The sequence below is a fragment of the Pararge aegeria genome, chromosome 17 (genome assembly GCF_905163445.1).
Source record: "Pararge aegeria chromosome 17, ilParAegt1.1, whole genome shotgun sequence".
NCBI classification, from domain to species: domain Eukaryota; kingdom Metazoa; phylum Arthropoda; class Insecta; order Lepidoptera; family Nymphalidae; genus Pararge; species Pararge aegeria.
This window is the reverse complement of record NC_053196.1, coordinates 10,550,263-10,622,351: the sequence shown is the minus strand read 5'-3', so window position 1 is coordinate 10,622,351 and position 72,089 is coordinate 10,550,263. Positions and strand designations below refer to the sequence as shown.

The 72,089-nt window shown below is 35.0% G+C and overlaps 1 protein-coding gene across 2 annotated transcripts; it reads left to right on the top strand.

Moving 5' to 3' along the window:
• Positions 1 to 13,312: 13,312 nt before the first annotated feature.
• Positions 13,313 to 69,381, top strand: LOC120630951 (histone-lysine N-methyltransferase PRDM16-like). 2 transcript variants are annotated; one of them, XM_039900320.1, is made up of 8 exons: positions 13,313 to 13,394; positions 22,538 to 22,962; positions 41,132 to 41,260; positions 43,394 to 43,490; positions 56,858 to 56,975; positions 65,553 to 65,709; positions 66,636 to 66,779; positions 67,112 to 69,381. In XM_039900320.1, the coding sequence occupies exons 1-8, from the start codon at positions 13,382 to 13,384 to the stop codon at positions 68,843 to 68,845; spliced, it is 2,817 nt and encodes a 938-aa protein (XP_039756254.1). In that variant the 5' UTR covers positions 13,313 to 13,381; the 3' UTR covers positions 68,846 to 69,381. The 2 variants fall into 2 exon arrangements, with proteins under 2 accessions (XP_039756254.1, XP_039756253.1); XM_039900319.1 differs by having other exon boundaries at positions 66,609 to 66,779.
• The last annotated feature ends 2,708 nt before the right edge of the window (positions 69,382 to 72,089 follow it).

The following is a 72,089-nucleotide window of genomic DNA, read 5'->3' as shown; positions in this document are numbered from 1 at the left end:
TCCCACTTAAGGGTTCCGTTTTTGTTACCTTGTTTCCGTTCTATATTGAAATTGAATTGTTTAACTCAATTATTTTATTGGCTTTTCATTCCGGCCTTTATTTCATAATTTTATTGTTAGTTATAACTTTGTACCTTAATTGTTGCAACTGACTCGTTTGCCAAGCGGTGAGCATGTTCGAACTCGGATAACAAGGTAGCTAAGTCCTACAGCCTTCTCGTTCTGAGAGACCCGAGCACTGCATTGGTCCGGAAATGGATGATGATCAGTACCGGATTAACCACGTAGCAAGAGTAGCAATTGCTACGGGCCCCGCCCGAAAGGGGGCCTCGCATTTTTAATACCGATCATCTCTGCCTGGATTGACTGACTGACACGCATACGCACACGCAACGCACACGCACACGCACACCTACACGCACATGCACACGCAAACGCACTCGCAAACGCACACGCACACGCACACGCACTCGCACACGCACACGCACGTCGCCATAGCAGATCAAGGGCTCTTTTAAAGAATTTGCTACGGGCCCCGCGCTTGCTTAATCAGGCACTGATGACGATTATACTGTTCAAAGTGTATTATATTCATAAAGATATCATTCAGCTATCTTAGTACCCATAACACAAGCTATGCTTACTTTGGGGCTAGATGGCGATGCGTGTATTGTCGTAGTATATTTATTTATTTATTTATTTATTTAAAGATATAGATCAGCACTTGACTTCTATTATACCTACTGGTAGTTTTTATATTGATAATTGAAGGACCAAGCAGATGGTCCACCTTATTGTAACGGAATTCGCCTTTAAACAGAGCCAAATTTCGCAGGATATGCGTGGTCCATGTCCTGCATTGTGCCACCCTGTATCCATCAATCTGAGACGTAGGTGGCTTAACATCATGTACCTGTAATTACTCTATTAACATCGCCCTTAAGACTACAGCACAGCAAATCTTCTAAGCGGTAGAAATAACCATGGTAGTACTTCCCCTGACGAGCTCTGTCACAAAAAGCTTTAGAAATAATGATGATTGGTGATGAATCCTAAAGCATATTTAGTTCATTAATTAAGGTAATCCCTATTATAAGTAGGTAAGACGAAACCTAATCTAGGTATTTCGTATCTCGGAATCATGACGTAGGTAACTAGACAGTATACCACTACTAGACATATAACCATTTAATCAAAATGTTTAGAAATTGTTCTTGAATATCCATCCAGAGGTGTCTATAGCTGTTACTTTCTAATGCCATTTTATTGCCGCTATAAATTCGATGGATCGCCCCAGGAGGTTCCCAAGTGGCTGCGAGGCGATCGCGCCTTTCGATTTAGAATTCTGCCCAAAATTGAAATGGCCGCCCCTTTATCGGTACAATTTAAATTGGACATTTTAAACACTATTCTCTCGATGACGATAAGGGGTTGGGGAGAATGGCTGGTTTTATCTAAGTTCACATTTTGTTAAAATTATCAAAACCTACGTATAGGAACTAAGCATTCTTTTGCCTATGCGTGTATGTAAGTATGAGTATTTTCACTAATAGTCTAGTTTTGGTCTATAAAAGTTTTTTATAAAATGTGTGTATGTTGTTTCTTGGGACTAGTGACCGTAAAAGCATTAATTTGAAAGTTTGTCCCTTACCTAATTTAATTAATAGTTACTTGAAATTAAATAACTAAAAATATGATTATAAAATTGGACGGCCGATTTGCGCAGTGGGCAGCGACCCTGCTTTTTGGGTTCAATTCATGATGTGGATGTTTTTCTGTGTCTGGGTGTTTATGTATGTTGTATATTGTAAGTATTTATGTATATTATTCATAAAAATATTCATCAGGCATCTTAGTACTCATAACACAAGCTACGCTTACTTTGGGGCTATATATATTTATTATTGATTTAAAATACGATGCTACAAAATTAGTAAAGGGATAGGGTTAAAAGAGTTCAAATTCTATAAGAGCAGTGAAATAGATTATTTATATGACTTTGAAAGCCATAAAAGAGCGCTATCATCGTTTTACAGCTCTAACAACAGTTTGATAGCTAGCTGGTTTTGCTTTTGTAGTAGTACAGCTTTTTGTGACAGAGCTCGCCCTAGAAAGTCCTACCAGTACGTTTACTCCTGGCGCTAGGCAGCATTCCTATGTTCCGGTCTGAAGAGCATGGCGCATGCGGCGTAACACCTCAGGTTTACTGACATATATGGGACTTTGTAGAACTACTTAACAACACTGTGTATGTCCTGTTCTTCAGTTTAAAGGCAAGCGTTTTCTTCTTGCTATCTGCTGGGTCCGTCAATTGTTACTATTAAAAAACATGACATCAGGCCAATGAGTGACCACAGCCTAATTTTTTTATTGTAAGTTTTATTTCTGCCTAACTTATGCGAGGTTTACTAACTCTATGGAGTCACGTCGGCAGCTTCTTCGTACCTCAATGTCTATGGGCTGTCCGAGCTGAATACCAAAATGTGTTAAAGTGTTTGTACATAAAAACCATGTTGTTACTCCGTATCAAAGGGTAAAGGAAGAAACTCTTGGAGACCTTGATTCATTGAGAGATTTTATTGATGTAAACATAAAGATGAGAAGTCAGAATGCGGTTAATGCAAGTGTTATTAAGTATGAAATTAGGAAACCTGATAACTCCAACATAAAGCCAGCTCAAACACAAATAGTTTGCAACAACACGTCCCCAACATATTCTACACCTAAATAAATTCTCCATCGAAACAAACTTCAAGGTGGCGTAGCGGGACACCGTGCCGAATTCACAATGACCGCTACGGGAGAGTGAGTAGCATCACCAAGTCTCTCACACAGTTTTAAAAAAATCATGCAAACAGTAAAATATTCTTCATAAAATGTGAATATCTCTCGAGGATAGAGCGATTGCATCATATGTTTTACAATCTTGTTAGACAAATGAAATGGCTTATTTTATGCAATCGTTCAACAATCTACCATTCTAATATCTGATGCTGTTCACAAACTACTGAATTACTTTAGAAATAGAAATTGATAATATTTATTAGAAAAACTCAGTACTTATTGTACTGAGTTTTCTGAGAGATCTTTGGAATCCTGACCCCTAAACTAGGAAATCCCGTATCTTAGAGGCCAGGATTAACTTTGGAATAACTTTTTATAACTGTGGATTGGTTAAAAATCGGTTTAGTGTCTAGAATGCTATCTTAACGCAACTTTTTGTCAATACCAATTTCGTTACTAAGCCATAGAAAGGTTCAAAGTAAATTATTTTAAATGCCACGGGAAGAGTCCTCATTTCCTTTCCTTTCCATATCTAAGATGCAAACTATCTCTGTTTCCAAATTTCATGCCAGATTAATTTTGTGTATTGAGCCGGCATAGGTAACATATAAACAATTAATCATACTGTCACGTTTTCCCATTTAGAACATCAGTAAGGATGGCTATAGGCCACAGGGAAATACGGATAATTTAACTCTAGACAAAGCCCTACTGCGGGCTTAAATAAAAAAAAAGCTATATTATGTATAATTACAACAAAAAACTTAAGAAATCGTATAACCTCCAACACTAAATAGCTTACAGTTAAAAATAATAAATTATTTCGAAATCCGTTCTCTACCGAATTTTTTCGTATACATTGTTACCCTACGTAAGACGTAACTTCTGCGGCGACAATTTTATTTGCGGACTACCCCCCATTTGGCACCTCCCTTTGTTGGGAATTCGCGATAGTCTCCCTCTACGTAGGTGGAATGCTTGAGCAAAAAAGTTCCGCCAACTTGGCTCGGACGTGGCTATTTATGTTAGCTATTACAGTGTAATTCACGTTTTCACTTAGTACCTTGCATGCCAAGTAAATTGCTTCTTTTTCTTACTGCTGTTTACGAATAGATAACAGTGGTTGATTTTAGAACAAGAGTTTCTCGTTGGTGGATTTTATGCAAGCGACAAAATTCGGTTATTGGGTTTAGCAAAGTTCAAATGTTGTACAATAACTTAATAAGTGTTATGAGAGCGACGTTCCTAAACAATAGATACATTTCATTATGACGAGGTAGCTTGGAAGCAAACCACTCCGGTTTCACATCTTGCAAATGCTGATATTGGAAACGGCTGAATTTCTTTTCGTCTACTTCTAGAAGCTTCCAGAAAAGTTGAATCTGATTTCCAACCCGGTGGTAGAGTCACTACACACCGACTGAAACTGCTTATATAATTTTAAATTTGAATTTTGTACGATTTCTATTGAGATAATTTTGGTATATATACCTACTCGCATTGTATGGAATACTATTCTAAGTATAATAATAGTAGGTACATTACGACACTAGTATGCTACTATCGCATATACAGCAACAAGTTTCTTTTTGATAGTATTAATCAACTGTTATCACACCGTCAACCCCGCTCTTAAGACCAGAGCACAGCACTGCTGCTTAGCGGCAGAAACGAGCATGGGGGTTGTCCTCCCCCATTCAGCACCGTCACAAAAAGCTCTAAGATGGCTACAATAATATATCCCTACTAATATTATAAATGTCAATGTAAGTTTGTTTGTTACGCTTTCACGCAAACTCAGTCGATCGTCATGAAACTTTGTACACATATTCTTGGAAGTGTTTGAAGTAATATAGGATACTTTTTATCCCGACATTAAGCACGGTTCCTTTGGGAGAGCGGATGAGTGTTTGACGATTTTACACTATAACTCCGACCAATTATAACCGATTTAAATATTTATTTTTCTACTATAGCGGTTATATATGTGTTAAATTTTGCCCAAACTGTGGTTGGAGATAGAGGACAGCTCCACAGCGGACAGCAGCAAACCACTCATTTAAGGCTTAGCGATACTGAATACTTAATTTTTTGTTAGATCTACGACTAAATTTAATGCCACATCAAAATACAAAATCAATCGCAGACGAAGTTGCGGGCAACAGCTAGTAATCGATAAAAGCTTAGTAGGTGTAAAATGCGAAAAAAAATTGGCCCTAAAACCCTTTCAAATCATCACTTTCCTCTGAAAGTCGGTTAATAAACTTCCCACTGTCCATTACATCTGATAGGATTACTGATTTAAATTTCAAAACGTCCTGTCCTTATAGCCAACAGTTGAATCGAAATCGAAACTCTCATTCCAATTGAAAACAGATGTTATCGGCAGTCTTATATTCTGTTCAAAGAATACCCTTTTACGAAACGTCCATTCATAGACATATAAATGTAGACATATACATATCGATGTTTTTTCCCTGGCAAAGCAATGCATTTTCATTTTATTTCATGTCACGTGGTATTCGCAACTTCACCCCAGTAAAATGTCTGACGACCTTTCAAATCAATCTTTTTCGCCCTAACCATAAATTTACCATATGACTTTTATATCGATAGCCGTAGCTTAAGTTTCAGAATATAATGCTTCTTAACTACATTCGTCTAAAGGAAATTGCATACAATTCTAAATAAACTACCCATTGACATCTTGTCTTGAACATTATGGAGACATAATGTTCTCAAGGGTGTGTGGAGTCTACCAATCCGCACTGGGCCATCGTGATGGATGTCCTTAACCTCTTCTCATTGTGGGAGGAGAACCGTTCCTAGTAGTGGGCCGGTAACGGGTTGATAGGATGATGTAGAATTATTAAAAAAAAAAACTTTTTTTCGCCTGTGTTTGAATTATACACTAACAAACACACTTTAACATTTATATTTCTTGTAGTGAGAAGGATTCTTATAGGCACTTATAGTGCGATAAAGCTTCTGACCGCTACAGAAGTCTTTTGTCACCAAGATGGCCGGCTGCGGAGTAGTTACCCCCCGTTGGGTACATTCGCTTAATATTTTCTTTAGAGAGTGTATAGAAAACCAGACAATGCACAAACCTAGATCATAATCTAAGGGGTTCCAATAAAAGTAACAAATTCCATGTGTTTTTATTCAATAGATTTTGAGTTATTAACAGGGAAAAAGGTGATGGTTCTAAATGGTTCATGATACATGTTCATACACATGATAGTTGCGACGCCAGTTCCTTACTTTGGCTGGAACACTGGCTGGCACGCTCCCGGTATTTAGATACACATACACACCACACCTATAGATAACCTATATATGCTACAAATTTGTGAACCCATTTTATTACATAATCTCCTTAGTCTGTCCTCCATGACTGACGATCTTGATCAATAGATTTGGCGGTATATGATCGAACTACTCGTACATCAAGTCCAGTCCCTGGTCATTTGTGTTAAATTTTAGTTTATACGAGGATCGCAGGGTGAGAAGTGACGTTTAACAGCAAAGATTGAGAGATTTACTGCTGCCACTAGCCTATCGTGAGATACGTTATCCGTAATTCGTAATTAACGATTCAAACAGTTAATCTGACCACCTGGTTGAAGACTTGTACGATGGTCGATGACCCTTAAAATAAGTCCAGCCAATTTTAACGTTTCTTATTAGTAGGTATTTACCAACACTAAATGTTGTGTAAGTTTATATACAAAACTATTTACAATGAATATTACTTTAAAAATCTTTTATCTAAAATATTTACTCGCTGTTGCCACGGCTTCATTGCGGCGATAAGGTCGCCTTTACATGCAGCCTAAATTTTTTTTCTGTTATCTGTAATCATTTATCTAACGCATGCAATAAAGTGTTTCTTTTTCTTCTTATTTTATGAAAGTTCATTTTGAATTAATGAATCATGAGATGTTCGGTTACTTTAGATCACTGATTTCCTGGTCAGGCTAGATGTAAGGTATTGTGATTCTAGATCAGATAATTCTCTGCGTTCACCCCTATGTCTCGGAGAACATCAGGTATGCTCATAATATCTAGAAGGAGTCGCTGTGGTCGGATACGGCCAGGAGGAGGATAAGGTATTGTGATTCTAGATCAGATTATTCGCTGCGTTCACCCCTATGTCTCGGAGAACACTATAAGTCTTAGTTATTATCATACGTGGTAATAATCGTCGGAGTCCGCTAACCCGTATTGCAGCATCTCTGTGGTTCTTTACTCAAAATCTTCTTTCCTATGAAGGAGGAGGTTTTGGCCAGTAGTGGACCGTTGCAAAGCTTAAGTTGTAGATGATATCTTACTAATGGTACATAATATAATACGGATGGATGTAGCTATATCCTGCACTATGGCTACGTAACTTCATGGAAAAAAAGCAAGGTTGGCAAACATATTAAGAGCTAAAAGCGAAAAAAGCAAATGACCATCAATAAAATGTCTGGTGAGGGGCTTCCGCTGTGGCTAGTCTTTCCCTACCGACAAAGACGAGCCGCTAAGCGATTTTGCGCTACGGTACGATGTCGCGTATAAAATGATTGGGAGGAAGGGTTTAACAGTCTTCCAGCAAGTCCGTTACCATCTGCTTCATCTACCACCAGGTGAGATTGCAGTCAAGAGCTAACTTGTAAAGAAAATAAAATTTAGTTGCAAATGGTGGCCAATATTAGGTGCCCAATGTATAAATATCGCGGGTTTTGTGTCGTGTATATTACTTAAATTTTCATCTGTTCAGAGAAAATCTAACAGACTCAAAGCCAAACCTAATAAACGTACGGAGCACATTGCAAACGATAATGTATGAGGCCACCAAACAGCTATTTTAAATAATTTAGCTGCAGCGTGTCACAGCATAATAAATTTACAGCGATATTACATCATATAAATTCTCATATATCCAGAAATTTGTTACCTATTCGGCCTCTACGTATTCGTTTTAGAGAGGTACCTACCTAGAACTGCTTCTTTAGTGTGGTGGCTAGCACGGGTTCGAATTCCGGGTCGGATCAAAAACTTTATGGTTTGGTTGGTATGGTTTCACTGTTAGAAGCATTATAATTAGGATCTGTTTTTTTTTTAACTAAAACCTAGTTATTTATTATTATTGGAAATCGAGTTTTGTATGTATTTCTAAAACAACTACGACAAGGTATACGTAAAGATGTTGTCAAAAAAAGGCACGTTTACAATGGGTTTTCATAAACGTATTTTTTAGCAAGTCCGCTAGTTAACAATGGACCCTGAACTAAGGACAGTTGTAGGTATGATAACGGGGCACTGCCCACTAAACAAACACCTCTCCATTTTAGATATAACTGACAGTCCTCTGTGCAGAGCATGCATGAAGACGGATGAAACACCCAAACACGTAATGCTCCAATGCAATGGAGTGGTAGAGCAACGCGCAGCACACCTTGGCTCCTCGAGTCCTCAGCAACACTTCAAGAAGCAATTGGCGACCTGGGCGGCCTTCTAAGCTTCTGGAGTTAGCTCGGCCAGCTGGAGTCAGCCGCATCAACGGTCACACGTACAACGGACGGTTCAGGCCAATTAAGTACGGAGACAGGCAGTGACGTGCAAAGAGGGCATGCACAGGGTATGCAGATAAATAAATAAATATACTAGGACAATACACACATCGCCATCTAGCCCCAAAGTAAGCGTAGCTTATGTTATGGGTACTAAGAGAACTAATGAATATTTTTATGAATAACATACATAAATACTTAAAATATACATATAAACACCCAGACACTGAAAAATATTCAGACTCATCACACAGACATTTTCCAGTGGTGGGAATCGAACCCACGGCCTGGGGCTCAGAAAGCAGGATCGCTGCAAACTGCGCCAATCGGCCTTCAATGATATGATGATAATGATGATATAAAATTAAGAAAATTTTCACTATGAATTATAAAAAAATATTGATAGACATTGTAAGAGTTATAAAAAGCCTACCATTGAGTATTTATAACTCGTACGGGAGATTTTCTTTATTTTATATCATCTGAATACCCTGTGCATACCCTCTATGCACGTCACTAGAGAAAGGCCCAGGAAAAGAAGAAGAAGTAGTTAACAATGGAGCATATATGTGTGATAGTTATAAGGTAGTTTCTGCCTATTTTTGATGAAAGTATAAAAGTAATTTCTGGGCAGGTTTATAAGTTAATATTATGTGCCGTGCGGTGATGGCAGATCAGAATACAGTTGTCGCATCCTCTCCTCCCCTCTTTCCGTGGAGGTGAAGGGACGAAGGGAATATAACGACAGCGGAGACAGCTGCGTCCTCTGTTCTATTCCTACCATCTACTGCAATCGCCAAACCATCTTCCCAGCGTGGTGATTATTGGCAAACTTCGTCCAGCTGTGGACTGCGATAGGCTATTGTATATATTTAATGGCTGTAGATAATAATATTTTAGCTACGCGGATATACAGAATTTAGAAGGTTTGACAGTGACACTTCCAATTGTCAAAGTCTGCGGACTCATTCCGGTGATTTAATTGATTCAATTGTTCAAAAATCTCAAATTTTAATGTTGAGTGAAACTTGGTTGTCTGATAATTAGATAACTATGTATTCGTATGTAGTTATTAGAATGTAGATTTATAATAATTTAACACCACCTATTTGTTCTCGCTCTTGTTGTCTCCTAATTCTAAGGTTGCCTGGCAGAGATCGCTTTTAAGCGATAAGGCCGCCTTTTGTGTTCTACCCCAGTTTTTGTGTTTCTCTCTATTCGTCCTTCATTTTCCTAACTGTGTAGTGGTGTACAAATAAAGAGTTTAAATAAATAAATAACTAGATAATGCGTTATAACAAAACTTTCAATGTATTATTAATACCTTTTTTTTTATTGTTAGTGTAGTTTTTTCTACAAAGGCAAAGGCGAAGGCGTTTTAGAATAAGGTGAAAGATAAAATTTGTGAAACGCAAAAATCTGAAACTTCTGAAGCGTATGCGACGCGCATAAGTAGATAGGTACGGTACACACACGTTTTTTTCTTTAAGCGTTTGCCTGGAAGTTATCCCTATCAGTGACAAGGCCGTCTAACACCCTATGTTAGCTAACTGCTTTGTATTATTTGATGTGTAATATAAATTTTTTATCATCATTCTATTTTACGACTTACGTTTTCTTTTTCAATCACTTCGCACTTCGCTTATAACAACGTGACAATGTTTATTATGTGCACGTAAAATCGATTATCGCATCAGCTGGAATCGATTATATCAGACGTGTCTGTGAAAATTGATTCTGATTATCACCTTTTTGAATGACACTTTATTAACAAATACTTAAAAATTGGTCTCACGTTGACTTTAATATTCTGAATTAATTTTCGAATAGTTTATGGGAATATATTTCATTGACCTAGTAGGTAGTAAGCATGTTTAGTAGCAGATCCCGAGGCTGTTATTCGTGGCGAGAATTATAAGGCATTGGGGAAAATTATAAGGGCTGGTGGCAGTAGATTATAGTCAGTGGCGTGCACAGGGTTTTTGACCAGGTTATGCATAAAAATAGAAGATGGAAAATCAAAAATAAAATTGCTAAATCCTTCCCCTTTATGAGTTATACAAGAATTTTTGGGTTTATAGTGCTTTTGTGCATGTATGAAGTGCACGCCACTAATTGGAGTGGTAGCAGATGGACGCTGCTGCGCGTTCTCCTTTATAATTCCTTAGTCGCCTCGTACGACACCAGAGGGTTGGTAAAAATTATATTCTGATATGCTGTCATATCTAAACATTAGAATGATATTATAATGATTAAATAAATAAATAAAAAGTACGCGTAATTATATTCTATCCATAATTGAGTAGGATGAATAATTAATAGTCCATCTCTGTCATTAATTTAAATACTCTTCGAGGTACGAGAGAAAGATAAACAATAACTTTGAACTCCCAAAGTCGTACTATCTAGGAACTGAATTTAAAATCCTCAGATCAAATAGGTAGGTACTTACAACTCTACATACAGAAATTTTGTAAAAATAACCACCAAAAAGTTAACACAACATTTAAAATACTTTTTCAATTGTACCTACTTATAGAAATTTACTGTTGTAGAAAATTTTGGTTTTATTTATAAGTAAACGACGATAATGGTTGGTACCTGTCGATTACCTATTGAATTGATTAAAACCGATTATTATGTGACGTGTCTGTGCAAATCGATTCTGTTTGTCACCTTTACGAGTTATACTAATTGGATGACACGTTTTGTTAACCTGGCGTGCCCGTTGGATTACCTATTGCCTGAAATAAATAAAAAGAGCCGTTACCCCGGCTACCGGGTACATATTTAGTCCCAAATATATAGGAACGCAATTCATATTGAAACATGTGTAGCATATTTAAATATCAATTGCGTAAATTGAGACATGATTAACTGATTAGAGGTCATGCGCACTACTATCTCAGACTGAGTTATAAATTTCTCTCTGAATATGTAGTGGAATAAAAAACCAAATACGAATAGACTCTTTCTACTTACATCAGATTCGCCTTACTTTTTAGTGGGACCTAATAATTTTTTTTTGTTTTTTTTTTTTAATAAATTAATAAATATACTACGACAATACATACATCGCCAACTAGCCTAAAAATAAGCGTAGCTTGTGTTATGGGTACTAAGATACCTGATGAATATTTCATAAATAAATACTTATAATATACAAATAAACAACCAGACACTGGAAATCATTTATGTTCATCACACACGCATTTTCCACGGCCACGGCCTTAGACCCAGAAAGTAGGGTCGCCGCCCACTGCGCCAATCTGCCGTCATAAAAAACCACATTTAAATGAAAATATAGATTTACACCAGCTAAGATTTCACGGAGATATGGAGCAACATCGTAAAGTTGGGTGTGCGATAAATGAAATACCTACCTAAGCGAAATATAAAAACCATGATGATAGGTTTTTAGTTTTAGCACCGTTTTGTAATTTGCGGTCCTTGCGGTAGTCTACGATCAGCTAGATAATACTTACAAATCTTTTATCAAAACCGATCCCGACCTCTAACCATATATAGAATCTAAGTATGCCTTCAATACTATTAGAGACATATACCTACCTACATATCAATAACTGGGAAAAGTGGGAAAGTCAATCCGTTGTCTGATGCGAGGCACCTGTGCCCGCAGACTCCGCTGACAGACAAAGACGCAGATAATAAGGAACATCCCATTGGTGCATCCGTCGCCGGCCCCGCCCACTGCCGCCACCGACCAATCGCTAACCCGGGCGCTGATCTCAAACGTTATCTAGTTATCTGCCGTCTCACTTTCCACACTAGCTATTTTCAGAAGGTGTAATGCAATGCTGAAAACATCAAATTTCCACCGTCCACAAGTCTAGCCGACGCTACGATGTTCCAAATTCAAAATGATTCCAATTTAAATTTTAAAATGTCTTTAAGACTATGATTTTATTATTTCGTATTCAATTTACATTAGCGCAAATGATCTTTGAACCTTTTTGTAGTTAAATTTTAATGTCTCAATGAGGTAATCAATTCCGTTCATTGGTTGAGAAATTTATGTAAATAAGTAGCGATTGGTTTTCAATTCGTCGTACGTTACAAAAAATAGTGGTTTTTAAAAGGTAGGTATTTTTAATGAATAGATACGTTTTGTTACTTGTTTTAATACATTTCAAGTAGGGACGATCATAACTTACTTTTATCGCGTATGAATAAAGAAGGAAGCTCGTTTGAACTGAAACAAAAAGATCGAATGTCGTTACCTGGAATTCTTATAAGCGAAGCCGATAACTCTAGTGCCATTGTTTCAACGTTATCGATGTAAATCATAGTTATAGAAGTACGGCTGCGTCATCGATACGATACATAAGAAAAGCAAACATTTTGATATCGTAACCATTAGCAAAGCTCCTGTGTACAAAGGATCGAAAACAGCCCATTCAGTTTGTAGGAAAGAATGGATAAACACCTACAGTGTAATAAAGTGAGAGAAGAAATATTAGCGTGAAAAAAAATCGGAGTAAAATATTCACATCAATGTTTTCAGATAACCTTGTATAAGCGTCCCCGAAACTCGTATGAAAGAGAGGGGTGCGGTACAAAGACAAGGCGGGGTGTGAGGGGAAAGGGCGGCCCGGGCGAGGGTATGATTCGGGATTCTAGGGATGAGCTCTCGCCTCCTCTCGTTACTCTGGGAGCGTTCGTCGCGGCCGTCGCACATATCTTGCGATTACCGACGGCACTGCACTATCGACGTCGAATCGTTCAAATCGTGCGTACCAGACGTTACATGTGTACACATCACTAAAGACAATTCCTTATTCGAATCGTGAACTTATGAGTTTTTTTTTAATTTTAATTGTGTTCTGTGTGTTCTTAGGTGATTTTTGATTGAGTAACTATTAAATACTCATTTATTGCCGCTATAAAGAAAAATATGTTTTAATTATAAAATTAACAGTGACTTTAATTAATTCAAATAGTTTATGGAAACTATCCGTTGTGTTCATGGACCTATAGACAATCTAGAATGCTGTAAGAAAATTGCTTGATATTTGAAAATGAAGATGTCCGGTAAGCTTGGCAGAACTATTTGTTTATTTTTTATATCAGATTTTATTGTTAATGAGGAATCGTTAATCTAACTTCGGAGATAAGATATTTTATTTTATTATCTAATATTAATAAACAAATAATGTGTCCTCGTATGGTAAAAGGAAATATAATAATTAAATTATCTAGTTGAACAGATTTCTATTATGATAAAGCAATAATCTAATTAATAATCGAATTTAATTATAATCTAGGTAGATATTACTTAAAGGATATATTTTTTTAGTGAGTAGCATCATCATTATGAGGTTGTTTTTTTAATGTCACATCATACTAGAAAAGTATTTAAAGAGCTTAAACCCACCACCCTGTTTTAAAGTGGGTTGGAGATCAAATATTATTTTAGATAAATTATTTTTAGCTTCGCAAAGCGAAGTATTGCTAAGGATACCATTCAACATTATATTAATAGTAGAGTTTATATATTGCCATTATCCTTACTAAATATATTCGGTACCTAACTAAATAATTTTAATTATTTAAATTAATGTCTAAGGCCGTTTTTTTTGTAGGAACTTATCAAAACGTAAAGTTTTTGGTTAGCTATGAAAATTGCATTTGAAATACGAGGATATGGGGGGTTATTTACAAAAGTGTGAACAAAAGATGGCACCTCATTTAGAGTTCAGCTCCAAAAGATCTGAAAAAAATGCGTTTTTGCTCCGTTTATGAAAAATAAACCGTATTATTTTAAAATAAAAATTATACACATATTTTTTACCAATGTATACATTGGTAAAAAATATATATATACCGTGTGGCTACCTAGGTGACTTTGGCTTGTCTTTGACGTAGAGTCTGCACAGTGTAGTTAGTGAAAAACATACCTATCAAACTCGGTAATCTTACCACAGGAGATTTTATTTTGACTTTTATCTTACCTATTGGTCTAAGATAATAAAAATAATAATAATTGACTGTATTTATATATTTATTTTGTACTCGGGCGTGAGAGTAAATCTCGATATCTTATATCTTTAAACGAGAAATTCTTGTATACCTATATATAATTGGAATCTCGGAATCGGCTCCAACGATTTTCTTGAAATTTAGAATAGGTACAGGGGGTTTCAACAGGGGGCGATAAATCGATCTAGCTAGGAATTATTTATATTGGAATCTAAGAATCATTGATATTGGACATACGACTATATTTTTAAGTCGACTCATTCGCGGACGAAGTCGCGCGGGTCCGCTAGTATACCTAATAGTAATAATAATAATAATAAACTTTATTCAACTTCGACACTTAAGTAAACTAGCTAGGACATACTAGATAGCACATTAAGCCGTCGGCCCAACCATTATAAACAAACCCCAATAATAATTGTTTTTATTTTAAATTTCGTTACCTAACCCCGCCAACCCACATTAAAGTAGAATAGTGGATCTTAACTCTACACTCGCTATAAGATACAAGGCCCACAGAGTTGCGTATATAAAGCCTTTTTCACATTAATCTATACATTTGTAAATCATACTTAAGTTTTAAGTCTGAAAACGTAATGGTAAAAAACGTATTAATAAGATTATCTCTAGGTAGATATTACTTAAAGGAGATATTTTTTTAGTGACAAGCATCATCATTATGAAGTTGTTATATTAATGTCACATTGCGGGCCACAGCCCTTATCTCTAATAGGTGAAAGGTATTAAAAGAGTTCCTTAAATGAGGGGTTTGCTGCTGTCTGCTGAGGAGTTCTGTCCTCTATCTTCAACCACATTCATCTGATCTACACAAAATTTGGACAAAATTAAACTCATATTATAACCTATTTAGTACAAAAATAATTATTTAAATCGGTTATAATTTGTCGGAGTTATGGTGTAAAATCATCAAACACTTTCATCCCCTCTCCCAAAGGAACCGAGCTTAATATCGGAATAAAAAAGTATTCTATATTACTTCTAACACTTCCAAAAATATGTGTACAAAGTTTCATGAGGATTGGTTCAGTAGTTTTTGCGTGAAAGCGTAACAAAGAAACTTACATTGACATTTATCTTAATATATATAAATCTCCTGTCACGATGTTTGTCAGCGATGGACTCCTAAACTACTGAACCGATTTTAAATTAAATTGGCACACCGTAAGCAGTCTGGTCCAACTTAAGAGATAGGATAGCTTAGATCTTTAAGTAAAGTCACAATTTTATTTTATTGCAAATTATTTGTCTATAATTAATTGACAGTCACATGTTATATGTATATACTCATTTAAGGCTTAGCGATACTGAATACTTTAAAAACAAAATCAAACGCAGACGAAGTCGCGGGCAACAGCTAGTATATTATAAATGTATAGTAGGGATAGGGATTTATAAAAAGCACAACAATTTGTTTAACTGTTTATTTATTTTACCGCGTGAAGTTCCGTTCGTATTTGACTAATCTCTAATGCGTTTGGTAGCCTAGTTCTTGAGCAAAGGTATAGGTTACACTCAATGAAACTACGATCTCTATGAGCCACCTAAAAGTCAAAGTCAAAGTCAAATAATTCTTTATTCAAATAGGCACATTGATAGCACTTTTGATGCGTTGATTACATACAATATTTGTATAGTAGTGAGTAATGATGGCGATAACTGTTCGTAAATTTAAAACAAAAGCTACGAGGGTTCCAAATTCGCCTGGGTCAATGAAGAAGCCCACAACAAACTGAGCCGGGTGTTATTTTTGTTATCACTATCTAACATTGTCATTTGAAAATATTTAAGAAGCAACCTGGTTAGAGAGATAGTTCACACCCAAGCTTTATTATCGTTTATGTTCCTCTATACTATACTTTTCTATAAGCTTTCGCTTAATACAAACTTTGAACTTTTTAGAGACATCCCAAAGATATCAACCGATAATTTATTTATACGTTATGTATAACTGTATACAACTTCCTTTAAATTAATTTGCTTATTTTGTGTAGTCTAGTGTTGTGCACCGCAAGTGTATTTTTGCTTCTAACGTTCAAATTATTTCTTCTTTATTTATTAATGATACTTCATCTACCGTTGGCCCAATGCTGCTGGTTATATTGTAGGTGTTTTTTTAAAAGTAACATTAGACATACCAAGCAGATGGCTCACCTGATGGTAAGTGGAGAACCATAGAATAAACAGAGCAACACTGGGCAGGCCATGTAAGGAACACGTCCAGAAACAGTTCAGTGTCCTTCATCCTGAGGCGTGAGTGTTAAGCCTCATATGCCAGTTATTACACTGGCAACTACGCTCTTGAGACCGGAACACAGCATTGCATCAAATGCTGCTCGGCGGCAGAAATAAGCATAGCGGCAGTACCTACTTTCCCAGATGAGCTCTATCAAAAACAGCTCTACTACTGCTAAGTATGGTAAAGGTATAGAATAGCGGATCAAAGTTTGTAATAATACAATTAACTTAACTATATAACATATCTAAAAATTTATTTATATTCTTTAAAATAATTGTTTTATAAATATAACCTAAAATTAACTATTTAAAACTAAATAAAGTCTAAAACGTCTTTAAAACCACCGCAGCTAAGCACAGTTCCTAAGATGCTTGCAGCATTGGATGTCCAAACTAATTCGTTGGCCAAGGTAACTTATTACTACTTAACTATATTAAAAGTTGAATGTGGAAGAAGTCGCAGGGAACTGCTGGTGTTTTAAATATGTCATAAGATAATATGAAAACATCGAATATCAAGAATCAATCTAATATTAATCCGTAATCTTTGGATAGGCGCAATTTGTTATATTTATGTTCTAACCTAACCTAACTTTGGATTTTGGTAACAAACTTAAGAAATAAGAAGCAACAAAAGTTTTTATATTTAAATAAACATCGTCTTATCGTTAAATAAATAGCGCGGTGATAGCCCAGTGGGTAGGACTTCGACTTTAACTTCGGTGGCGAGAGTTCGAATCCCGGCACGCACCTCTAACTTTTCTAAGTTAATCGCGTTTTAAGCTATTAAAATAACACTTGCTTCAACGGTGAAGAAAATAATAGTATATACATACATATATATATATATATATATATATATATAAATATATATACAATTTGTTTAACTTGTTATATATATATATATATATAGATGATGATGAAATAAATGTTATCAGGTATAAATTAAAACAACAAACACCACCATAAACCTCTAAACGTGTTTTAAGTTTTTGTTAAGTCAATCCAGCGCTATCTAATTCTGTTAAGGGTGTGCGAAACAACCTCGGAAAGGACCCAAAAATATGACAGACTGTAATCTTCGCATTTTATCTGTGGCAAAATGGAGGTGCCAGCGTTTGGCGGGCGCCGCCCGTTCTCTGAAGATTGTTTGTATTTCTTATTAGATACAGCTTAAGTCGTTAAGGGTTTGTTTAAATCATGAAGATGCGAAAGTTTTCAACCCAATTGTGGTTCTCAGGTGCCCAGTTATAATATGGCTTTATTGCCTTTACTGTTCTGGTCAGGGATACGTTAAGGATTATAATGAATATTGAAGATGTAATATAGAGCGCATCGTTATAACTTCACGCGTGATGCAAATAGGGAAATATAATATATATATATATATATAGAGTTATATCTAAAATATAATATTCAACATAAAAAGTTCTTATAGCCAGATCTTATTGAAACTTGGTTTGTGTAGAACACAAGACAAGCGTTTTGCGTTAAAAAAATCAAGGAATATTTTTTTTCCCGAGTGGCACAACTATCTTATCTTATCATCTTATATACCTATACATATAAATTGCAATATTATCTATTAAAATATTTATATATTTACTAAAGTTTCATTTCGATAAGTTTGTGTATCTAGAGATGAAAGAGTATGCTGCCATTTAAAAGTAAAAAAAAACAGTTCTTGTTTATGACGCGGACGTTTTTTTTAATAATTGCTATCAACAAATATATATTAGGTTGATTTAGGCAATCAGCTAAAATAGTTCGTATATATCTATAAACTTTTATGAATAAACACCGTAAACCTAAACATTCAAGGGCGACAATTAGATATTTTATTATTAGAAAGTTTCGCTTTCAACGAAACGCTCTCGGTCGTCAAAACTCAAATGAATACCTATTTTGCAAATGTATGTCCGATGAGGCATGCAGTTTGCACGCCTGCTTAAATTTCCAATATATATACGCCATTTTGGCCCTTATTACCAGTGAATAAAGGTTCTTGTTTATTATAATGAGTGTCATTGTGGTATTGAGTTAATAATTTTATGATGTTCGGCCTGTGAACTTTGTGACAGAGGCGGTAAGTTGGGGTTATTGTCAGTGCCCGTAACTAACACGTGAAATCGACTTGCCGTGAGGTCCTCGGACATAGTCTGTTCTGTTTTAAAATACTAATTTTCTTTAGCAGACGAATATCTTTTTTATCATAGTTAAGAATTAGTGCATCCCTTTTATGACCAAATGTTATCACTGAATATGCTTCGATTCAAACATGGGTCGAAAACGTTGAACTTTTATTTTAGTTTAGTACCTACAGCAATTTAATTTAGTGTCGTTTGTCGTTTAAATTTCTGACTGGCGAAAAAAAAATTGCGGGCTGGTGCTCAAAGTTTTCGTATTTTAATAATCTAACTATTTTAGTCTATCCCAGAAGTCGAACTCAGGACTACATGAGCCAAGGTCAAATATGCTAAGAACTAAATTAACAAAACAGCTGTTTTCTATTCACCGACATTTATTAAACGAAGGATTTTAGTAATGCGTTTTCAACCTTCCTTATTAACATCGTGAAATGTCTCTATACCATGTCCTGTTCTTACTTCTTGTTCTCATTTTAAATCCGTCGCCAGTTTCTGCGGAAACCGGAGATTTAACGACGACTCCTCCGCATTGTCCGTGCACGAAGCCAACGCTCGCAAAACTCCAAACGATCTACGCGATGCCGATTGCTAATTTGAATTTGAAATTCGAATACATTTTTTACGACGCCCTTTCTGTCCAGCCAGATATAATTTTTTTTTACTTCCTACGCTAAAGGTTTTATTAAAATTTAAAATAAATATTGTTCTTTGATTTATGTATTACAGACATTAAATTTTATATCAAATAAAAAAATCTAATATGAAAATGGTAAAAAATAGATTGATTTGAACGTGTAATTTTGCAAAAAAAATAGATATAACACGAGCTTTTAGAGCTTTTTAAAGCGCTCTTGTATAGAACTATATCTTACAACCCCTCTAGATTTTAGACTCTTATTATTAACTGCTAGTTGAAGGGGTCAATATTCTGTTCAAAGAGAGAGCAAGAAATTAAAACAGCTGAAGTTGGCGGAATGCAGTAAAAAAGCTTTAGTAGGTTAGCTTAAAAAAAGCTTTTATTTATATGAAATTATAAATCAATTGCGACAGGTGAAATGGCATAGCAACCGAGTTAAGGAACCACAGTATGGAACGCAATGGTGGTTTGATTAAAAAAAGGGATTCTTTAGACACGTTCACGCACATCCTGCGCATTGTCGGAACTGCACTTTTGTAATGCTAAGCAGTTATCATTCCTCATGTAATCTCATTGTGTTAGAGGTCTATCGAGCGTCTAATTATGTTTTTTTTTACTGCCACGTGGCATAACGCGCTATACGTAGTACCTATTATCTATTCTGTGGACAAAATAGGGGATTGCTACTTGCTTGAATACAAAGCGAACGAAGAGTTATGACATTAACCGTCCGATCTCCGAGTATGTTGGTTAGAAGTAGGCATTATTTGCGGAGTCCACAAATTAAAAAAAAAACAATACGCTTATCTTGCTATAATATATAGTCTGAGCACAGACACTTATTCTGAGTGTAAGATGGTTCCGCGGTAAGTTCATTCATTTAGAATAGAAAATAGAATTTCATTCTCCGTTCGAATGTATTGTTGCAAAAATATTAAAAAACCGGTGTAGAGCAAGTTGGATTCATATAGAGTGTCCCGCACTCTAAATAGTATTTTTGGTGATGGGAATTTAAAGGCGAGACAAGAACTTTATAATCTTTATAATTCCGTAAATTAAGAATGGTCGTTTTAGTACATATTTGGACGTTTTTCACTGGCCAAACTACATAAAAAAAATCGGTACCAGCCTGGAGTTAGGAAGTTTGCGGTGCCAGTCCTCGTGCTTCGGAGAGCACGTAAAGCCATCCTTATCAATTAATTATTATCAATTAATTGTTATAATAGTCGTTAACTAAAGTGAATAACTTTTTCAGACTTGCGACTAAGTAATCTTTGGATAACAGGGTATGCAGACAGTGGCGGTCTTGAATTTGAGTAGGCCCAATTACCTAAAGGATAAATTTAACTCGTCATGATCTCTAAGTCTCTTTTCTTGGTGTGCTAAATAACAAACATTTCGGAATAGTGGAGCAAATTTTAAAAGATATTTAATGTAACGCAAGCCCGGCTTTTCGGCTTCTATGGTAGTACCGACACTGCATAATGCAGATGATACTTAAGGATAGGCGTTGTCAGAGTTATAAAAAGCCTACCCTAAAGTATTTATAACTCGTACTGGAGATTTTCTTCATTTTATATCATCTGCATACATTGGCGGTACTACCATAGAAGCCATACTATAGAGGCGTGGGATAATTAGGTATGAAATTTTAAAAATATGATTTTAAAAATTATATGTCTTCTGCCTTTTTGAGTTGTACCTTCTGATTGCCAGATTATCTTTTTAGAGTAGAACATTAAAAGTTAGATAAGAGGTTTTTAAACTCTAACATAGTCCTTTTTTTAATCGCCACGTGCTGAAGAACGTATGGACAAGATAGAGGGGTTGTTTTAACAAGTATATTAGTAGTAATGGGGTGGTTATGATTTATGGAGTGCCTCTTTCAGCTGTATTTGCCTGGGGGTTGTAGTTTATTGATGACACGCGTTGCGTCGCGTCGCTCAGTAATGAATTTGTTTCCTTCACTAAACACTGCTGTTAGCAGTTTGTCTTTCTACTTTACTGTTGGTAATGGATTAATAAATCATATAGTAACCGTAAAAATAGATAGCTTTCTATTATAGTCAACTTTTCTCTCGCAAAAAATAAGGTTAGTTACGAGTTTAGAGTTGAAATTTTACTCTTTCGCATTAAATATTTACTACGTATTCGTATTAGTAGGATGATGATAACGATTATCATCTTAAGAATCCTATATATCATAAATATCTTATTAATTTAAAGGTACATTGTCTTTTAGCACTGAGTTCTTGAATAAGCCACAATTTTTATTTTAAGTAAGCTAGAAGGATAATCCTATTATAACACAAAGGCTTGCATAAAAAAAAAAAGCTTGAAAATTATTAGCTCTACTGGTTATTTTCTTTGTTGTAAGCGACACTGTTCAGGTGTGATATCCAGAACTTTATTGAAATTACGTTGTTATGTAACTGTGTAAGCAATTTCCAATATTCTACCTCAAACCACGGTCAAAGCTTAAGCTTTAAAAAAGCAACTAAAATGCTTGAAGAATAGACTGACATAGAGTATATCAACAAAACTCGCATATTTATATATTTAGCTAATAATCGCTACAGACGCAAAAAGATGAAAATAAAAAACAAAGGCATATCTTCATGTTGATTTGCATTTCGGAGGGATGCTCTGAGAGACAAGAGACAAGCGGAAGCTCTTTGTGGCGGGCGGAAACCAGGCATAATGCGATCACCATCTTGCATTCCATCATTTTTTTATTTACGTCTGATATAAGACAGGTTCGCGTTGTCAAGGCACAGGCGTTGCTTGGTTTACTAACTAATACAATTCTAGACAATAGATCCTAATAATTAAGGCAAACCATAAGTAGTAGTACCAGATTCTATAGTATTAGAAGTTTTTGTAATAATATGCTCTTCCGAGGAAGTACTAACTCCATGCTTATTTTGGCCGCCAAGCAGGAAGTCTCTCTTGGTTGCCGATGTGATTACAGGCGTATGAGACTTAAACCTACGCATCAGATTAATGGAAACAGGGAGCACTTTACGTGTCGCATACCCTGTGAAGTGTGTGAAGCTTTGTTTTCTTCCATTTACCATCAGTTGGGTCATTTGCTTGGTCCGTCCTATATCACTATTAAGTTAGTCTTATAATTAACTTAGTTTTTTTTTCAACAGCGGCAGACAGTCAGGAGTCTGGCAGTCCTCCACCAAGCCCGACAGACTCCGCAGCATCAGAATCCGCTCCCACCTTAGTCCACATCAAGCAAGAGGCGATGGCACCTGGCACTGATATGAAAGAGTACTACAATGCTTTGGACTTCGGCTTAAACGACACATATCTCTCGAGTTACGACTACACGCGCAGCTATCTACCGAGGCCTCTGGATTTACCTAATCAAAGGTTCCTAGAATCGAAAAGTCCAGATAGAAACGAGGAGTTCAATGATGAAAATGAGAAGTCTGAGTTGAGTTTGCCAAGCGAATTAATACTCAAGTCTGGCGGTGTGTTTTGTAGAGCCAACATCTCTTGTGGAACTAAGTATGGACCTTTTAATGGTAAATGGGTCGGGCAGCCTTACGACAGAAGATATGCATGGGCGGTAAGTTGTTTTTAACACCTAAGCTATACCTAAACCACATTTTCTCCTGCAAGCAGTAGCCTGTATCTGAAACTGCTAACATGGTTTCTATCCGATATTCCATGTAAATTGCATGCTCTTCCACAGTTGATTATATATGTGACTATCTGTGGCTAGCGATTTCGTTTACTTTTTGTGGACTAAAAACGTATCCTATGTATAAAGACAGAAGTTATCTGTATCGCAAATTTTGTCAAGACCGGTGCAGTAAAACCGAACATAGGTAGCAAACAAACCATAAACAAAAATACAATTTTTCGCATTCATAATATTGGAATTGAATAATTTTTTTTTGTCTAGGTTACAAGCGGTGCAACACTACACCTCTGTATATCTGTTCCAAGCCTTTTTTAATTAAAATATTGCTAAAATTTACGTGGTTTTTAAGAGTAGTTAAAAAAAGCAAGAATGCTATGCTGATGACTGTCTGCGTCTGTTAAATTGGATAACTTCTTATGGGGTGTCAAAGATTCTAAGGAACCACTTGTACCAGGGTCAAGTGTCGATTAAGGTTAAAAGAAACATCAATGAGAGGACTTGTTAATAAATAATAACCTAATACTGAAGCTTTGGAACAAATGTCAACGTCGGTAGTAAACTGTTTACTTTATTGATGCCCTTAAGTAGCTCTGTTCTTTTCATTTGCGTTTTTTAGTCAACTTTTTTCGTTTAAGCGTTACACTTCATTAAGTTTCAACAAATATGTTTTGTGTTGTTGTCTTGTAATAATTTACGAGGACAAAGTTATTTTGAGTGGTTTAAAGAACTAATTCAAATAACGTGTGATTCAAATAAGTGAATTGTATTTTGCGACCACAAAATTTGGAGATATAATTTTGAGATTATTCTAATCTACTTATCTCAATAAGATTACTCTAGTGTGAAGATTTTAGTAGATATACCTAAACCATCTGCAATATGAATAAAGGCATCTTTACGACCGAATTACTCGAGTTTCGGATTTAAGGGGTGTGGCGTTATCTGCCCATAGGAAGCGGAAATCAATTGTCTGTCTCGATTCCTGGATTACGCTAAAATTGATCGGTAAAAGTACGAAAGTATCCGATTACTTTTGCAATTCTACATTGTGTTATAAACATTGTCGTAAGCTTCATTGGTAGTTTAAGTGAAATATTCTATTGGTAAATACAAAGAACTGTATTAATAAGTTGATATCATTTATCAATTATTAGTGCAAAGCACACGTTATACATTGTTTGATTACCAACGTAGTCGTTTTATAAAAGTATTCAGAATAGATTAAAACTTTGTGACATTTTATTTTAAGTAATCGCGAAAGGATATTGCGCTGGTCAAGTTAGCAGAAAAACTTAAAGCAAAAAATACAATTTAAAAAGAACATTCGCAATCGCAAATAATAATATTTGAATAATCATCTCCATTTACAAAAGGCCGGACGCATCTAAATGTAAGAATAGAATGATGTCCTGAGGTAGGTAAGAATGATGCGTAGGCGCCTGTTTAAAGATAAATTCTTTTAAGCGCTTCCATCGCTTGAGATCAAGTCGAAATTTTTATTGTGTACTAGCTGATACCCGCGACTTCGTTCGCGAGGATTAAGGTTTATTATTCACAATCTCAACTCACAGCTCGTCAACCATTTTTAATCTTACCACGGAAACTATTTCAGAGATTGACGAAGTTTCAGAAGAGTCGAGTTTTAAATATTTTAAAAGTTATATCAAAATATAACTATGCGCTTTATTGCTGAATGTTGCCAAAGTATCTATGCAAGTGATATCGGTTTATAGTTGATAGATCTTACAATATTGTGGGTGTCAAATTACACTATACAGCCCAACCGCGCTATTGTGATCATGTGAGGCGTTTAGTTCCGGCTCTTAGATGTGTATTCGGATGTTCAAATATTGAAGCAGATAAAATGGTTTTGAACGATTGATGTTTGATGCCTTTTTAGTTCGTCGAAGATAAGAAGAGAAGTGCATTTTGATTATTCGTTTGGGCAAAATATTATCTATAAAAATCATACTTTGAATATTGGGTTTAAATTGTACGGCAAAATTTATTACGTTGGTACTTAATATAAAAAGTTGGTTTAAAGGGTTGCTCTTGCAAATAATCTTAGTATTTGTACTCACAAAAATGCTTGGAATATTTGTATCTAAATAAAATTGGTTTCTTGATATATTCACATTACCTGCTGATAGTCACGCTCTTTCTGGTTTGGTTTTTTTTTAAGTAAACCATTAAATTTTATATTAATGCAAGTCACTCGATCTCGTACGTGATGTCAGGGTAAAGGAGCCAATTGCGGGCACGTCATTATGTCGCTAAAATCTAAACGCTGACCGCACTACTTCCGTTTCATCGAACGCAAAGCCTTTGATGTTCTTTACCCTATTAGAGTTGAAATCTTTTCCGTATTCTCTATTATACTTATGTAGACACTTTTACGGTTCGCTCAGTAAATAAATTGTTTTGCTAGAATAATTACATCTATCACTTTTTCATCATTTACATGATAAGAGCCTCGCAACTGCGTCGTGAAAAGCAGATGTTTTAACTGTTTTTGCGGCAATAAACTGGAATTTGTTTAGACTGACTTAAAAGAATTTAAAGGCGTATCAAAATAATGTACGTTGCTTGTTGCCTTGTAGTTTCAAATGAAATTATCATATTTTACATAAGCTTAAAGATATGTTTTAAAAATGCCGTACCTTATTTTCGCAAAACTGCAATGTGCGTAGAATCGTATGAATTCCAGAAAAATGTGAAGGATTATATAGAACCGATCCAATGTTCACATGTCTGTTTAAACTGAAGGGGTTACGCCTTTGTTAATTCCAAGACACGGTAACGTTATCTAACCACCGTTTCACAAATTTTTATATCTCAATAAAATCTTCAACGAAAAAAACGGATCCGGGTAATCAATGAATTCTTTATGCGACCATCTCGTGTCAAAGTGCAATAAAAGGTTGCGTACGAATACACCTTAATTTTGGTTAAGGCGTGACCCCCGTCAACAATTTTTTTCTTACCAAAATTTACACTTTTTTACCAAAAAAAAACGAAAGTAACGGAAGTTTCAACAATGGAAGACGTCACCGAATTCTTATTTAAAAATTAAAACTTGATTGGCGAGGTTTTTATACAATATAATTGTCACAAAATCTCTTGAAATGCATCTCTTCCTTTTGAAACTGGCATTGGCATTTGTTGATAAAGCTTCCCTTTTTAGTTTAAATTGGTGAAATGTCGAAATGAAAAACGTTCTCACAAGTTTTAACTATTATTATTAGCTGTCAAGTTTGATCTCAACTCAATATTTTTCGTATTTACGTCGTTCATCGATGCAGGAACGTCTCATTCGCGTAAACTCAACATATTATACGAGTAGATCAAGGAATACTTATTTTGGCCATTAAATGTTATAAAGCTGTTTATTTGATTTTCAAACTTACCAACGTCCTAAGGAATCTTTGGAACGAAGGCAAGAAGAAAGCCGTAACCACATTTTAATATCGAATTTTTAATCTATGCGTAATTATAATTCAAATATCCCTATGGTTATAACAAATTATTTATTTAAAGTATCTGGGAACTCATCCTGTGATTGAATATCGCATGAGATAAACTTGTTTCTTTTATTGGGGCCGCATCGGCAGACGTCAATCAAATTATGATTTTTTAACATTTGCATTCATTTTGCATTATTTTATAGAGCGGGGAGCGTCAAAATTGATGCGAAATTGGCAAGTAATGGATCCCACTAATTATTATTGCAATATTTATGGTATTGTACGTGAATGAAATCGAGTTACCCATCAATGTTTGCTTTAAGCCTGACGAAGGGAATTGGCTTTGAATATTTTATGAAACGCTGGTAATTTTTCGATGCGAAGCGTTGGAGCTCGTATAATATGTTTATGATGTTTATTCATTTTGGGCATCACTGCGTAAAGAGTAACTACATTCATGTTTTAAAGTATTTTAAGCCTAAATTTTCATAACTAAATTGCAGGTTTGTTATTTTTTTCTTTACTTTTATTTGCTTTTTGTAAATGTAGTATCTTATATAAACATAAACATCACCAACAGAAAAATAACATAGTATCTTTTTGACAGATAATCCGTTGGAAATAAACCAATAACTACTTAGCTAGACGAAGCTAGCCTTACCTCTGGTGGAAAGTTTTATCGCTCGACATCTGCTCTCGGGATGCAAGTAATATATTTGATGTGTACCGCGGATTGAAAAGTTTACTTAGTATTGAATGTTTGATAAATTGTCAAATAACTCTCTACATAATATTAACGACAAGCCTCACTGAATAATAATGCCTGAAGTTTTTGATTTTTGCCACGTCCTTATATACCTATAACTTTTTTTTTTATTTCTATCTTATTTCAAGTTCACATAACACGCATCTTTTTAATTTTAAAAATTATCTCCGTAGTAGAGTAGGTCCTTTATTTATGATTATAACAATTTTAACGTCTCATAAGCATTATAAAATGCTAATGTGACTTTGAAGGTCGCAAGGTAATTTGCCTCAGAATCATAAGTACTGACAATTCTAATTTAAAATTTCATGCACATGTGAAATGTCGCATAACGCTTTAAATTAAAAATTTCCATTCATAAAGCGCTAATTGTTATTTTAAAGCTTAGCTGAGTCCGTTGCATTACTGTCAAAATATCTGTCATATTCGTGTGACATCTTTTGAAAAGTGGCCACCCCCTTCCAGTAAAGGATTATCGCGTCCCCATTACATCTTCATTACGGTAGGCGGCTGACATACTCGTATTGTTGGCAGCAATAATAACATTTTTTTTATTGTTATTACATTTATTGATACCATTGATAGTTCCATCCGAGGATCTCAATTTACACTGCAGATGCGTTATGTCAATGCTACTATTAAATAGATACCTACGGAATAAAATGGTATGGTTTATTAACAACATGTTTGGAATTCGAGCTAGACCTTATGTTCTTCAAATAGAGTCCTGGGTTCTCTCGGAATTTGGGTATTTATTAATTCTTTATTAGACCAGGTGTTTTACTAGTAACGCTTTAACCAGTCGATATTATTTTAATATTTCTTCTACCAGAATTTTAATCAGAGACGCGACAAAACTAGAAAAAAGACTGATGAAGACTGGAAATATGAGAATGTCTTCCTAACAGATCGTGATTAATGAACGATATAACTGTAAAGTTGCCTAACAATTCGATATTTTTTTTTAGATCATCTAAATGCAATGTCAGATAAATGAGAATATATTTTGGAAATCATACTGCGTTGTTATGTGACCATCTATTCATATAAAGCCTTTTATGGATAGTAATAACTTTAGGTATCTATGTTGATGCGACGTCAATATTGGGTGTTTAAAACACCTACTTATATTTTATAGGCAATTTTTAAATTTGTTCTCGGTTTTGTTCGGATATAGAAAAACATTATTTTTAAAACACAAATTTAATGGAATTGAAATATTTAAAATAACTTATTGATTTGATTATAAATTTAAATACAAATTCGTATTATTTTATTTTAATTATCGAGAATGTCGTTCAATGTCAGCGATAACTTAATTATTCATTATCGTTTGAGCATTACAATTTTATCGATATTGTGACATGCAAAATTTCATACCCATAATTCAATTTTCAACATTGTTTTAATTTTTGACTTGTTTTAGATATAGTCAGAACTTTAATAACAAATATACATAAAAGTGAACTGTCATAGGGCAACCAACTTTCACGTAGCTAAAAGCTTAGTATAAGCACAATTTCGCTATCTTATATCAAACTAGATCTTAGTCCCTCTAATAAAAAGTAGACAATATAACACGTAGACAATATAACCTTCTTGAACCCTAACTATGCAACATAATAAAAAAGGTACCTTAAAAGACGTGACCAATAGAGAAATTAAGGCCTACATTAAAACTTGCCTAAAAGATAACGATTATGAGGACACTAAGAATATTTTGTCATAAAAAAATCTAATTTAAATAAAAAAATAACAAATTAAAGTTATAATACAAATAATATATATTATTCCGTACACACACACACACACATTCGTACACACATACAAACACATACATACTACACACACACAGAACAAATATACCTACACACCCACCTCCAAAATTTATCCCTTTGAACTTTGAACGAATTCGCGGGCAAGAACTAGTACTATATAAAACCTTAGACCAGCGTGGTGTGTTTAAATTTTTAATCCTATGACAGAGGTGTTTGTGCCCTCAAATAATTGGCCTTTAATAGACTGAGTAAGAAATCGACGTGATGATATGATAAGGAATAAGGAGATCCGTAGAAGAAGAGTTACCGACGTAGCTTTAAGAGTCGCGAAGCTGAAGTAACAGTGGCCGGGGCACATAGCGTGGAGAACCGATGGACGTTGGGGTCCCTAGGTGCTGGAATGGCAACCTCGCACCGTTAAACGCAGCGCTGGAGACCCCCCACGAGGTGGACGGATGAAATCAAGCGAGTCGCAGGGAGCCAACGGCCCCAAACGAGTTAAGATCTTGGTATTTGAACTCTCTACAAAAGACCAATGCCCAGCAGTGGACATCCATTGGTTGACATGATGATGAAGATAAAACTGAGTCAGAAGATGTTAATAAATCTTAGTTCTAATGGGTAGTTAAACATAACCTGTCATGGGTAAAAACATATATTTCAGATGAAACACGTATCTATTTGATGAAGTAGTGGTATAAATAACAATAGGGTAGCTTCACCCCAAAAGTACACAATCCAAACATTTTTATTATTAACAATCATACACTTATCAGTTAATCTTACACCGATGCACAATAGCGGCTAATCTCCAGGCGTGATAGAAATTTATCTTCGCTATCGGATCATTGTCACTTTGCCCCGGCCTCCCCTCGTTGCGCCTGTTAAAGAAATATTCGGTTATAATAAGGGTGTTATTTTCTATATTTGTGGCATAAGTTTTATAATTATTAATCTACGAGCGAAAGTCCCTGATGACTTTTTGTTGCTCTTCCGAGGTCTTTTTACTTGTCTAGATATTTTTGTATAGACATTCTAATGAGAATTGACGTACCTGTATTCATTAGATGCCAGATCCCGAAATAGGAATCTTGCTTTCAACATAACGATTTCCACTAATAAATTATAGGTTAAAAAGAGAAATAAAGAGAGATGTTAAATAAAAAAATTAAAATATACATATTAAAATAATTTGAGTTCATTTAAACATATATATCTATGATGATCTATAATCTATGAACCCGCGGGATTTTTTAAATACAAAAATGTACTACCTATAGTTCGAAATAATTTTTAGTACGCAAGTCACAACACGTATGTCTGCGGCATCTTATTTCCGCCAATATTTTTACCAACAAATTCATGTTCGCAAAAACAGTGCGGGCGTGCACAGTGGGGCAATATTTCATCTGAGCTGGCCAGAACAATAATAGCCCGTGGAGTTGAAGCCACGGCACGTTCGCGCCACAATGTTGGTAACAACCAATTTGCGACGACCTCTCTAATACCGCCCGGGAGTAATAAAACCTCAAGCTGCTTCAAGAGTTATGGTTCTGTGTTCACCGGTCGGTGGATATACCATCGCCAGCATCCGTGTAGACAAAATAATGAAATACACCGAAAGCAACGCGATATATGCATTGGTTATTGGGTTAGGTTATGATGTGTTTACACAAGGAAATTCAGCAGAGGCGATTGTTGATGCGTGGGATGCCAAGAAGCTAAACTTTATACTGGCTATATGTTTGCATAAGCATTAAGTATAGATGTAGGTTTGCCTATTAAATGTCAAAATGTTATTAAAACGTAACGTGCTATTTTCTTAAATCATACCGTCACTACCTATTTGGAATAAAATTTGGTCCATCTTTAGAATTTCCGGTAAAGGAAACTGTGATGTAAACTTCATTCTAAATACTACTCACTACTATACTACCATTCGTTGCAAACCAAGAAGTTATTTGTTACAAGAGTCTTAATATAAAAATACATGATTTTAAAGGATTATACGAATGATCATGATATAGTGACACTAATATTATAAAATAGTAAAGTCACAATAGCAGCATTTGTGTTTTATATTTTTTTTAATTTTGTAAATAATTTTTATATAGCGGTAAAATAATCTTTAATTCACTCCAATCGGACATTTCATTTCAAAGCTATCCCGATTTAAAAAAATTTAACCACCACACCTAGCAAAAACAGTTCTTTTTAGATATTTTATTCTTTTATTTAGTGTATTGAAAAACGTCTTTTTAATAATTACTCCGAAATTATCAGTAGAATTACACCTGAATTGAATGCCAGACTTCTCTCAAATAAACTTTAAAACTTTCGATTGATGCTTTTAAGAAAAACAAACGCAGACGAACTCGCGGAAAATAGTTTATTATAAAACCAATTTAATTGAATGAAATGCGAGTTAAAGCTATATGGCAAATGAACATGTTTCCATGAAAAACAATAAAAAAATCCTCACCCCACTGCTCTAGTTCTAATAAAAAACTGCGATGATAACCAAAAAAACACGTAACTAACCGAATAATTCCGTGTCCCGACAAATGACACGGTGACAGCCGCCGGTGTCTTTGTCAGGCGGTTTTTTTCGCTTGTAATCTTTGCGCTAATCCGTTTTAACGCAACCAGATGTGAGACTGCTTTTCGAGACGGCTTTTTTAATAGAGAATATCGCAAAATCATAGAGTATTATGTTTGTATATCTATCTCCTATATTTTGATAATATTAAAATACTCTATTGGGTAGAGGTGCGATTGACTGGAATTTACTTCAGTTTCGTATACTTCATGAAAAATGTTGATAGTAATGATTTTGAATAAATACTTACTCATTGGAAAGAAATAGTAATTACTGGAATTTACTTTAGTTTCGTTCACTTCATCAAATAATTGTCTCAGGTAAAGTTATTCTGGTATGTTTATTCGCCTGCCTTTACTGGCAACATTCCGTCCAGTGTTTAAATCGTGGTCAAGTAATGAATGATTGAATGAATGAATGTTTGTTGTCATTTTTGTTGTACACCACATACACATATAGTAAAATTATAAATAAAAATTTAACAAAAAGTATACAATTTAGCGGCGGTATACAATTTTTAAAGTAATGTATGGATGTCACCTATGAACGCTTCTGGATTTAGCAGAGCGAATGAGTACCTGCAAGTAAAGTGAGCATAAGCTAACTAGTAACGGCAAAGAAAAATACTGACAGACGATTGGTTGAATTTATTTATTAAAGCATTTTTGATACGTCAAGCTGCTGCAGTTGAAGGTAGTAGTAGCACGGAGGACGCCGCTGCCGGTCCTGTATTGTATTCCCTTAGTTGCTTCCTTGGACACCTGCGAGAAGCGGCGGGATGGTGACAATTTCTGTATTCTGATCTGTTTTCACCCCACGGCAGATATGGGGTACATTTCATATACACGCATTACTGAATCCACAGAATTAATTACATACAGAAACCTCATTCATCCATAATTTAATGCAGTGCATAGTGTCCAAAAACAGTGAAAACGCCCACACGTCTCACACCCAGATTTATTATTTAGTTTATATACCCGATATTACTTAGTTGTTAAATAATCACTGTCAACTGGTAAATGGAATGAAATTACCAACCGTCTTTTCGCAGTGGCGTGCATAGAGGGTACGCACAGGGTATGTAGATGATATAACATGAAGAAAATCTGTAGTAAGGGTTATAAAAACTTAAGGATAGGCATTGTAAGAGTTATAAAAAGCCTACTACCCTGTGCATACCCTCTATGCACGCCTCTGTCTGTTCGAGAAACACTACTAGACTGGAGTGGTTTTTGATGCTTCAATATTAGACGTGTGCACGGTTTCTGTATGTTCTTAATTCTATGGCTAAAATATAATCAACGACATGTCTGACGTCAAATTCAAACTGCTCTCAGCTTTTCCAGTGCGTTCCAAATCAAAATACTCTGTTTACGACGTTACAGCAAAACAAACCAAAAACGTCTACAATTGACAGCAGCCCGATTGTTTACCGATCACTGAACGAACGATAGCCGTTCTTTGTGACAATCAATGGGGTGCCGTTAATACTGGATCAATGGGACATGCAACACCCACGGATTTTGACCAACAAAGCTTTCTTTATCAACCGAAAACTTTTAGTTGATCCATGTACCCATAACTTTAGGATTCAAAATCGCTTGACAGCGACATAATTGACCGTAAATTAATCTCGTCATTGATGTTTTTTTGCGCAATGATAGCAAGAGTTCGTGAATATTTTGTCGCGTCAGGAATTAGAACGTTTTGTCTCCGGTTAATGGTCAAAACGTGACTGTGCGGCGGTATCCTAATTTCTCAATAATTTGTTCGGGATGCGTTCACAATGAACGGTAATATTGAAAAGTGACATTAAAATGGTTACGTGAGAATAGCTAAAATACTTTCGGATATAACATAGAAAGTTAAGGAACTACTTCCCAACTAACACAAAGAGTTGACTATAAGAATGAGATGAAAATTGGCATTTAACTTCTTCCTTCAATATCATTAAAAACATCCAAGGTCGGTTTAAAGTCCGACCCATTGAAGATAAACTAATCTAGACAAGGTTACGATGGTATGGGCACTTTATGAAGCGGCCAGGAGATCACATAAGCCCTAGTACAAGAAAACAGGGCAGTCCCGTATAAATCTGGATGTCAGTCACAAACTAGAATACCAAGGACAGAGACTTGGAAAACTGACTAGAATACCCGAACACGACTAAATGGGAAAAGGCTGGGCCAAGAGATAAGATCTATCCAGTGTAACATGTACCTAACCGCACTCAAGTATTTTTTATTTAGCAAAAACACACCCCGTGAAGAAATTACCAATACGTCACCCCAGAGCTATAAAAGAATGCAACATTTACTAATAATTAAAATAAAAAATTACAAAACAACAATAATAATAAACAACTCAAATAATAACAATAAATAAAAATTAAAAAATAAAAACAAAACATTCAAACATCCCGCTATAATTGCAGATTACCAACTCTCTAATAACATTTTAATTAATCATTATTTCATCAGTTGTGGCTGTGGAAAACCAAAACTTAATCAAAATTGTCTACTGCAAGCGCTGTTCAGAATCATGTAGCGTCATTGACCAAAAGACGTTGACAAAATAAATCACCTGAATTTAAGAGGGCAAGCGGGTATATATTTGAATATATACCCGCTTGCTCGTTAATAATATAAAAAATTAACTGAGTAATTTTAGTTGAAAGTACATAGTTCCGGAATCCATATATTTTTTCCCCGTCCTGTTCGTGCGCTAACAAGATAGGCAGCCGCTATTAGGTAAAAGGGCAATAAAACAAAAGAGTTTCCTTATAAAAGTGCGGTTTAGTATCTGTTGACACCGGCGGAAGTAATTCTTTTTCCGGCTGATAGCGAGGACAGCATAAGGAAACGTGGCTCCTCAGAACATGGCCTGAAATGTCGGGAATCAAGGAAAAAATATATGTAGGGTGATTTTATAGTTTCGCGTTTATTTTTGCCTATAACGAAATTTACTACTTTATTGATACCCAAATGCTACTTTAAAATTCCGTGGTAAAGTTCAATTGCAATCTAATTAACGTGGCGTTGTTAAGAAGGATTTTCTTATGCTTATTATTGACATTATCATTATAATAATAATCTTATTTAGAAAACAGTTTTGCTGATCTATCTAGTATACTATAGTGACAAAACGTGTTAAACTTCCAAAATCTCTAAAACATGTGATGTCGTTGTGATGAAATAAGAATATCCATAGCTAAGTAGGTAGATACTTTGGACAAAGCTACGATCTTATACTTATATGATCTAAGGTTTATATTGTTGTTTCCATAGTATATATTAAAATGACGGGCTTTAGGTAAATGTATTTCGTGTAAAGTGTATCTATCTCAGACTTCTGTAACGCATTTTTGCTTATTATTCTAATTTCAATTCAATTGCCATTTTCTCTTTTATATCCTAGTGACCTAGGCTATTTAAACACGTACGAAGCTACGAGATTTTCTAGATATATGATTAAATAAAAAATAAAAACTTGAAAAAATTTATGTTGTAGATATTTAAAACACTTAGATAATCTGAAATATTAGCTAAAAAATTTGTTTCAATAAAACGAAATATATCACCTCTGAAGTTATAAAAGAAAAAAATGAAACACTTTTGAGCTAATCATTCTCATATTAATTCAATTTCCATTTTCTCATTTATATATAGGCTATGTAAATACGGTGTATACGCGATCCAATTTGGCGCAGGCATGTAGGTAGGAACGGTAAATAACCGGGCACAAATTGTTATCTTGTGAAACGAGACGTGTGATTCGCGCAACGACGCGTGTTCGCCGCAACTGCGGCACGGTACGCTCTTCAGCTTGTTGTAGGGATGGGACGAGTTTGTGACATCGATGCTTTCGAATGATTCGTATTTTGATATGCTTAGTTCAATAATCTGATAATATAAGTCAGTAAATACAAATAAAGCATACCTTTCGTCCCCTGCTCTTCGCGTGGGTGTTAGATTCCGGGAAAACCCTTCTGGAAGGAGATCCCATTACTCCAGCAGTGGACTGTTGATTAAAGTTGTTGTTGACACCTTTCATACATTTATACACGTGTTGCGGTAATAGCCTAAAGCGTAATACTTCAGTTTCCCTTTCGGGGATGGGGGTCAAGTTCAATCACATCGGTGTGATGTGGGTTTTAAGCAATTAAATACAACTTGCTATAACGGTAAAGTAGAACATCGTAAGAAAACAGCTATTCCCAAAGGCGTGTATGGTAAACAAATCCGCACTCGGCCAGTGTGGCTTGACTACGACCAACATGACATTGACATCATCATCTTCATCATATCGACCCATTACCGGCCCACTACAGGACACGGGTCTCCTCTGACAATGAGAAGGGGTTACAATTCACAGCTAAAATATTTAAACAGTATTATAACCTAGTCAGTAGTGTATTGATTGTTAGTTAACTTACCACTGATTAAAAGTGATTACCATCAGATTTTAGTAGTAATTTTGACAAGAATGTTTATCGTATTTTTTTAAACACGGAGAAAAAGCAAATACCTTATTCGGTTCTCCCAAATCACCTTTCTATCCAGGTTATGATCTAGGTCGAAGACTGACTGATTTTTGTAAAGCTTTTAATAAAAAGTATAATTGATAGCTATGATCGATAAGAAAATCTTCACATCACTAAAATTTATGAAATGTAATTTTCCAACGGGAGCTCGCGAACATTTGTAGCTTTTCCGAGTATTCCGGGAAATTGCGATCTCTGAGCGCAAAATATGAGATCTACAGCAGTACGTTTAAATTAAAAACACATTTTTATAATAATCTGCAGTGCAGTCGTTTTATTTCACTGCCTAAACCAACGGGATGAAAATATCTAGCCTTTTTAAAAATTCAGAGATGGTATTTTATTTCAACTGTGAGATTTAAAATACTTTTTGATTATGCTTTACTTTTATAGAACTCGACTTCAGTATTTTGTATTGCTCTACATTTTTCACATTGTTTCAGTAATTAAAATAAATATATATCCATAAAAACCTATTTCAATGTACGATTAATTACGAAAGAACCTATTTCAATGTACGATTGCTAAATAACGGTTATAGTTCACTAAACTTTTAATTTTATTTATTATATTTGTTTTTAAACATTAAATTAATTCTGAAATATTTTATTTTCTCTGGGTATCACGTTCTAAAAATTATTGTCCATTTACTAAGCTAATAAAAGACTTACAATTTTATTTAGGTATACATAAAACAGTTAAATTATAAGACTTTTAGCAACAACAAAAACATAGAACGTTGAGTAGTTTCGTTCTCTAATCTCCTAAAATCTTCATTAGTGATCCATTTATTACATAAGTTTAAAATGGAATATGTTGGTGTAGATATTAAAAAATATATAAGTTAAGAACGTCCTAGAAATAAAATACCCAGGTGAGTTCAAGCTACCAACTTACAGCGTACCTACAACCTACTCTTAGAATCCCGATAGCTTTAGTTTATGAATCTCAAATGTACAAAAGTGTTTATTTTAATTCGGTTTTCAATTTAGATTCCATTAAAAGTTAAATTCTAATTTTTTTTAAACCGTTGGCCGGACTAAGTACAATACAGAGTGTATTTTTAAAACTCTTCATTTCGATATAGAGTTGACTCTTTTTAAATCTCTACATTTCAATTAAAGCTACGAATATATCGACGTCATATTTCAGGAGGCCTGACCCCTGTGGATTGTCCGCTCGATTCGCATCCTTCATCGAGCTACATCGATGAATGATTGCCAACATGTGCTGCTTCGTCGACAACCCTCGGCTAGGGCTGATAGCAATTGCAATGATAAAATCAAATGCAATGCAAATAATATAATCAAACATTTTTATCCTAGTTTACTTGAACAGCAAAGTTTAAATATACATACAGAAAGTTAGCTTAAAAAACTGATAAATTTATACCTCGTGAAGGATCTCAATGAGAAAATACCTGGATTACGTTACGCAATATTTATTTATTTCCATTATTAAAATCTTTACAGGCTTATCCTATTGCGATAAATAATAGTAAGTAATTAAAACAAAAAACAATGAGTATCATCCAAAAGTTTACGTAAAGTATAATTTGCTTTATCCATAGTCAATGTACAACCTTAAATCGTATTCTAAATGACATTAACTGCTGAACATGCATTACGAAATAGTAATGAAGCCATATATTTATTTCTAAAAAAGGCGTAGTAATTAAAAAAAAAAAAAACATTAGTCTCTACTCTACTCAAAGCAAAGTCTGGGAACTCTCCTAACGCGTCACCGACAAGCTTTTTTAATTCTCTACTGCTGTTTACCTACAAAGTAATTTTTTGGAAAATATTTGTCATTAAATTATAATAATATCTTTTGCAAGGAGTAGACTATCTGATTATTTCATGTTTGACATACTTTATCATTTAATTAAACAGTAAATTGTAATAGTCTTTTTTTCCTACAATAAATAATTTACAAGTGTCAGGTTTTTTTTGTTTTACAATGGTTAAGTGACACGATTGGCGCAACCGACTTTGAAACCTCCATAAAATGCATGTTCAATGGCATCTTGATCTTATAATATGTTTTGCAAATGCGATTAGCTTTTTCTCTGTGTATCGCCTCTCCAAAACGATGACTCGACTCAAGTAGTGTTAAACCGAACACCCACCAAATTGAGCATGAAGCAGCCCTGGCCCAAGACGAGGGTTGCTAAGATAATTATCTTTTTTACCGAACGCACCCAACGCAGTTTTAATAACGTGATAAATGCCGCGGAAAGGCTTGTCGGTGACGCGTAAGGAGGGTTTCCAGACTTAGCTTTGATTAATACCTTACTTGTTACTTTATTACGTTACTTTTATTGTGCAACAGATGCTTTTTATTTTTGCTACATAATTTTCTTCGCTTTTTTTTTCTTTGGGATGAGGATAGGGGACAAGCGTTTTTAATTTTACGCCGAATTAGACGCACCTTGTTTCTTGACTGCTCTGTTTGAAGAGAGTCGTTTGGGTGGCGGAGATATTTAACGGATAATTTATGACTACAACTTCGGAATTGTGATTTAAGTGGCACAAAATTGCCTAATCCTGTTGATGATAAGTCATCCTAACATTCACTAGGCTGAGTAAAACTTGTCAGATATGTTTTTAGCGGTTACGACGGAAGTACTAGGGAAGGTACCTAAACAATATTGCATTATGGCTTAGAAGTGTGTGGTTAAATTAAGAAATATATACATTACTGAAATACTTATAATTATTGATTACTTATCTTTTCATTTAATTTTTATTTTAATACAGTTTTACAGAACAAATGAGTAATGAATTATATTCCAAGAAAAGAGAGATAGAGGTTGAGAAAGAGAAAAAGAGACATATATATATATGGATAAAGAACGCACAATAAAATAAAACTCTAAATGTCTAGAGTTATGCGATACGGGTTTAATGGTTTTAAAATTACAGTGCCTATCTACTTACTAGCCGTAATATTAAGTGATCCAATAGGCCATCCATATCCCCATATTTAACATTGAAGCACAAACATAAACCCTCAATCAAGTAGGTACACATCTTTGTAAATTATTTCCCTTCGAATTATGACTCAATCGAATACTTTCGTACGCAAGACATCTTGGTAACACCCCCCTTAATTAGGACAACCAAATTTGATTCTTACGACAAAAACAATTGGTCATATTTTTGCTAAAACTATATTCTTCTGCCAGTGTATGCCAATGTGGCGTATTGTACGTTAGGGAATATGAAGTGTCTGCTAGAAATTGTAGGTTAGGCACCCCTTATTTCCATAACGGGTGAAACAATCGTATAAGCTCCCTTGTTATCGTTTTATCGGAATAAATTATGTTTAGTTTGAGGTGTTCAAATAGATAGATGGGGTACGAATAATTTTTAATTCTGAATATCTAATCTTTTATTCGTACCATGTTTATTTGTAATATATAATTATTCTTCCTCAACCTGTTTTATCCCGCGATGTCACTTGTGTCGTTTAAGGGACGTAGGTTAATGTTTTTGTTCTAGGTAAAGGCTAGAACGGTCCTATATAAATCTAAATTCAAGAAAGTAATTCTTGTGAATATCGCATATAAATGGAAGGTCTGCAGCTTTAGAATAGGTAGGTACTATATAAGATGCTAGATGTTACTCTATAGTAGTAGTAGTAGTACCCAGTGGCGTGCACTTCATTTATGCATAAAAGCACTGCCTACCCTAAAATTTATATATAACTTTTGTAAGAGGAGGATTTTTGCCGTTTTATGCAATTTTCCTGTTGTTTGCATACCCTAGTAAGAAAACCCCGTGCACGCCACTGGAAGTACCTAGTACTTACAACTTTTTTTATTAAGTTTGAATACTTAACTATTGTAAAAAAAACCTATGTAAATTACCCATCTGCCCAATAGATATTTTAACAGCTAAAGTGATAAATGTTGAGGGAAATAGAATAAGTTATCGCTACAAAAGTACAAATTTTAATTTGGGATAGGTACGCCTCTAAATATATATAGCTGTAGGTATTTTATTCATACGCGTTAATAATCAGTACCCATTATACCTTGTTTCAAACGTTAAAAAAAAAATCATTCAAAATTTATCCATAAACGTTTTTTCTTTTTATAAAAATTTAAATAATTATGACATGATAAATACCCAAGCTAGTATGAAAATTAAATTATTGGGGTCGGTCAATGATAAATGTTCAAGCTGTGACGATCCCGCAGACAAGGCTTGGCGTGGACTAATGGCGCCATCTATTGTGAAACCGCGATGTCCGTTTAATGTCAGATGCCCGCTGGTGCCGTGAGATGACGCTATGATATCCATTTAATGAGTCTGGTTAAACTTACACTATTGAAACTTATAATGTATTTTTAACTGAGCATATTCGTTCACTAACGTAGTTATTTTTTGGTTTATAAAAACAATAACTTTTGCGTTTAAAAACAGAAAACAAGTTTTTTTTACAGTAAACGGTCGGAAAGAGTTCTTTACTTATACATAATAAGCTAATTATTTATATGTAAACCAAAGTAAAGTATGTTTTATATAAAAAAATACTTTGACGAAAAGCTAAGAGCTTTTGACTGGTGTGACCGGTGAGTTGTACAGTAGTTCAATAGTACAGTGCTAGGTGGCGCTTTAAAGAAAGTTTTAAATAACATTTTTCAATACCCATTGGAAATATTTCTTAACTTAAGTTTCCTGCGCATAATCATTTAATAAGTATAAAAGAAGAAAGTTTTATAGCAAGTGTGTTTTTTGTTGGCAGAAGCTTTGAATTTAGTGGCAAATATTGTACTCAAATACCAATATATTGCCATAATTTTACCAGTTAAGAGAAAGTCGGACTTGCGCGAACAGAGTTCCGTACCTAATTTAAATTGGAAAAGGAATTTCCTTATAAAGGCTTATTCTTGAAAGTCAAAGGCGGTATTTAACGGGATTCTTTTTCCAGGTGGTCGGGAAGAACGGCGTTCGAGGCTGGTTGGACGGCAGAGCGGACAAGTCCAACTGGATGAAGTTCGTCAACTCTACGAACTACCCTCACGATGTCAACTTACAACACTTGCTCCACGCTGGCCAAGTAAGATCGTTTACTATTACACCAGTATACTAGGAAATATACGAGATACTAGCTGCACCCCGCGGTGAATAATTCTTTTGGTTGCTTTGTTAGGATATGAAAGGGAAGACGATATTTGGTGTAAAAATCCGAATGTTGCTGTAAACCACCCTTGGGAATTTGATGTTTTTCCAGGATTAAAAGTAGTTATGTCACTATCCTCTCTTTAAATAACAAGACGATTGGTTTCTTAGATAGAGCGTGAAGGAAGTACAAACAGAGATACCCTCTTTAGCATTTATATTATTACTATGGATTACAAACTCTGCCATGCTGTGTGGTGTCGACATATCGGTCATCAGAATACTCTTGTCAGCACCCCTTATCTTCAGTTGTCGTACGAGCCGATTAAGAGAATATAGCGGTGAGCGGGCAGCAGTGCCTTCTGTGCTACTATTACCATCTACTGTGATCACCAGCCCTTCAGCCCAGCGTGGTGATTATGATCAAAGCGTCTAGTTAGGAAAGGCTTTAGTCCAGCAGACTATGATTCTAGCACGTTCCATTTTAGGCCTCTTCAAACTTTCCATCTGGTGAGATTCTGGTAAAGCGCGATCTATTTCAAGTGTTAAAAAAACTTGACATACACACACACACTTCATCATCATCATTGTCAACCAATCGACGTCCACTGCTGGACATAGGTCTTTTGTAGGGAGTTCCACAATACACGGTCCTGGGCCGCTTGCCTCCAGCGGCTCCCAGCGACTCGCCTTATGTCATCTGTCCACCTCGTTGGGGGCCGACTTACGCTGCGTTTACCGGTGCGGGGTCGCCATTCCAGCACCTTAAGACCCCAACGTCCATCGGTGCTCCGAGCTATGTGCCCTGCCCATTGCCACTTCAGCTTCGCGGCTCGCTGAGCTATATCTCTAAAATCCCTTACCCTTTTGCGAGCACTGAAAAGTTTTATAAACTTAGGTTTAGTAGTTTTCTCATTAGATTGAAGTACAGTATTAAATGTTCAGAACTAGATATTTTTTATTGTTAGAGCATCTGCAGTGCATCATTTACAGATAAAATATGTAAAGTAAACATATATTCTTAAAAATATCTTTTCTAGTCTGAGGAATCATGCGAAATCATCACTCTATCTTTTTGTATGCATTCAATTTCAAGACAAATAACTATATACACGTATTATATAGTCTTTGTGTAAAATAGTAGGTACTTATTATAAAAAAAAGACCCTCAAATAACAAAGATTTATAATAATTATAAGTTGAGTCGGTTTTATTAGGCTTTTCCACCAAACGCAGCGCAATTTAAAAACTGACGAATCACAACCCTCATTAAACCGCGTCTTTGTCACTACCCCAATAAAATTTGAATGTGGAACGTTCGCAACTTCCGGTGACAGAAAATCGTTCGGCTGAACAACTGTGTCCCACTTCCGGTCAGGGGGAACAGATGCGGTGATTAGATCCACTCACCCCACGGGTTAAACGCTATTTGATATTTTGACCCGGTGTATGAAAATCAAAGTCGAACAATCATATTTTTTTAATTCTGGAACTCTACTTTTTAATATGGAGAACATTTACTTAATATAAATGCGGTTAAACTATCCTAGAGCAAAGCAACTATTCTAGTATTGCGTCGTCCATTATTATACTATATTTTTTACTAGATGGTAGTTTTTTTCTAACTTTTTTGTAATGTAAGCAATTTTTTAGTATGTTTAAACGACTTCGATAACAGAGCAGATTCTCAATTTCAAATGCTTTTATGTAAGTTACGCGATTACTCCGCCAATTACGAATTGATATTGATATTTTTTTTTGTTTCATATACTTATAGGTTATTTCACCAATAAATTAAAATTGGTTCTTTTAGGTGAAATTAAAGCATTTTCTTTTATTTAAAGTAAATAACTAACTATCAATTTATTTGTGCATTATATATGTAATTCCTAAATAAGTGTTTGTCAAAATCATAAACAAGAAAATATGTTGAAAAGGGAATAAATATACGAGTAGCTTTATGGGATTTTATACCAGTGAGGCTAGGACACTATTTTCACGTCCGTCCACCACACGACTATTTCACGCATATTTTAACAGTTATTCCAAATGTTAATAATGTATTTTCCAGGTTTACTATAAAGTGACGAGAGACATCCCACCTGGCCAGGAGTTGCTGCTCGGGCCACGAACACCGTTGCCTCTTCAAGATGTCTTCACTCCACCTGGTAAGCTGATACAATTTATTTTTGTACCTATTTAGTATTGTTATTGTGACTAGAATTTTTTTATTCCGTAGTCTAAGATGGTAGCAAGCTAACCTGTAAGGGAATATTTTAACCATACCTAACCATAATCGGTTTCGACGCGACATCGTTCCGGAACGCAAAATCGCATAGCGGTAGTCTAGTAACTAGCCACGGCCGAAGTTTCCCACCAGACCAGACCAGAGAAAATTTAGGAATTATAAATTCCCAAATTGCCCCTGCCGGTTTCAAACATAGAACCTCCAGCTTAAAACAGCGCTCACCGATGCGCCAGGGAGTTCGTCAAAAAACACCATTAAATATTCTTCGTAAAGTAGGTACTTCCTTTAACAAAAATAAACGAAGAGGCTGCTGTGCCTACATGACAGCTTGGCAGTAGCTCTGAATAGTGATCAGATGCTGCAGGTTTTTCAAACAATGGGTTTTTCAATTTTTTTACCTCTTTTGATTTTCCTTACTTTTATCAATTACCAATTAGGAGGTAAGTGAAGGCTTAAGTGAAAATAAGTCTTGTGTGCGACATATTTTACGATACGAATATTTTTTTAAACGTTTACCTATGTGTACTTACTAGGATAGTAATAAAGCTAATTGTATGACAACGAAAACAAAGTGCCCGGCGGGAGCCTGCGTCTCTAGTGACTCCGACAGCGACTTGTCTGATGCTAGTGGGGAGCTTACCAACACTGAGTTTTTCAGTGCGGAGTCGCCAACTGGGACGTCAATTTGGTCTTCTCTGCAACTTCCTTCTTCTTCTTTCTTTTCTTCTTATTGTCACTTAAGCTTCGCAACTCTTCTTGCTGTCGATGCCTTTGGTTAATCTGCGGATATCCCCATTTCTAATTATACTGCTATAAACTTAGTATCCGATAGAGAAAACCTTAATTCTAATCCTAAATACTAATAAATTCGTGATCTTATCACATGAAACTAATATGTGATTCAGATGCTATAAACAAATCCATAGATCACTCAATGTAAAGTTCAGCTGTAAGGAGATTACAAACTGGTATTTACATTGTTGCGAGGCTAAGCGTTTTTATTTTTACGCATTTCTCGCAACGAAATAACTCCGATGGTTCTAAGCTGCTGGTATTATATTGTGTAATTAACCTCCTTTATGTTTACCTAGTTCAGTTTTAAAATGTTTTTACAAAAACTTTGCAATCGATGATTTTATTAATGACAAGGCTGTTTGGCAGTACTCAGCTCCACTCTCATCTCCCATAAGACAGAAAAATGATTATTAGGTATATTGTAAAATAGGGATGTTGGAAAAGAGCAACTGCTGAGTTTCCTGCTGGCTTTTTTTTTTAGAATCTGTTTTCCAAACAAATGGTAGAGACTCAACAGACAGAAAGTTTTTGATTTAACTTTTTTTAACGTGTCTATTACTATTATAAGTGTTAGCATCTTTATTGTATAAAGCTTTGGTATCGGTATATTATATTATAATATAATTATGGAGATGTCAATACGTCATTGTCATCATCCTATCAATGTCTTATAGGTGGACACAGGCCTCATCTTTCATACAGAGATAAAGTTTTCTTTGGATTACTGAACGTACGAATCTAACGTAGAGCGTAACTAAGAAGAAATTTTGATGGAACCCAATACGAAAAAATTTTGCGATGCTAACACCAAACTTTGGACTGCTAGACCAACGGGGCAAATATTGAAATCAATTTGATCTTATCAAAACAAACTTTGATATTCAGCATCTATAAACAAATCCATACATCACTCAACGTAAAGTTTAGTAGCAAGTGAGTTCGCAATAGTTCAGTTCCGCACGTTGAATCACAGACGCCGTCACGCCCTGCTGACTCCGTCAGTTAATTGGAGTCACCTGCCCCACCTACACGTGTGACTTTTGCCCCCACGCGCTCTAATATAGGCTGCTACATTTTGTTTATATACTGTGACAAATATGTATTAAATATTAAAAATAGAACCTATGATGAAAGGACATTTCTCCATAGTTATTTTACATACGCTGTGGCCTGCGTTCTTCGTCCGCGCTTATTACAGTTTTTTACAAATCCCATGGGAACCGTTTTATTTCGTGGAATAAAAAGTACTACCTATGTTACTCTCCGTCTCATCGACTAATTTATGCCAAAAAACAAGTTGATTGATTGCCTAGGTAGGGCGTAAATCAAGGACAAACAAACAAACAAATACACTTTCACATTAAAAATATTACCTAATTTTTTTAATAATAATATTTAGGTAAAGGTAACAGGGAACGAACTCATAAATCAGTAGAGGAACAGTTTCATTTTGTGAGCGTTCACTGGGTTGATTGACCGATAGTGTTCGTTCTCGCACTTAGCAATGCAGCGGAGAGCAGACGTAGCTCGTGCTCGGTGTCGTTCTAAGAACCTTAAAGTAAAACCACCATGTCTAAATGGTAAAATAATAATTGACGGCGTTCTTATTTGCCTTTTGTTTCACTGAATAAAGTATTAGTACCTGAAAATCTAGAGTAAATAGGCTATTCTTAAAACACGAACGGTGGATGTAACAACACATTTTGATGAAAGAAGTAATGAAGTCAAGCTGGACAGATGTATGACAAGGTATCTTAAATTCGGTCTCACAGCCTTTGTTTTGTAGTGAAAAGAAAACGTTTTAAAAAAATGTATATTTTTTTTATAGTTGAAGCAAATATTTAATCGCTGAAATAAAAACATGAACGCCACTTAAGTTATTGTAAAAAATAAATAACGGGATATTTATTATCAAGACAAAGTTAACCCGCTCATGCTGTATGTATAAAAAATCGTAGGGCGCGAACACACGGTGGCACGCGCGCATGCGATATTTAATTTAGATAAATCGCGACGTGCGACGGTCGATGTGAAAAATCACGCATATGTTATATTATTACCATAAGGGGAATGAGTATAGATAACTTTTTACTAGAAATGCTCTGCAGTATATATGAAGTGCTAAATTAATTTTCATTTCTTTAAATTTTTACAATTTTTATTTCCGACAATTTAATCTATCAAATAATAGCTCTTCTAAGCAAAAGATCTATCTACGACTATCTAACTCAAAGTAATATATAATAATAAATAATAATATATACTTCTTCAATTTAATCTCAATACTGTAACATTTTGATAATGTGAAATATTCACACACCGACTAGTAGAATGTACTGGATTCTATTTAATATTATAAAATCTGAATGTACCTTTTTTTTTAATAATAACAGAAATCGAAATATTAATCAAATTAAATATAAATGCATTCAGGATAAATTAGTAAAAGTCCTTGTAGAAATTAACAAATTCCTGATTAAATAAAGACACAATAAGAAAAAGACGAAAGTTGCGAAACTATTTAAAATAAAATTATAGCAGTTTTTTTTGCTACAAGCAGTTTCTTTCGTTGTATTTTAATAAAAAGTTTCTTATGGGGTCTTCAAACTACAAAAAATATTTTGTATGTTCCTTGATATTATAATAATACATTTAACACAGTACAATTAGTGTTTAAGTAACTTGTCATATCCAGTAGAATACAAAATGAACAAGTGGTCGTCAAAGCTTCCTGCATCGCTTCCGGTAGACGGCGTCGTCGCACCCGGCGTTGCTCAGTGATTTATGCGATTCGAATTGTCCATAATTACCGACTTGATATAAAATTATCTGCTGTTGACTTGTTATCTAGTTTGGTTAATTTTGATCTGCATACTTATATAATTATATATTTATATTTATTATTTTTTATTTATATATACCGTTATTTAAACTTATATATCAAAGCTGAATACATTTTTATCGTGCTGAACTCAAGAACTACCAATCCGAATTGAAAAATTAAGATATCAAATAAGTAATATTTAGGTTTACTAAAATTTTTACACTGGAGGTGGGCACAGCTATTATTTTAATCAACCAACTAGGTTTTTTTGCACGTGTATACCATGCGTTATTTTTTAATTATTTAATCTATCGTATTATTTCATCATTACAGAAAACATTGATATGTTTACTTTGCTAACGAATTTAAATAGATGCATATTCTAACGCAACAAGAAAACAATTCTCAAGTCACCCTCGACACCCACATACGAGTGTATTTATGGCTGACCAAACATCAGCTGCATCACAAATATTACACAATTCCACAATGACTCTTAAATATTATCCCTAATTAGAGTCGATTTGCAGTGGCTCCATTCAAGCGTTTGTCAAAATGCTCCGGGCTCTCTTGCACAAGACATGATTGATGAGGCCCGAACTAAGGCCACCTATCGCTCCTTTCATTCAATATTTCGATAACACAAAATTTTGCTAAAGGATTAATAAATTTCACGTCATCTGTTCAAGATAAATGCGTACGAAGCTCGGAAGGAAAAGCTTGACGGACAGATTTTTGATAAGATGATCGATCATTGTTTTTATGAGCAATTTGCGTACATTATTCAGTTGTTTTGTTAGTGTCCAAACTTGTAAATGTTAAGTTGAACTGGCTTTATTAAATGTTTTTGGCGACACCTTCAGTGGTTTTAACCGTAGTGTAATCAATTAATTGCATCTTCTTTGAAGAATCAAGAGTACTACGTAACGAGAGGTGCTTGGTTCGATTTTAGTTTATATTGTTGGTCATTGGCTATTTCTGTCAAGATAGGTTTTGGTACTAGCCCAGGGTTAGAAAGTTAGCTTTGCCGTTGATGAAATTAAACTTGCCCAATTGCACTGAAGCAATGCGAGCGGATCTAAGATACAAATCCCTTTTGGGAAAGGTAGCCTGAGCCCAGAAGTGGTATACTACTACACGATTAATCAAGAAAATCGGGATATAGCGGTAGTCAGTTTATGAAATTATGATTTCATTTCGGTTGAAATCTAGACGAATGCTTTTATTTTCCCTGGCACAACGGTGAGCGCTGTGAGTTTTAGTAGAAGGTCCCGGGTTCGATTCCCGGCAGGGAAATTTAAGAATCTATAATTTATGAATTTTCTCTGATCTGGTATAGTGAGAGGCTTTGGCCGTGGATGGTTACCACCCTAACAAAAAAGATGTGCCGTGCCAACGATTTAGTGTTCCGGTGCGATTTCGCGTAGAAACCAATTAGGGGTACGACTCCATACATACATACATATTCCCGAAGAGGTTAGACCGCTACCAACTTAGACTGCATCATCACTTACCACCAGGGGAGATTGCAGTCAAGGGCTAACTTGTAGTGGAATAATTAGCCATTTCAGTAACATACTGAAGGTACGGAAACGTATCTAAAATAACTACCTATTGTCAACTGTAAACTGCCTACAATAACTGTAATCTAATCCTAAACTATCAACACTAGTTTAGGATTAGATTACAGTTATTGTACAAAAATAAGACTTAGTTTAATTCACACGTTTTACGTACTAGCCAAGTAAGTATGCAATATTAACACAGTTCATAATCTTGCGCATTATAAAAATATAGTAATCGCTACCGTCAAATAATAATAATATTAATTTAACCCTTTATTAGCCATTCCTTTTTTGGAATAGGCCGCGTGCGTTCGTGCGCGTAATGAATGAGTGTCGCGCGTTGACATTTGTCATCGCGCAATTGTCGCACAGATTAAAATTGATGACGTTGCTTTGTCCGACGCAGCGTATGCGCTATTGTTATGTGGAAACCGTATTATCACGCCGTTAATTTTAAATCTTATTTTGATCTGATAAAAGACAATAAAGGCGTCAATTGGTAATAACTAAATGTATCGGTTATAATACATATTATTAACTAAAATACATAGTGTCACTTTTGAATAAAATTAAAAAGTTTAATTCCTTTTACCATAAGACAAAGAATACCAAAATCCTGCAAAATAATTGCAACGATATCGATATTTTAAACAGTAATCAATTGCCGTTTACTTTTAAAATTATTGTCTTTACTGATTACTAACTGCGGTATATCTTTAACTATTTGTATAATAGGTACTGTATTGCAAGATACGAATCATTTGCGCAAAACCATATTTTACACAATTGCGACGATCCCCTCACAAATAGAATGATTAATCAAAAAATTAACCAACGACAATAGTCTCACCCTCCATTAAACCAACTACAATCGCTCAGCGTCCCACATCGCGTATTTATTTAACAATCAAATAAATATTACCGACAATAAAATAGAAATATTTCAATTTAATATTCCCGCCCCCAGTGAAGGGTTAAATCTGGTACGAGAGATTTGCCTCGAATTTTTTTTGCAGATTAGTTGGTACTGCTCCTATCTTGATGGTTCGCGAAATTAAACTAATTTTATTTTACAGCTACTTATAACATATCATCAGATAAAATATAATCCCTACACGGTAAATTAAATTTGAGATTATAACGGTATCACTGTCAAAAATATTAGTTACATATGTGCGCCATGATATAGCAAGGCAGACTTCCACGTAATGTTTTTTCATATTGTATAATATGTGAGAATAATAAAAGCGGTATAAAAGAAAACTACGTAATAGTAATGATAGTAAATCTTAATATATATAAATCTCCTGTCACGATGTTTGTCCGCGATGGACTCCTAAACTACTTAACCGATTTAAAATTAAATTGGTACACCGTGAGCAGTCTGGTCCAACTTAAGAGATAGAATAGCTTAGATCTTTAATTATAGTCGCAATTTTGTTTTATTTCAAATTATTTGTCTATAATTAATTGGCAGTCACATGTTATATATATACTACTATACTCATTTAAAGCTTAGCGATACTGAATACTTTAAAAACAAAATCAAACGCAGACGAAGTCGCGGGCAACAGCTAGTAATATAATAAAAATCATTTTCTGACTGACCGACCTACAACCAAACGGCTGAACTGAAAGAGAGTTTGTAAACTTTCGAGTTATAAATTTTAAGTAATAAAGTTGGTATTTTAGCTTAGCCTGTAGCTTTCTGGAAACGGGCATAGGTACCACGAGATTTATTTTTTTCTGATGAGATAACACAAAGTCGCTGGTCGCTAGTATCTAACAATGTAATTAAATCGAGTGCCGACGGATTTGCACGCTTTATTATTATTTTCCCACCACAGTTTAAATTCAAAAGCATGTTAATCTGAAGAGTTTATACTAGAATTAATTATTTTCTCGAATTAGTATTTTTGGGCCTAATTCACTCTTCGACACATGTACCATCTGTATACAGAATTCACCTCAATCCGTATCGTTTTATAACTATGATTATAGATTTAAATCGGTCAGCATCCTGCAATGTTTGATAGTACCGTACCTTACCGGTAAAGGTCCGTTCGCACCGCGGGGCGTAACGGCGAGCGTGCGACGCACCTGACGCGCGTAGAATCTAAGCCGCGAGCGTTGAAGGGAATATCAACTTTTGATATCAGTTTAGACTTGGAAATTTGTTGTTGAGCAGTTATTTGTTACATGTTAATTTCATTTAGATTTTGAAAATATTTTAATGAGGTTTTCTATGAAACCTTCATCCCTCAGCTAACTATATATGTATCAGTGATATTTTAGTAAAGCTGCTATACCATCTGCTATGCATCTGCTATGCCCTGGTCCAAAACTATATGATTGTTTCATCTAAGGTTAAATGGTGGAGCGAAAAGGGTAAAGAATGGTTTAGAAGATGCGCTGCGACCAACAAACATAGCTTCTATGAACCTGTTTTCACTAGCGTTAAGCTAAGCTATAAAAATAACAGGTCCTTATTGGTGATTAGGCGTCCACATCCCTTATTATATAGCTTAGCATATCTTTAGTAGAAAAGCAGTTGGTGGAAAACCCCACTGAAATCAGGGCATAGTATTAAATAAAAATATTATTAAAAAATAACTTAAATACAAAAATTAAACTTCGAATATATTAACACGAGTTTTGAAACAATCGTATGAAAAAGGAGGCCTGTGCCAAAGTTTTAGTTGAATTAGCCGGGAAAGGTGATAATAATATAAAGATAAGGTAGATTAAAATGTAGACGTCATTAAAAATTGCGAACCACACGTGAGGCAGTCAATAAAACTTAAATTAACGGTTGTTAGATTATATGTATGATTATATGTATTATATGTATTTGAAAAATGGGAGCTATACCTACCGTTCTCTTATCAAATAAAATCCTGGAGCTTATAAATAAGCATCCATCTAAATCCTACTGAGATGTCGTTAGTATGGTTATTTTTATAGGTCACAATACTCGTTTGAGCCTCTGACATGGAAGAATAATCGAAGTCCTAAACCCCTCTCTCTTTTGAGGGATCAGTGATAGTGACATGTTTATTTCTGCAATAGTCTGAAGGGCGTGGTTGCCGGTGAAGTTATAGACACAAGAAGCTTAACACATAGGTCTGTAATTGTTGGCAACAGAGTGGCATGTTGCATTACGTGCTCCCTGCATGCCCTGTGAAGTTTAGCTCTGTTTATAGGCGATGTTACATGATGACAAAGCTGCTTAGACGCAGGCCACTCCGCTCTCATCTCTAACGCAATCTGCTGAGTTTCTTGCCGGCTCTGCTCGGTAGAATCTGCGTTCTGTACCGGTGGTAGAGAAGACAAACACACTGACTTGAAAGTGTATACAATATACTAGGTTACACAAAATTCATAATTCGTTTAAAGGAAATTGCATACAATTCTACAATAAACAACCCATTGACATCTTGGAGATGTCTCTTAAAAAGTTCAAAGTTTGTATTAAACGTAAGCTTATAGAAAAGTCCTATTATAGTATAAAGGACAACGTAATTGATGAAAAAGCTTGGGAGTGAATTATTGCTCTAACCAGGTTGCTCTTCAACCTGAACCTGTTGCTAGAGCAATAATTCAACAAAAAAAAACACCCGGCTAAGTTTGTTGTGGTCTTCTTCTTAGACAAGGACGCGTTAGGAAAACTCGTAGCTTTAGTTTTAAGTTTACGAATGTGGTTATCGCCATCATCTCACTATCGTGTAATTCTTATGTACGCATCAAAAGTGCCACTTATGGGCCTACTTGAATAAAGATGTTTTTTTTAAAAGTGCGTATAAACTAGACCTACTTGTAATAAATGAGTTTGGATTTTTTCGAATTTTGATAGTTTTCAATTACTTTCTACGTGAACCATCTGCTCAGTCCGTCAATTATTACTGGATATATAAAACCAAAGAAGTAGGCTACTTTAATAGGCTAGAGGGATGATGATGATGTATTTTTTTTTAAATCTTTTACCAGAACAGCTGTGATCACAAATACTGTGAGATCTACAACGGAAACTTTCTCATAGAAGCGAACGTTTATAAGTAGAAGTCATTAGAAATTGCGAAAGATAACAGGTGGGACAGTTACAAGGGGCAGTGAAATTAATTTAAATGATCGGTAAGTCACCGTCACGCTCCGCGCTCGCCATCTACACCATTTGGTGGCGTCGTGGGAAAACTTAACGTTCGCGGGCACTGGCGGTTATGGCTTTTGGAGTAATAAAATATTAAATTTTTTATACATAAATACATAAAATTCAAAATTTAATTATTGCAAGTAGGCCTAATATAAGCACTTTTGAAACGTCAATTCTGTCTGTTTGAAGTGACTCTACCACCGGTTCGGAAGGCAGATTCTACCGAGAAGAAGCCGGCTAGAAACTCAGCAGTTGCTCTTTTCAAACATCAACAATTTACATTTTAACATTCATTTTTCTATCTTGTCAGAGATGAAAGCGGAGCCGGATGCTTCCAAGCAACCTTGTGATAGATTTATTATATGACTGCGTATGGACTCGATCATATTAGAATACAGTTTTCACCACCAGTCCTCGTCCCGCAGTTATCGTACGAGGCGACAAGGGGAATATTACGGAAAATCTGCAGCAGCGTCCTCTGTGCTGCTACATCTACTGTAATCACCCCCTCTGCCCACAGCCCAGCGTGGTGATTATGGGCAATTTCACCCGTTGGGAGAGAGAGGCTTTTAGTCTTTTAGTGGCCTGTTATATGCTTATGTGCGTCTAAGGCATTTTTTTAAATACAAGCAAGCCCTTGACAATATACCTAATGCAGTCTCAGTTATCAGCGGGCTAACCTGTTAGGGCGTGTGGCATGTATGTTTAACTCATACCCCGAATTTTTTCTTTTATATTTGTTTCATATTGTAAATAATTGACACGATGATCTGACGATGTCAGCTAAAACTTTTCTTTTACATGAAGCGTGAAGTTTTCTTTTGTTAGGTATAAAACTATTGCTGAACTTTATTTATCAGATAGTTATTAAAAAAATATCATATTAAATAATTGGCTCTTTATTATAAATTTATGGAATTCAATGCGTTCTTTGTATAACAAAAACTATTTATTGAACTGGGCCTATCGACAACGATTAAAAATCGACTTTTCCTGATTCCAACGATTTAAGATTGCAGATTGATTGGTAGATGTTTGCGTTTTATTGTTGGTATGCCGGTATTCAAGTAACAATCATTATATGTCGCAGTCATTATATCCAATAACATATTTTATAGCTTATGATACATGTTTTTTTGTTTCCCCATTCGCGCATAAGGGAGCGGTAGCGCTCGGAATCGATATATTAAATATATACCTAGCATTGCATGCATGCATGTCTATTCATTTTGTGTACCAATGATTTATGAAGAGTACAAAGCTTCACACTTTTTTAGAAACTTATTGAATTGCCAAAATAAATTTTAGTATTATTTATAATGTCGAAATGAAATCCTGTATCAAATTCCTCTCGTATTAGTTCAAGTTACGTTACTACTTTATTATGATAAAATATTTGTTATATCAATCATAAATTCGAGATTTTGATTGAGCCTACATTTAATTTTGCAATAATCTGTTGGTAGTAAAACTTGGTTTATGTTTTACTAACGGATTAAAATAATAAATTCTAGCTTTCGTCCCATAAATGTTACGTTCAATTTGCATTTAAAATAATTAATTTAATGATAGTTTGTCATATTCGTCGCACCAAAAGGTTTTAATGTTAAAGATACCTATTTAATATTGCAAATAATATTTTATAGCATGTAATCTAACTGGTTTGGTAACCATTTCGGTTCTTAGATTTTGTTATTAAATATTTGATTTTTTTTATGATAACCACTAGAATATTATATAAAGCAAATGTTATTGAGTCTTTACAAAGCACTAATCACAGAGCAGTTGATAAGCAAACGCTAGTCTTTACTAATGTTATGAATACCAAAGTGTGATAAATTTTTTCTTCCTTCACGAACTAACTAACCAATCAATCGACTTGAATTTTGGCATAGACTTAGCTGAAAGGACCGAGATTAAAATATGCCATTCTTTTTATGTCACGAATACAAAAGGGATTTGTAAATTCCGCGGATGAAAATCGCGGGCATCAGTTAGCAAAAATATAAATCTTTTTTAACAAATAAAGGTATGGAGTTACCCACCCATCAGAAATTTTCGTCATTAAACTCTAATTTTTTTTATACAAACACAACAAAAGGTACAAAAAAAACTACAAAAGAGCAGCATAGTGCTGTAACCGTAGTGATTACAAAGTTATTAAAAAATTCATTAACACATTAGTAATACCACAAAAATTGGATAAGTCACGCATAGATGGTTTCCAATGTGAATGGGTCAAGTATTTACCCTATGTCAGGTGGGGTGGGGGTGTATGCCCCTGATAATTCGTAAGCAGCACTTCAGTGTTGTGTTGTCATCCTGTACAGTTCAGTTGACCTCTCACCTTCATTGGTATCATCATAGTGATCCGGGGTTGATGAAATTTTCTTGAACCATTTTAAGCAGAACATATTGTTTTAATTTCTGAGCTGTGGTAAGTTCAGCATAACTTTTAGCTTTTTTTATTATTTTTTTGTCTTTATTAGCATTTTTTTTTTTTTGTTTTATTTTGATTAAATTTGATCGTTTTATATTTGCTCCAGTATTTAAAGTCTTTTTTCTAATTTTAACTAATTAAATCTAAAGTACTCATAAAGTAATCATTTAACTTTTTCAGTTTTTCGATCATTCTCAACTTTTATAAAAATTGTTTGTCGTCAGTAATTATCTATCTATTAAATCTATAACTACTTTAAATGCGATGGAAAATTAAATCCAGATATTATGTTGTTATGAGTGTCAAATCCAATCAACGTATTGAAATTGCATGGGAGATTGATCCGTCGATAGCACTGACCTCTAGTAGTCGATATGTATCTGAGACTAACTTAAACCTTGGCTTTTGGATATATTTTTTTTACGTTTAGATACTACCGACTTACCTTTGATTGGTCATTAAGATAGCGGCTAAAATAAATGAATTTTAGTTATTTAGAAACAAACTATTCTGATTTATTAGGTTTATATTGCATTTCGTTCCTAGTTCATTCTAATCCGATGATATCACTCTCGTCGCTTATCGGTATCGCGGATGCAGGCGTTATACAATGTTCGAGGCGTGGTTTCACTTGTCGTGACTCGAATTAATGCTGCGTGTGTCAATGTAACATATTTCATACTTCCGACGCCCTGCTCGTGATCTTCGAATCACATTTGACGTCTTCTATGATGTCTTTGTTCGTTGCGAAATAATTAGTCATGTATGGTAATGTGGATTGATAGTTAATGTCCCTTTGCTGTGACGCCAAGAATTTCTCGTGCCATTTGGTTTCCTCAACATTAGATTTCTTTATAATAATCTATATTTAGAAATAAAGGTTAAGCTGTCTTTCTTTCTATTCGTGATTTTTGAATCACATTTCACTTCTTCTATATGATCTCTTTGTCTGTAGTGAAATAATTAGTCATATTTGGATGGGTATTCATGATCTATCTGGTTTATTATTTTTCTCGTTTTTCTCAGCAGATTTATCGATAATCAAGCTAAATCTCTACAAACAAAGAAAGTTAAACCCCCATTTTCCTTCTTATAATCTGCAAGCCACATTTTGCCGTCTTCTAGATGATGCTTTCGTTCGTTACGAATTTATTATGTATGGTATAGTAATTGGGATTGATAGTATGGAGTGACCAAATTCTCTTGCCATTCGGTTTTGCTTGCAGATGTTTTTATAACTATTTTATATATATACAAATAAAAAGAAATTGACAATCACTTTTGACGTCGTCTAAATTATTGTGTCTTTGGTCCTAACAAAATAATAAGGCGTATACCGGTAATATCCCTTTGGTATGACACCCAGAACCCCTCTTGCCATTCGGTTTCCTTACGAGATTTATTGTAAATAGTGTCTACCTATACAAATTAATAATATTGAAGTTGTTTCGAGTTTATTGCCTCAGTAAAATGTTTAATAGTTTCTTAACGTATTATGCATGTTATATTACAGGCCGTGAGGGTTCAAGCGTCCACTCTTCCAGCTCACAGCCGTTGACCGAAGACGAAGAGAGAGAGGAAACTGAACCACGTTGCTCCTTTTGTGACGCCCCATATCCTACTATAGATGCGTAAGTATATTATTATAACATAATTTATGCTTTCATTCGATGTGGCGTTGGTAAATGAAATACTTAAATAGAGAGTGTTGAGGCCTATTTATAAAATATGGATACTATTAGGAGCTCCTTATATAGGTACCTACTTCATATACTTTGGGAGCTTTCAATTCTGAAACTTTAAAGGTTCAAATGAGGACTTCTTCTTACATCAGGTCGCGTTTAAAACGTTCGTTGCTTTATTTTCAAGTAATCTATGATATACAATGACATAAAAAAAAAAAACCTATATCCATCAACTATTGGCCTCATGATTGGTCAAACCGGGCCTCGTGATTCGTAAAACATGTCAATTACTAGACCAATAAGGCACTTGAGATAATAATATGGTAACGATTTTAATTTATATATTTTTTTTAAGAATTTCTGATAAAGTTCCAATAAGACATTTAGATTAAAGTGCACTTTTATCTGACGACAAATAACACATTCGCATTAAGAAACTGGTTTGATTTTAGAATATATACCATATGAAAAACAATAGTTATCTACCAGCGGATTTAAAATGATCGATTGAATTCAAATCATTCATTCCTTTTCGTTCTTATCTCGGGCATCCGTTCAGACTGTACGAAGCAGTCAATCAATTTCAAACGTCTTCGCAACCATTAACCCAGTAGATGTAACTATTCCGTCATCAGAAAATTGCTCAACCAAGTAGTATCGATTGACACTGGACTGATCAGTTAAGACGTTTTTTTAAGTTTTCATATTTGATATTTTAGTATTAATTTTCGTAGACTTACAGGTTAACAGTGGCGTGCACTTCATACAATCGTAAAAAAACTGCCTACCTTTATTTCTTGATGTAACTGTTAATAGTCGGAGGATTTTTAAATTTTATGCCATCTTCCTGCTTCATGCCTATCCTGTTAATAAGCTATATGCACGCCACTACAGGTATATTATGCCTTTGGAAACTTTTTAAATGCCTTTAGTTTTACAACTTTTCTTTAGAAAACATTTATATGTTCGTAATCGTTAAGACAACGGTTTGTAAGAAATGAATTCGCTCCAACGGCTTTTGTCGACTTAAATACGTAGCTACTCGTAAGTATCCACGAATGAACCTTATATTTTAATTTACCAGGGACAGTTTGAAATAATATAAAAAAAAAAAAAATTACGCGTGCAGCCATACAAGTGAAACATGAAAATAAAGTTAAATTCAATTCTGGCAGCCTAGTCGTCTAATGATAAAACGATATACCATCTACAGCTCTCACACTCTTTCCCGCTCTCTATACGTTTCATCTTTCTTCTCCTAGGATAATACTTACTAAAATGTGATAAGCTCACATTGTAACCTTTGACGGCAATCTAAACTAGTAAGTAATGATGTAGCTAAAATGGTAGCGGGCCAACCTGTTGGCAGTTATAATGTCTTATTTCTGACTTCGCGTTGTTTCACTTCTAAAATAGTAAGCTGTATCGAGACATAAGTTAAGCGAATGTCATTTTACACTTAAGATTTTCACTGTACCTACTAAAGATGTACTCGTTCGATAATACACGCGTCGATAATTTGTTGCAGGCATGCGAAGTCGCAACATCGTAATTTTTCAAATCTCCATAATATATAAAGTACACATTCATTTTGTGATCGACTACTCTGGCAGAATATTGCTCAACTATGCAGGTTCGAAATGTACTTACAAGATATATATTTATATTACTATCCGTTGATAAGTTATACTGTAGGTTTAGACAATAATCTTACATGGTGTAGAGCAGAGTTTAACTGCAATTTGTGACGTAAAATGTGTTTGTGTGTATTTCGCGTATCAAATTCAGCATGATTTGTAGTCTTACGTAAAGGATCTTTAAGTTTATTACTAACTTACATGCCTACAAAAATGTTTCATTGAAAACTGAACAATTTGACAGGCGATGTTTAGTTGTAATAGCGTGTGTCATCATATTCTATCAAAGCGTCGCGTCGCCTCGTCAATAATGCAAAATCTTGATTATCGACATGCAGCCGCTTTAACGTATCCTCGCTCTTATCGTGTCATCACTATTTGATGAGTTGTTGGAAATATTTGTGGCAAATCAAGGATCGATGGAGTTTTAATGCGACAATTACTTTAGCTACCTAGTAGTATCATTAATATTATTTTGATATTATATTTAATCAGCCTTCAAACATATTCGGCGTGTATATTTCTTAACTGGCGATCATACTTAAAACTCTTTTGATGTTAATAATGTCATACAGCGCGTCACACTAGCTGTAACGTGGCGACGCGTAGCTAGTTGGCGTAAAATCGAGCTTCCCCTATTGGATTTGAAACAATAGAATTTTTGTCATAATTAACAAACAATGATTAGATTATTTTATCCTGAAAAAAAAAGTAAAAGAGACAGGTGGGAGTAATAATTTTTACAACCGTTGAAGTAGACACCTACTCATCCAGCATCGAATGATATAGACCATCCCTTTTGGGGACTATAATATTTGATGGAACGCTCAATTTCATCTATTCTGTGACACAAAATGGTGAAAACAACGACTAACTTCCAAATTTTAACTCTCTAGAACCAATAGCATCATACTTTTCAGTAGTAAAGCTTTTTGTGAAAGAGCTCGTCCGGGGAAATCTTAGGGCAGCAGGCCAAGCAGCTTGGCTGTGTTCCGTTCCTAAGGGCGCGGTTGCCGGTGTATTCTTTACATTCAACATTATGTCGTAACTGATCTTAAATTGTATGGGTAAAGCCTGAAATAAATAATAATAATAATTATTATTATTTTACATGCCCTGCAAGTGTACAACTCCTGTTTTTGCTATAACGGTACAGACAAAAACTACTTATCTGATAAACAGGAAATCATATACTTATTTCAACATGATGATGAGTGTCACAAATTTTCAAGGTCCATATATTAAAAAAAATGTATGAGAAGTAAATATCAGTTGTCCATCAAGTAATATTTTATTTATAAATCTACTTCAGCTCACATTGATTGTAAATTGAATTTCAAGTGCCTTTTTCACACATTGACATTTAATATAATAATAAATAGATAGGTATATTGTTTTTTTTTGTACTGTGAAGATATTTCACGTTTGATAGGTATGATATAAATATAATGAATTGGGTTGTCTTATAAAATTGATTTTAAATATATAGTTCGACATTCTTGTGGTATTTTTTGTTAGGGTATGTTTTTTTCTTACAAAAACCTGTAGTAGTTTGTCTCTCGTGTTACTAAAGTTGTCATAATTAGAGTAAAACTTGTTTAAGACGATATCGCTTATTACGATTTACGTATTTGACGCCCTTTTACGGTTGCCCCTGAAATGAATGGAATTGGCACAGGTTTCGAAACATTATTAATCTATTCCCGTTTTTTATTGTTGGTTGATGATAAAGTTTGTTAATGATCTGAGTAGCCAAAGTACAGTTAGTACAATTATAGTAAATACTTCATTAGTACTTGAAAATTGACGCGTTGAAATGAGATAGCTATGCTCGAAATATCTCTTCAAGATCAAATAATTTTAATTAAAATTAGCCGATCCTAGAAGAATCAAAGTTACATAGAAGCTATACTGGCAAAGCTCGGAGAACAAATAGATTTTGGGGTAACAAAAAATATGTTAAATAAAGCGAAAACGGTGATAGCCCAGTGGGTACAACTTCGATCTCACTTTATTTGGTGGATCGAGTTCGAATCCCAGCACGCACCTCAAGTTTTCTAATTTATGTGCGTTTCAAGCAATTAAAATACCAATGTTTAAACTGTGAAGGAAAACATCGTGAGGAAACCTGCATCCCTGATAGTTTTCCTGTTCTGAGTTTTTTAATGTTCTCAAAGGTGTGTGTCCACCAATCTGCACTAGGCGAGCGTGGTGGCCTTAACCCCTTCTCATTGTGGAAGAAGACCCGTGCCCTGTAAAAAAATATTGGTTGGTACTAGGTTGATATAATGATATTTTGACGATAATAAAGCAGTACAATGTTGCGTCGCGTTCAAATTCAAAATTTCTTTTTCATGTAGGCCTATCACAGGCAATTATGAAGCGTTCATACATATAATATCTAGGTCTAGCAACTCAACTATTTTAGCAACTCTCTGCGTCCAACAGTGGTATCACACTAAGTTCTTTATTAAAAGTTACATTGCGTTTTAGTAACTATCAGACATCAAGCTACTTATGGGACTGAATCGCCACAACTGGAGATTTCATGCATGCACATCCGATAAGCGACTTAATCGTCCATCGCCAATACTAAAATTAGCTAGTCTGCCCTAACCATTAACCATGTTGTGATAAAGCCGGGGAGATTTTTTTAGGACTATTAGCAATCCTTCATTAATATTAAAGTAATAATGAATTCTCAACTCAGTCCCAACTAGAGTATAAAACAACTATAATCTCCATTCATACACTGTTGATGAATTATTTTGCAAATGAACTCAGAATCAATTGTGATTGTAAGCAATAATGGTCTACAATACATGATTAAAACGTAAGCTTGTGGCCTACGGTAGTACATCATTAGGCCACTGTGGCGCTAAAATGACACTTTTTAATATTATTTCCAAGGAATTAACCGACAAATGTAAAAAAAAACGTGTATGTACGTATGTACACGCGTTAGAAGTTATACTTCTTTGGCGTAACAAGATAAAAATCTTTTCAAAAATTGTATCTTTCGCCTTATGCTACGTTTGCAGAAAAAGCAACACTAACAATATAAAAAAGGTATTGTTTGAATTATTGAAAGTCAACTGTCAAACCTTTTATAGAAAAACTAAGACGTTGACGCAGTGCGCGCGCATCGTAAAATATTACCCTCACATCTCTCATTTTACCCTAACGCGCCAAAAGAAGTATAACTTCAAAATTGACAGGCGTGTGCAATTCATCTCGAGTAACGAAAACAATATAATTGCTCTATGGCTTCTGCCTTTATACCTAAGGGGTAAAAATGTCTGAAATTCATATAGTCGTAGCTTCAAAATTAGCCTATCGTCGTACTTAGGTCCTTTTAGAAGAGCTAAATAACGGTTTAGTTTAACAGGAAGTACGACACGCCGTTTGTCTCTACAAGATTAAAATCTATGCAAATGTTGCAAGCTATGGTCATCAAAAGTTTTATTGCGAAGCTACTACATCAAAAATAATTTAGCACATATTTAAACAAATCTATCGTTATTTATCTAAATGTAGGTATTATGAGATATTAAGTTTTGCTCGTAAAATAAATGTAATCTTAGAGCCTGTAAGGTTTGCAGATAAGGCTTGGTAAAGCAATAAATGCTCCTAGATTTAGTTCAGCTCTTTTAGTTTTGTTTGCTGTTCTGTTGATTTTTCTGTAGTGTCTTTTTAATTTTTATATTTATTAAATTGATTTTCTGATCCCGAGGATTTACTGTTTTTTGTCATCTGAAGATTTAGTATTTTTTTGTTATCCTTAATTAATTTTATGTACCTACCTAATGGTGTGACATTTTATCACTACATTTGATCTCAGTAGTATATGTGGGTGGAGTTAAATGGTTCGATTTTGAACGAAAGTTGTTCATTGGATGTTATCAATCGCAGAACACGTAGATCGCTTCCACGATTAACATCTTATAATTGACTATTCTCCTGTATGGTTTAACTCTAATTTATTTTAGATAGTGGTTCTGGTTGAGAAAATCTAGTTGCTTTAGTTCATTTTACGTTCCTTTTTTAGTTCTCGTTTAAAATATTCTGAACAATAAGTTATTCTAGACAAAATATCTCATGACTAAAATCTAATTCCTGTTATATTTATTATTATTATTGTTTCAATTTATTTTAATTTTAAAGGCTCCTGAAGATTCTCTTGAGAAAAAGAATTAGAAGAACAACATCTTGTTTGTTCAAACCTGACATGATATCTGAAATATAAGCGGACAGATAGACAAAAAAAGATTAAATGTGAAAGTCATAACCCTTCCGTTATTCTATAAAGTCATTCTTTTAGTTACTCTATAAGAATCTGTATATTACACCGTATTTGGTATTAACAATATTTTATTGAGAACATAAATTCTACTAGAGCATTTATTGCGCGATGCAGAACCAGAATGGCGCTCTCAATCTACGAATAAATAAACCAAATCAAATAAGCTATCGTACACTTTTGCTATCTGGATTACTCAGTACAGGACTAAAACTACGCAATCGACAAGTAACATGCGGCCGATAGAACCATTATGTTATTTTATTTCTGAGATTAATTAAAAGATACGGCGCCGCGGAGAGTGAAAACGCTTAGTCTTATCAAATTGTCAAGTACGAGTACGGGGATTTCGAACAGGCCGACATTGTATGGCCTTTCTCCAAAGTCTTCAATATTTCCGATCGTAGTAGGGGTTAGTATGAGTTTACGAAAACGAAAATCATTGTCGAGTTCCTCTATACATCCACAAATAAGTACTTGAGATAACGAGATTGGGCACGTCGTAAGAGACGATGGTTTCGGAGCACTGAAATTCGAAACAACAGTACGTAGTTAGTGATCTTGAATTTTTTTTATTCTCTATAAACTTTATAAATTTTGTAATCATTGTATTTCATAATTTTTTAGTAAAAATCCGTTGAAACTGGCACATTCTATGTATCGGATTTTGACAGAGCTCGCCCGGGGAAGTACTACGGCCATGCTTACTTCTGCCGGCAAGCAGCATTTCTGTGTTCCGATTTAGAGGGTGTGGTTTCCGGAATAAATACTTAAGGGCGATACAGGGAGGCAGTTCGTGGGACGTGTTCTTCGCATGCCCCGTAAAGTGTTGCTCTGTTTGTAGGCAATAGATGTATAGGAGGGCTATCTGATTGCTATCAATAACTATATTAAAAAACAAATACAAGATATAGGCTAAGATTCTTCATTGTGTATCACATTACTTTGTATTTGTGTGTACAATAAATAATTCAAACAAACATACCTTTTACGACGTTCATCACAAATTAAGAAGTATCAACTCGTACTAGGATAGCAGGCGTAGTTGCGATTATAATCCGGTCAACTACAGTTTTTCTTATGTAACATGCAACAGGTGTTGTAGCTAGAGGCGGTAAGGGTTGCGTGCGACCACTTGACCAGTTAGTGCCCAATGGACGTTGAATTCATCATTTGACATGACAGGAAAGCGCAAAGACAAACCAGCTTTGCCACTCTTACGAACGGCTTCTATGCAACTTTAATGAGACATAATAGGTACAGCTCTTGTATCAGTTATCAGGAATACTGTTATATAAAGCTACTGTATCTATGCGATTGTTTACTCATAGAAGCCAGTCAAACTGCATTGCAGTAGTGAGGAATTTGCTTATCGGCAAGGCATTAGATAGGCTGATGATAATTTTGATGATGATATAGGTAACCATGATAATAATAACCACAATAATGTAGGTGTACTCATAGCAGAGCACACACAATAACCGACCTAGGTCAAGACTATTATGATGATTTTGACGATGTTGATACACAATTGAGTGGTTTTAATCACTAACTTCAAAGCCAATAACAAGATGAAGAAATTTTCTATCATCGATAATTTCATAAAAGAATGTGTATCGATTACGTAGCTGTTATCGCATTCATCTTCTAAATTACGTATGTAAGCTTAAAGATGAATGAATGTTCTGACAGTGTCGGCTAGCTTAGATTAACAAAATATAATAATACTTATGAGTAATAGTGTAATTTCGTGTATGATATTATGCTGACACGTAAAACATGTAGGATTTATGGCAAAAATGAATTGGAACATTTGCTGCGTGGAATCAAAACACGTTTGAATTATGTATGAGCCGGGTGGCTATAAGTCGTCTGCGTAGGCGATCTTGGGTCTAGATATAGATATTATTTTGTCTTCCTGTACTTGCATCCGAGACGTTTAATGCAGCTTTGCCGATACCAGTTCGTTAAGCTTATCTTTCACTTTCTATTATGGATATTGACGGAATCTCATGTTGCGCTGAATGAATATTAAATCAAATTGCACAATTTAGTTTGCAAGAAAATACAATAGATGGTTCGGTTTGCATAAACCTCTTTTCCATTGGTGTGCTACGAAGCTAGCGCTTTTTATCGCAATACATCACAATCAATGTTGCCATACTAGAAAAAGTATCTTATGTAGGTAATATTAAAATTAAAAGGCGGCTGTAACCCACAGTAAGACTTTTAAGTGAAAAGTGAGGTTTATTTTTTTTAAATCGGCAAACATTATCTATCTATTAAGAATAAAGGCATATAGACAATGGTTGTGAAAGAAAATCTGTCAAATTGTTTTCTCAGTAAGTTTATCTAACAATTAGTTTGAAGAGCGTATAAGAAATTTTGCACTGTTTAAATAGTTTGTAAATATAATTTAAATACTACGTGAAATGATCAATTTCAGATACAGTTGTACACATACAGATGTAAAAAAATAAATATTTATGTTGCTAAGACGCTATAAGGTTTCTTCGTCGTAGGTGCTGCCCATTCTCTGTTTCAAGTGAAAACAACAAAATAAATAATTTATCTCTTTTATTCCAGGCTAGATCGTCATTTGGTACAAGCGCACGCGCAACCAGCTTCGGCGTTTCACTGCGAGCTTTGCAACCGAGCGTATAGTACACGCGCGCTTCTTCTACGACATCGTGCACTTACCCACACTGATATCAGAAAATACCCCTGCGAGAATTGTCCGAAGGTGTGATTTCATTTTATCCCTTATGGTGTTATGAGGTGGGCGGAGTATAAGTTTAATAAGGTTTGGGCAGAAAGGTATAAAAGGCGACTCATTTGGTGAGTTGATCACTTAGCAATTTTTCATTTTAAGTCAACAGCAGATAAGTGGATGTCGAGGCGAAAAACAGAAGATCTGTTTGGCAATGTAAAGATTGTAGAAATTGAAAGTTGCACCGAAGAGATTTTTCTGTTTTTTGTGGATTATAACAAATTAGACTTAATGTGCATTAGCGGATGGTCTAGCCCGATATATCAGGATTAGGGATAAGAAGTTACTTGCTATTCAAAGCCTTTATCCATTCAACATCCTATGCATCCCTCCCTTTAATTTAACGGATTATGCCCTGATGTGTAAAAGTCTATAAGACTCATTTGTCAAAACCATTTCTACAAACTGGAACCTTAAGCCGTATGTCCATATTATTTGAGTGCTGTGAAGCCCAAACATACTGAAATATGTATGTGCATAGATCCTTAGGAAGTATCTTCATGTGTATTATTAAGAATAGAGTTAGGCCCCAGGTTTCTGTGCTTTACCCAAACGTTAGTTAAATAAGTAAAGTGGCCACAGAACTATTTAATGAAATCTTAACTTAACTTCGAATGTTAGGCTAAGTTCGTGAATTTTTTTAATACTATAAAGAAGATAAAATCTAGACCATAAATCCAGGTTCTTTTAATTAGAAGTTACTATTTCTTATTTTAATTTATTAGTTAAAACTAATAAATTATTAAAACTTGCCACGTATTTCGAAACTATAGAGTTTTCTCTCAATATTTTCAGTAGATTCGTTTAGCATTAGGTTGAAATGAAACAAGTATCAAATTTATCACGTGTTTCGAAACCTGATGTTATTTCAGGTATTTACCGATCCTTCCAACCTCCAGCGCCACATCCGCGCGCAGCACGTCGGAGCTCGCAGCCACGCGTGCCCCGAGTGTGGCAAGACCTTCGCCACTTCCTCCGGCCTCAAGCAGCACACGCACATCCACTCCAGCGTCAAGCCTTTCCAGTGCAAGGTTTGCTTTAAAGTAAGTACCATATTTTATGCTATTACGAGTCTATGCCGAAGTACTGCCTTAGGGAACATAGCCATACTACGCGAATCAGTTTATTTTTCACTCTACAATTTTTATCACGCCCACCCACCCCTAGTGATGTTAATGTTCTCATACTTATTATTGATTTCCAATTCGATTAAAATTTAAAGTTATTTATACGTTCCTTGTTCTATGTATATGCATAATAATTATGGTTATAGATAAAATTTTCAAATAGCATCAAATAGCATAGCATCTGTTGTTGAAGTAACGATGTTTTTGTAAATATGAAAAATTTTAACTCTTTTTTTTTCTGTTTTCAGGCATACACTCAGTTTTCCAATTTGTGCCGCCACAAACGAATGCATGTGGCATGCAGAGCATTGGTAGAGTGTGGAAAATGTGGACAGTCCTTCACATCTTATGCGTCTCTCACTAAACATAAGAGATTTTGTGACACAGCATCAGCAGCGAACGTTAATCTACGAGGACAATTACCGCAAGGCCTACAACAGATACCATCTTTATCCAACGTCATGAATACACCAAATAATACAAACCCATTCCCGATGTACAGAGGACCAGCGTTGCCTTTACCGTATAACACGTTTGCTCACTATCCAGCATTATTTTCTGCTGCCGCGGCCGCTTGTCCCCCAGAATTCTTAAGTCCACTCCTGTTTAATGTTCAAGGAGCAAGACTAGCTATGGAACGCGATATGGCTATGAATGCTAGTTTAGTCGCAAAACAACAGGAAGGGCGCATGTCAGTTAAAAGTATGGATAGTACAACCTCGCTTGAGGACATGAAGAAAAACATGGACGTCGATATTGAAATGAAGAAGAGGGAAACTGATGTTGAGCGAGTGTCCACACCGCAAAATATATACGTGAAACAATCTCCTCCTTCCGCTGAAGAAGCTTCTTCAAAGCAACGACCTTCGCCTGTCATGCCAATGTCTACATCAATCGCCCCGTTCAGATTTTCAAGGGAGGAAATGAAACGGAACTCTCCATTCAATTTATCAATGAAGTTGTGCAGTGACGAAGCAGGAACAAAATCTGTTTCACCGAGATTGCCAAAAGATTTGTCAAAGACTTTACGCGGAGAAATTGACAACAAATCTGTATATTCTGACGTCGAAGAAGAATCAAGGAAAGAGCAAAGTGATCAACCACTTGATTTATCAGTTACACGGAAGCAAAACGATAAAGAATCCGATATGGAGAACGATGAACATAACTCTGTTCGTAATATATCAGTTAAATCTTACTCTCCCCCTGATAGTCCAGTAGATAGGGAAAGTAAAACTCCTGAAAATGACACAACTGATGTCGATGTGGAAGCAGTAGAACCAAAAAGGGAAGATTCCCCTATGGTATCACCCGCCTTAGCATTTCCGATGCCAGTACATCCCCAGCATAACAACAGTCTCATTGAAGCAATGTACCGCCCACGTTTTCCGCAGTTTCACACGGCTTCTGATTCTCTTTTGAGTTCTTCGCATTCCCCGTACGTGCCGAGCCCGTTTAATTTTTTATCCCCACTTCTCGGTACTGACGGCCCGGACAGACAACCAAGCGCGTATGCGAAATTTCGCGAACTGAGCGCGGGTTCGGGAAAACTTCGAGATCGGTACGCGTGCAAGTTCTGCGGAAAAGTATTCCCGCGTAGTGCTAACTTAACTCGACATCTCCGAACCCACACGGGAGAACAGCCTTACAAATGCAAGTACTGTGAGCGTTCGTTCTCAATATCTTCGAACTTGCAGCGTCACGTGCGGAATATACATAATAAGGAGCGGCCGTTTCGGTGTCCCTTATGTGATAGATGTTTCGGACAGCAGACGAATCTTGACCGACATTTGAAGAAACACGAGGCGGAAGGTGGCGACTCTCCGAGTTCCGCTGACACAGAACAGGATGCGTGTTTCGATGATATTCGATCCTTTATGGGTAAAGTTACTTGTTCTCCTGGAGCGGGTTCGCCGTCTGGAACCTCTCCGCATACGCCTCACGCCCCACATCGCCCTTCAGCTTTAGCAATATCCACATAGCCCTCGCCCTTCCAGCTGCCGCCACCTCCACCTCTTTGGCCTCAGCCTTTCGAATGAGCGATAAAGAAAATGGTTTAATTTAAAGACTTTTAAGTACGTAACGGTGACATTACCCAACTAGGGACGGAGAAACATAGAATTAATCTTCTTTTATTTCGTTGAAGTCCTAGATAGAATATTACCCCCAGTGCATATTAATTCTTTAGTTATCATGACAATTGTAAAACTGCTAGTTCTGTAAACTAAATAGGTTAGAGATTTAATGCGTTCCTAGATATAATTATTGTGATAGTTAAAGATTTCGCTGCTCGTGAAATCCGACACGTAGGTAGGGAATTGTAAAAAAATATATAAATAGTATTAACATTTTGGATGAATTGGTTCGTTTAGCTGCATTTGTAAAATATTGTTACAACATTATATTGGCGAAAATTAGTTTAAGAGATAACTTTTGTAATGATCTCTTGTTAGTCAAAAAACTACCAAAGCAATTTTAATATATTTGAGAGGTGGGTAAAATTGGGTTATAAAAATTAATATAAAATTTGGGGCTTTAAAGTCGTTATAATATTACAACTAGCATGAAAATGCGAATACAAATATTTTGTTAAATTTGTTATTTTAACGTTATTGTAAATAATAATATTTTGAATACTTCGAGCATATCATCCATAGATAAAGTCGGAGATCCTCTAGGATACCTATTATAAATTTTCAAATAAAATTATATTAATTATGAAGAATTTTAATAAGTCCAGTATATAAGGGTAAGCTTAAGAAGTTTCACATTGGTTTTATCAATTTTTTCTGTCAAAGCATGGAACACAACTTCTGGTAGATATGGAAGATTTTAATGCTGTTATGTAAAGTAATAAGCTTTTTGAATATCAAATGAGAATATTAAAGCTTGTATATTTCCGAAACTTTTTGTAATATTTAAATTTAAGATAAATAAACTCAGGTAGCTGCAATTAAAACTGGCGAATGCATAACTTATTTTGAATATAATCCGCCATTTTTATTTCCTTTGGTTGAATTTCCGTGCTCTGAGCTTGTTTACCAAAATTTCCATTGTTACTAAGAGTATACGTTTCGAAACTTAATTCTTTAAAACAGACTTGTAATATAATTGGAAACAATGCAATACTTCAACAGACATTTGTACTGTTATCATATCACTTCGTGGCACTAGTAAGAGTAAGAATATTGTCACACAATCAATAAACGCGTCTATTGTTATTCTTTTTGTTTTATTTTATTCTTTTTTTTAAATAAAATAAATTTGCCCTTAAGGTCAATTTTCTATTTCCATAGATGTTTTTCTTATTCTTTCTTTTTAAAAAGTCGAGGTTTTTTACCCTATTTCTTCAAGCGTTGCCGTGGCCCAACCACCAGGCGGCTGTTTGTGATGTGGTGGCATCCATTACCACGAAATAAAAAAAACCGCTAAATCCCGCTTTGCTATAGTGAGTAGAACTCCGCTTGCCATGGAAGCTTAATAGGCTGGAAGAGCTGGTCAAACAGTAGTCTATAGAAGGAAACGAATTCTTATCTATTAACAGTTACCAATGACAAAGCTGATATAGCCGTAGGCGATTTAGACCGGTACGTAGGTACAAACTTAATTTATCTGCCCGTCATTGACATCTTTATGTAGGTACTTGACAAATCTCAATTAATTCAGGATTGTGAAATTATTAGCATTGAGTTTTGTGGTCCGTGGCTTTGTGATCGCCATTTATGACAGACTAGCTGTTCTCTGCGGTTTCATTCGCATGAATTAATGGGTCGTAGTGTAATGTTATGGTTAATTCGACACCTTTTTTATACACGTAAACTTCCTACCCGTACATACTTTAGTTTTTCAATTTGGCCGTAGTTTTTCACTAACATGCTTTAAAGGTCTCGGTTTATTATTTATTATATTATCAATAGCCTATAACAGTCCACTGCTGGACTGAAGGTCTCTCCCAAAGGGAGGGATTGCCATAATCACCACGATGGGCAGGCGGGTTGGTAATCTAAGTGCTTAGATGTAAATAATAGCACAAAGGACGCTACTACCCATTCTTGTTTATATTTATTCCCTTAGTCACCTCGTACAACACCCGTTTGATGTGGTGTGATGGTAAATATATATAACTAAAAAATAAATATTTAAAAAAAAAAACCCGAAAATAAGGAAAAAGAATTTGCCATTTTGTAGAAGCGACCATCTTGGATTTGAAATCTTGTCATAGCGGATAGTATTTTACTTGTATGAATTTACCAGTTATATTAATGACGATTGCACTACTTAGGTATTTCAGAACATTATGGAGAGCTCTCAGGCATACAATTTTCCTCATGTGTGCTTTTTATAGCTTAAAGCGCATATAACATCGAAAAGTTAGAGTTGCCTTTCGGGGTTCAAACTCTGTCCCACCGAAAGCGAGATTCAAGTTCGAATCACATGGCTATCAAGCGTATATTATATAACACACGAGTAAAGACTTGGACAAAGCTAGTATACCTAATAATATTGAAGAAAAAACTTCTTTGATTTTATTCAGATAAGGACCCATTTCCTTCAGACACTTATTTTAAATTAGTGTAAAGTTTCGTGCCCTTTTTTGTATAAGGAATGCCGGCGAAGGAAATATGGTCCAAACGAAAGCTGATTCGATGAAATATTCGTCTCCGGATTGTTATTAGCAGTTGATATGAATTACCCATGCTCCCACACGTTTCTTATACATGTAGTGATGTGAAGAATATTAAGCACTGTGATAAGAAAAACGGGATTGACTGTTGGCGAGTTGAATGTAGAGAAATAATACTTTATTTCTCCTCTTTTTTTCTGAGGTACTATAAGTATATTAGCAAATAAAGTAATAGTAGAGATAAGCTAGCTTCCAGGTGACGGAATTATGATACTGTTTATCTCAAGAAATTTAATAACTCCTAGAAGGTTTAGAAAATATTTTGCTCAACTAATAACTATCAATAAACGTCAGTATTAGAGACTAAGTAAATCAGAAATGGATTTCGGTTTTTTCATATTTAAAATGGTTTATAAAACAAGGTAAACAAGTTAGTTACGCCGCGAGATACAGCTAGTAATTTCGCGTTACATCAGGAAAAAAAAAGAAGAAAGATATTTAAGGTGTTTTAAATTAATTAAACACTTTTTGGACCTTCAAAATTCTTCACTAAAGTTATTATTGTAGGTTAGGTGCTTTTTTAATTTTTTTTTACATATCTC

Excerpts from the sequence above, each read along its gene's own strand:
- LOC120630951 (XM_039900319.1), top strand. Across the intron at positions 22,963-41,131 it reads ACAGAAGATATGCATGGGCG|GTGGTCGGGAAGAACGGCGT; the intron begins GTAAGTTGTTTT and ends TTCTTTTTCCAG. Across the intron at positions 56,976-65,552 it reads CCATATCCTACTATAGATGC|GCTAGATCGTCATTTGGTAC; the intron begins GTAAGTATATTA and ends CTTTTATTCCAG.